Source organism: Helianthus annuus, chromosome 9, assembly GCF_002127325.2.
Source record: "Helianthus annuus cultivar XRQ/B chromosome 9, HanXRQr2.0-SUNRISE, whole genome shotgun sequence".
In the NCBI taxonomy this organism is placed as follows: domain Eukaryota; kingdom Viridiplantae; phylum Streptophyta; class Magnoliopsida; order Asterales; family Asteraceae; genus Helianthus; species Helianthus annuus.
This window is the reverse complement of record NC_035441.2, coordinates 92,026,506-92,098,594: the sequence shown is the minus strand read 5'-3', so window position 1 is coordinate 92,098,594 and position 72,089 is coordinate 92,026,506.

Genomic DNA, 72,089 nt, shown 5'->3' with positions numbered 1-72,089 from the left:
ACGGGTTGTAACCGCTGACCAGAACCAAAAATTTTTGCAACTTCCAAGTATTGACCATGCAATGTATAATGCCGAATTTCTCATGCTTTTACTGCAGTGTAGGGACCATTTTGCTCAGCCTTGCATGCCTAGCATGCTTCTTACAACTTTGGCATCTTGTAAAAGCTTAGATTGACGGAAACTTCAAGGATTAAATCTTGGATTCTTACAAAGGTTAAACATGTTTTATTAAGCTAGTTTCAATCCTCCTTATACAAGGATTTCGATCAGGATTTTAGTAGTAACATCCTTAATGACCCAATTTCCATATAAAAGATGGAATTTTATTTATTTAGAAGCAACCGGTTAATATATCAGATGTTTATCAGAATGATTTAAGGGTCTTGGGATTTATAATTTGGGTCGCTCAGAGGTGTTTTAATAACATGTCGCCCTTGGGTCGTTTAGAGGTATTTTTTTTATTAACATGACGCCCTTTTAAAAAAAATCCTACCATACATCTTTTTATTTGATCCGGATTCCTGACACGTTAGTCCCACATGACACGTTTCTTTATTTTATTGGGTACGAATTTTCGAGGTGTTACAACGGAGTTATTTGCTCAGTATTCGCAACACCCAAGCCCAACATGATCTCGAAACCCTCATCCACGAAGCCCAGCATGCTTGTTTTAATGAACGCACTTTGAAGAAAGAGAGGATCTATCACGATGGAGCTCAGCTTGTAAGCAAAGCAGATGGGATTTTCTGTTATCTGGACCGAATTTGGATCCCTAAGCGAACCGATTTGCGAAAGATTACAATGAACGAAGCCCACAAATCCCGGTATTCTATTCATCCCGGTGCGGATAAAACGTACCAGGATCTTCGTTACAAGTACTGGTGGCCGGGCATGAAACGGGATATTGCTCTCTATGTTGGAAGTTGCCTAACTTGTGGGAGAGTTAAGGCTGAACATCAACGACCTTCTGGCTTACTCGAACAACCTCCAATCCCTATATGGAAGTGGGCGAGTATAGCTATGGATTTCATAACCAAACTTCCGCCCACGTCGTCAGGACACGACAGCATTTGGGTTATAGTTGATCGTCTGACCAAATCAGCCCACTTTTTGCCAATACGGGAAGACTACAAGGTAGAACGACTAGCTCGAATCTACACCGACGAGATCATTTGTAATCATGGTACGCCTCGTGACATCATTTCAGACCGTGACGCTCGGTTTACTTCACGATTGTGGGAAACGTTTCAAGCAGCTCCTGGTACGACGCTTAACCTGAGTACCGCATTCCATCCTCAAACTGACGGACAAACTGAAAGAACGATCCGTACTCTTGAAGACATGCTCAGTGCGTGTGTCATAGACTTCGGTGGTAGTTGGAACAAATACCTACCGTTAGTCGAATTTTAGTACAACAACAGCTATCATGCCAGCATACCAATGGCACCATTCGAGGCCTTATATGGAAGAAGATGTCGTTCGCCTATTGTATGGCACGAGATCGGTCATTCGCAATTAACTGGTCCTGAGTTACTACAAGAAACGACTGACAAAATCCTCCAGATTCAGGATAACTTGTCGAAAGCCAGGGATAGACAGAAAAGTTACGCCGATAGAAGACGTAAGCCCCTTGAATTTGACGTTGGCGACTACGTACTCCTAAAGGTATCACCTTGGAAGGGTGTGGTCAGATTCGGCAAGAAAGGGAAACTAGCGCCTCGATATGTTGGACCTTTTAAGATTCTGGAAAGGATCGGAAAAGTCGCCTACAGACTCGAACTACCGGAGGAACTTGGTAACGTCCACCCAACTTTCCATGTGTCAAACCTCCGAAAATACCTAGCTGATCATGATCTGATTGTACCTCTCGACGAGCTTCAGGTCAACGAAACGCTGCATTTCGTGGAAAAGCCTGTCGAAATCATGGATTTCCAAACCAAGCAACTTAGACGCTCGCGCATCCCTATCGTGAAGATCCGATGCGAAGGCAAACGAGGCGCGGAGTTCACTTGGGAACTCGAAAGCAACATGAAGGCTAAGTACCCGCAGTTGTTCAAATGAAGATCTAAAGCGAGAAATTGGTAATATCATTCACGGTGCTGTGCAGCTTCGAGCCTAATTTCGGGACGAAATTCCCTAAACAAGGGGAGGCTGTAACACCCCGTGTTTTCGAATGTCAAAGTCAAAGTCAAAGTCCAAGTCAAGTTTGACTTCTTTGACTGTAGATAGTCTATTTTATGTTTTGTATTATGTGGAGTAAGTGTTGTCAATCCAAAGTAATCGAATGTTTAATCGACGCGAAATGATTTATGACTGTGAATAGTAGGAAGTAACAATGTGATAAAGTTAATCAATCAATAATCAAGCTAAGCGAATCATCAATCGAACTCGAGACTCAAATTATGCGAACTTGGTGTTATATTACGTGTGTGTGTGTGCCTTATGTGCTACCTGCGCATGTTTACTTTATGTTGTGTGTGGTGATCAATCGAATCAATCAAATCGAAACTCAAAACTCAATCGAACTCAATCGAAATCGAAATCGAATATGGGATGTAGATGCTTGTATGTAGATATAGTGGTTGGGATTAAAAGTAATTTAAATAGGAAACTCTATCGTACTCGTATCGTCTTCAATTGAAATCGAAATGTCAGAAATCGTCGCACCGAACACTCGAAACAGGTTGTGGATCGATCAGGCTCCTGGCCGATCGAACAACCCAGCCGATCGGACAGACTGTCCGATCGAGCAGGCTGTCCGATCGGGATGCCTGGCCGATCGGCCAGCCCTTTCCTCTTTGGGAAGCCTATAAATAGGCCTGTCATTGTCATTCTTTCCGCTTTTGGAAACCCTCTGACCGACCAGCTCGTGCTCCCTTTCTTTTCTCAGATTTCTTCCGATTTCGGTAAGTTTCCATCCTAAATCTTGTACTTTCTTGATCAATACATGCTCCAACACCTTTCTATCTTTCAAATCTTGATTTCTAACCGTGAAATCATCAAGATCTAAGCATTCTAGGATGATGTCATCATGGTGTTCTTCAAGAACTTCATGTTTTGGCCTCAGTCCACCAAGAATCACTTGGGTCTAGCCGATTTCCACATAAACAAACTAAGATCTATCACAGATCTAAACATTTACATGATGTGAAGGATTGAAAGAATGAATTCCAACTTTATTTCAACTCTTTTACACTCAATGCTTTCAAACCGGTAGAAACGGAGCTTGAGCCAACTCACTAATCACTCTCATGGTTTTATGGTTCAAGATTCGGATTCTATCTACGAGATTCACCGACTTCGGGTTAAACGTTAAACTACCGTTCCGAACTGTTCACCGGTCGGATTTGGGTGATTCCTGTCCGAGCAGGGGAAACAAGTAAGAACGAAGGTTCCATGGTTCATCTCGTTGTCAAAATATCTCAATATAACGTCAAACAAACAGAACAACCAAGTGTTAGACGAACAGGCCGACCAGGTCAGGATGCTGACCGATCGAACTGGTTGTTCGAACGAACAGCCCAACCGATCGGACATGTCAGTCGATCGACCAGGCCAGCCGATCGGCTAGCACATGGCCTCACACTTTGACAATTTCATGAAGTGTAGTATTGAACGAGGTGATGTTCGATCGAACGAGCTGTTCGATAACATTACTCATCGGATCATGAGATACTATGCTTCAACCTTTAATCGATTTTCAACTCGTTTGACGTATTGGGGTGCCACCCGATCGAACATGCTGTCCGATTAGGTGACATCCAGCTGAGGACTCACTATCGAAGTGTCTAGCCGATCGGTTAAGCTGGCCGATCGAACAGGCCATTCGATCGATTGACCTGAAAGGTAAGAACACTTCAGTGTTCTCAAATACTACAACGAAAACTTCAAAAGGACAAGCCATCATACACAAACACATCCTTCACAAAGGAAGAAACAATCCACTCGAATAGTCCAACCGATCGAGCCTACCGGTCGATCGAACAGGCTGTCCGAACGGACCTTCCAACCGAACGAACAACTCGTTCGATCGAACCTGCTGTTTGATCGACCAGGCTGTTCGACCCACTTACACTTGTTTCCATTTAACACGTTACTCATCGTTATGCTATCGAACTATTCAGGCTAACCCTACTCTCAAGCGCTCCCTTCAATCCATCAATCAATCGTTGTGAGTATACTCGAACCCTTTTTGCTTTAGCACTTTTGGGTGTTACATACGTTACTTATATAAAACACAATCGAACACACTACTCAATTACTTTAAACGCTAACCGATTATGCATGTATTACGTGACTAAATGAATGCTTGTTGATTGTGTTTACACGTGGAATGCTGTCTACCTGCCTTAACGACGTAGTACTATAGTTTGGACTCAGCACCCGTTCACACGGGGGTTGTTACGGACAATTACTTGCATGGATTACGGTGGTAATCATGTATTGCGAACTGTCTCGGACAGTCAACCCGCAGTCAGTGGTATCGATAGATCCATGTCGATAATTAACATGCTTCGTTTTCCTCTGTGTACGTGCTGGTTATGCGTAAACAATTTCGAACTCTATATGCTATTATCAAACTTGTATGCTCACCTTTACATTTCATGTATTGACTTTATTTTAACGTATGTGACATGCAATTAGGATGCTTATCTGCTAGGAAGGCGAGCTAGGAATAAGCTTCTAGAGTATAGTTGTCTGTAGATCTTGCAGATCGAGTCTCTAGAAGCAATTAAACAATGTTTATTTTATTTAAATCTGAGTTGTCAGAACAGAATTACTTGACTAGTTGTTATCTGTAATAATTTATTGTATTATTTGGGACACGGTATGGGACGTATCATTTAACTGAATAGTATTAATAGTTGTTGTGGAAACTTCTGGAAAATCTGTTTCCCTCAGTGCCATGCCCCGATGATTCCGCCATCGGTTGGGGTGTGACACCATGTATCATCGAAGTCGCTACTCAGCACGACCGATCGTGAAAGAGATACTGAAATAGATGCAGATGGCTCTGCGTGCTTAAGTTCGAAGCAGGGGCGGAGCCAATATATAAGGAGGGGTAGCCCGGGCTACCCCTCAACTCCTCTCCGTAGTACGAAAATACCCTTCAACTCCGTCTACCTAGTGTAAAATTTTTATTTTTAATACAAAGGACATCCCTGATCCCAAGAAAAATAATATTTGGGATACCCCTGAACTTTTATGCTAGATCCGCCACTGGTTCGAAGCCATCACAACCCCCAGCTCCAAGTGTCGATGCCATCTGTAAAGAATGAATGATAACAATAACAATAGGGGTTTTCTAATGGCACAACCCATGTCTATCCGCACACTTTTTCAATTCAATACGCATCGTATAGGCCTATACGATGCGTATTGAAATAAAGTAAAAAACATGGTAGGCTGACAGGTGCAGGTTATGTATGGAGGCGGGGTTGATACGCATCGTATAGGCCTATACGATGCGTATCAAGGTACTGATTTTTTGAAATTTATTTTAGTTGTGTTGTGTCGAATGCGAACCCGAGAAACAAAAGGGATTTCGAGCAGTTGGAAACAGGTGTATCTTGGTATGCTACATTTCGAGCAGTTGGTCGATGACATGAAAGAAAAAGATCTTGACGCGAAACGAAAGGGATTTCGAGAAACCAAGGGTGTATACAGATCTCTATTCGGTCATCTTTCCAAGCTTTTACACACGAATATGTGGTTCCCAATTTGCGGAACATAATCCCAGATTGTCAAAAGAAGCGCTTTTATCATGTGTCATATTAGATGCGTATCACGTATGAGAAACTAGCTAGGACTAGACCCCTCAAGTTGTCATTTGATAATCACACGTGCCAATCACACGTGACAGTTCATTTGATAAAATACGTGGGAGAAAAGACCAGCACCCCAGAAACGAAAGGGATTTCGAGCAGTTGGTCGATGACATGATAGATAAAGAGCTTGACACGATCATATCCATTTTCAAATATTAGACTAAATAGTCCAGGATGAAATATATTAAAACCATTCAAGCCCACCAGTCTGCAACGTGTTATGGTCAGATTTTTCAAGTTTGCACAGTGGAAGAAAAGACCAGCACCCCTGTCAGTGTTGTCCTTTAGATTCGCATAAAACATATATTCGTTTCATAACCTCCTCCTATAAATCAACCACAACTCACCCGAGACCGACCTCTGGATCACACATGATAAAAGCGCTTCTCTAGACAATCTGGGATTATGTTCCGTTTTATGACACATGATATGCACGCTTACCTTAATCACATCTTCCATGGAGTCATAGATCCGACAATAGGGCCCACGGATCTTATGCCCACCCGAGACCGACCTCTGGATCACACGTGGGAGAAAATACCAACACCCTTGTTGTTTCGTATTTTCTCCTTTTCTAATTCTCAAAGAATCTCGTAACGTATTGTCTGTTTCTCTAAATCGTTTGTAAAATTATAAAAAAAACAAACTAGTGGTTTATCACCCTGTGTGAGCATTGGAAGCCCGACAAACAGTCTTGCAATTACATCTTCAATCGAGACCGCATTATTAATTATAATGAAGCAATGAAGATTGAATGTGTAAACCGCAACCGTTTTTTACTACGGAAACGGTGGCTATGGGAAATACAAACCCGACACGTCTTCTATGATGATTCGAAACATTCACGAACCACAAATGGACTGAGACTCGTACTACTCTAATATGACACATGATAAAAGCGCTTCTTTAGACAACTTGGATTATGTTCCGTTTTATGACACATGATATGGCACGCTTACCTTAATCACATCTTCCATGGAGTCACATGTCCGACAATAGGGCCCACGAATCTTATGCCCACCCGAGACCGACCTCTGAATCAGACATGATAAAAGCGCTTCTTTAGACAATTTGGGATTATGTTCCGTTTTATGACACATGACACATGATACGGCATGGTCAAACCTTTCTAAAAGAGAAACTTCTTCGAGCAAACTGTCGATATCTCATCCTTCTTATCTTGCTATTAAACGAGGTATAATAGCTAATAAAATATGTCTAACTTTTGAAGGTTCTTTATATGCTTCTTTCCTGATGCACGTATGTGTCAAGCAGTTTCTCCGTCGCTGATTTCTCCACTCACCGCGAAATCGAACAGTTTCTTAATAGATTCCGTCCGGTTTCAAAGTCAGTTGAGGATTACGAGTGTTCTAGACTCGTTCAAGGCATGCTTGTTTGCAGGTTCTTTATATGCTTTATTTCATTACATCCCCGTTGAAAACAAGTGGTTGCAATGATGGAACTGATGTGTGTCGGTGTGTATATGTTTTAGGTATATATTTTAAGCCCTTTTACACTTTTTAGCCAAGTTTTAAATTTATAAAACACGATATTTACTAACACTAAACACACATATGGGCAAGTGCACCCATCGTGAGCGTAGTATAGTGTCGGTAAGATACCGAGGTCGTCCAAAGACACAAGAGCTTTTAGTACCGGTTTATCCTCAACGTCTAATCAAATCAAAATGTTAGAAAAAGGTTTTTAAACTAGAAAAATAAAAAATGCTGAAAATAAAAATAAAAGTAAAAACAGATAGACAAGATGAATCACTTGGATCCGACTCGTGTGTAGTGTAACCTTTAATTATTTTCGCACTTTTGCACTTATTTAAGAGATTATCTTAGTTATTGTAGTAGGCCCCTCTTTTGAAGGTGACGTTACCCTCAACCCAGTAGTTTGAGTCAGCAAGGATACAATCATAAAGGGTCAGATTATTGAAAGATAATTAATTAAGTTATTAATGCATAATGTGGTAGGCCCCTCTTTTGAAGGTGACGTTACCCTCGGCTAAGTAGTCTGAGTCAGCAGGGATACAGTCCTAAGTAGCCAGGTTAAAGTTTTAATAGTAGTTTAACTTATGAGGGGATCAAACAGTTTGGACCCCCGCCATCCAATACCGGTGGGTATTGAAGGAGGTCCTACTAAATTTGACCCAGGTCCTTTGCAGGATCTATACACTGAACAATGGCAAGACTCTTACCAAACCGTTTCCTTAACCCCCGACCAGGTAGCCAACATACCTCCATATAGACCGTGGAGATATGAATGGTGAAAATCTTTTATTTTATATAGACAGTAAAATAATGCCAAGACACCACGGACAAACGATAAGGAAGAATCACCTTCAACATAAGAAACTAGTTATTAAAGTCATTAATACATAACCAATTAAAAAGTGATTAAAAATAAAAGGTATTACACTAAACACTTGTCTTCACCAAGTGATGCAAGAGACTTCGGCAAACATGGCCTTTGATTGTCAAGAACTCTTACGATCAATCTTGGATCCCGAGACGACTCACACACTCTATGATGGACAATGGATGATGGTGGTGGATGATGGTGTTGTGATGGTGGTGGTGGGTGGTGGGTGAAGCGTGAGAGAGGTGGTGTGCCAAGGGATGAGTTGCAACTGCTCCAAGCACTCCTATTTATAGGCTAAACAGAAGCTCGGGCACGGCCCCGTGTCCATCCTCCTCTCTTTCTTCATTAAATGCAGTTTGTCTGCATTAGTTGACCACGCCCCCTTGTCCGCTGAGCACGACCCCGTGTGCAGAAGCATGTCTATACTATCAAGATTTGCGAATCTTATAGTTGACCACGGCCTCGTGTCCGCTGAGCACGACCCCGTGGTGGGCAATAGAAGCTTCTACAACTTTGTCTTTTCTGCTGACACTTGGGCACGCCCCCGTGCTCACTGAGCATGGGGGCGTGTTCAGTCTTCTGTCTTCTTGTTTTGCTTGGGAAGATGCTGTCGGGAGGCCGGGCATGCCACGTTTGTTCCTTTTCTTGTATTTATATTAGATTTAGCTTCCTTTGTTTATTTGAGCTCATTTAATCTTGAAAATACAAAAGGAAGACAAAAACACACTTTTTCCAACAATAGTACTAAAAAAGGGTTAGTTTTATGCCTCAATTGATGTAATTTATATGTTGCATTTTGTGCACATCAAATACCCCCACACTTGAATCTTTGCTTGTCCTCAAGCAAAACTCCTTATAATGTGGCTTTTTTCACTTCCCAAATGGAATTGGTAGAAGAGAAGGTTTTTTGGGCTTGTCATAGAGTGTCGGGATTTCCAAGATTCGTTATTAAGTTTTATTTTTATTTATTTACAATCCTATTCGTCATGATTTATTAAAAACATTACATAAGATAAATTACTTATTAGGGCATAAGATGTATTTTATACAAGTTCACATACCTAACGGGGAATCACTCAACACTCGGCCAAAGATGTATTTTAGTGAATCACTCGAGAGCGGCATGGAACTTACTCCTACCATAAGCTTGCCAAGCAATCAATCCTCCTCCTTCTTAACTATATACCTTTGTAAATATCAAGAGGACTGTTTGGGTGAAGGGTTAGGCGTGGGCTATAGGTGGGTGGTTGGGTTAGTGGTTAGTAAAAGGGCGAAAAGCGTAAAAAGCATCGGTTTTTGAAAGACTTTTTATTTTTGACAATTTATTTTATTTTGATGAACCATTTCTTTCAAACAAAGTTATTTTGATAAACTTGTTTGTTTGTTTGGTTTCATCATCATTTTTTTTTTCAACATAAGTCATAAGAAAAACGGAGTTTTGTTACTAAAAGAAAGGGTTAAAATGAAAAAGGGTTTAGGTGGGTAAAAAGGGTGTTTGTTTTTGGTTTAAGAAATGAAAGGTTTAGGCTCAAAGGGGTTAACTAGGGGGATTTTGGGTAGGTGGTAAAAAAAAAAGAAAAATAATGGTGTAGAAAGAAAAAGGGTTAGTCCTAATGCCTCCATCATTTACTTACTTGGGTTTAAGTTGGCAAGGATCGGGAATGCATTGTTGTGGCAAGTTCTAGAGTCGTAAGAACCAAGCGGCTATTCACACAAGAAACGAAAGATGAGCATTTAGTATAAAGATATGTATTTGTATGCTCAGTAAAGGCTCAAAACTCACTTTTGTGGGAATGGTTTTTTTTTATGTGATCAAGTATATATAATCAAATTTTTAACTAAGCTTATCATGCCGTTTCATAATTTTCTTATGTTGGTTCTTTTTATCACGACGCTATCGGTTGTAAATTTGTAAAAATATAACCTTGTTAGAACTTGAAATTCCCAATTTAACCCTAGACAAGTAAAAAAAATTGAAAATTTTTTTGAAAAAAAAATTGGGGTGATTAGCGGTTCCAATAGAGTTTTGTGTAAGGCTTGTTAATTAGGACTTGTAAGATTCAAGGTTTTAGCATCCCCCCACACTTAAATTACACATTGTCCTCAATGTGTCCCAAAAATAAGTTTTTAGGTTGATTGAGTCTGTAAAAAGGTGTAAAAAGCAAAATTTTGTGTTACTGGGCGCCTGGACACGGCCCCGTGTCGGGTAGACATGACCCCGTGTTCAGGTGCGAGTAACGAAAACTTACAGAAGGTGGACACGTGGGCGTGTTGGCTGGACACGGTCCCGTGTCTGGCAAAAATGTGCAGAAATAAACAAACAGCAGGTCCGGGGAAGTGGGCACGGGGGCGTGTCGGCTGGACACGACCCCGTGTCGACAATCTGCAAGGTTGAAAAACAGGTTTCTGGCTTCGTTTTTCTGTCCCGGCTTTAGTAGTACTAATATTTAGTACTCTAAGCCTCGTATGTACCTGTCTTATCAATAAACACCATACCAAACCATCGCAAACATCCTAAATTACCAAAGTTTATCATCCTCGTCACAAAGTTAAAAATAAAAACAAATGCAGAAAAATAAAAAGAGTTAGGGAAAGTAAATTGTTCAACACTTCGGCACGCAGGCCGGAAATTGTTTGATAGAAAAGGGGGGTTAACCTGTGAGATCACCAACCACCTGCTCCTGCTCCTACTCCACCCGCCTAGTCCATGTTTCATCATCGTCCTCGTCATCACCTCCTCCTCCATGCCGCGCCATGTACTCCCGGATGCTTCCAATGCCATCCTGGATGTCGGATATGTTTCTCTCAATAGCCCCGACCCGGTTGTACGTGTTGTTGGCGAGGTTGTAGGTGTTCCTAGTGCACATGAGGTTTTCCTGCAATAAATCATGTTAACTTTGGAAGTTAGGAAAACCACCTCCTTGTGAGGAGGATTGGCCAGGATCACCGTGAGGCTGGTACTGGTAATGAGGAGGTTGTTGAAACTGTGGAGTGTGAAGGACTAGCGCCTCTTGCGGGTTCCATGCATGCCCTTGGAACCTTTGAAAGCTTACCGACCCGTCTTCAGCCTCATAGATCAAGTTCATGGACCGGAAAATGTGAATGTCTACCCTTCCGGACCTTGGGCTTCTTTCAAATGACCGGGGCATGTTCACAAAGTTCTTGAACAGACGGTATATCCAACCACCGAAAAGGATAGGGGTGGGTGGAGTGGCAAGCTTGTTCCAATGCATATTGCGTAGTAGGAGGAAAGGAACATCGAGGTGTCTGCGGTTGTGAATGCAGTGAAGGACTATCAAATCTCTGAACCCAACAACGCCACCGCTATCATGCCTTTGGTTAAGAGAGTAACCGAGGACTCTATGGATGTATCGGTAAAATGGGTCCCTTAACTTGGTACTCTTTGTGCTGCTTGGGTTGTAGTGCCCTTTACCAATCTGAGCCCACGCGGCTTGGCATTCGTTTTCACCCAGCTCTCGCACCCCTCCGGTGTTCTCTTCATTTCCCGCATCCTCCTCCGGGTACAGCCCCACTATAGACCCGAACAACGCCATTGAAATCGAGTACTTGGTCCCTCCGCATCGGAATTGCACCCCATCATTGTCAAACGGGTCGCACCTTGAATTGAACACGAAGGTGCTATAGAACTCCAAATTATACTCGTGAACCGAGCGTTGGCGAGCAGTTAGTGCAACTCTAAGTGGGCCGGTAACGAGGTTGTTAAACCGGTCAAATTGGTTCACCATGGTTAAAAGCTCCATACATGCTTGTCTCGGGTATTCTTCCGGTCTTGTTTGAAACACATCAAATCTAGCCCTTTCATCCAACTCGTTGGCGTTGAATCTTGTGAACTTCTTTGACATCTGAAAGAATACAACAAACAATTAGCACGAAACAGTGGAATTCGAAAGAAAACTGCAAAAAGTTAGCTGGACACGGCCCCGTGTTCAGCGGGCACGACCCCGTGTCCAGGCTGCCGTTACTTAAAAATTTCATTTTTCGACCCGGTCCCAAAAGTTGAAATTTTTTGGTCCAGCAGGTGCGGTTTTCCCCGAAAATGAAACCCCAAGTGCCGTTTTTCCCAAAACAAACCGTTTACCCCTTCGATTTTATCTTTTTCGGTTCAAAAACAAGGGTTTGGGGTTTTTGTGAGAAATCGGGCAAATCTATCAACAATACAAGTGGATTTACTTCCCATAACACTAATCTATACTATTGCTAACAGATCTACTCAAAAATTTGAGGTTCAATCCGGATGAACTTCAAGAACCCTAGATTTTCCCCAAATTTTTGATGTTTTAACTACATGCAAGTAATTAATCTAACTACTAATGATGATAGAATCATACCTTGATGTTGTTAGAATGAGAGGAGACGTCGAAATTCTGAAGAAAATCGCCTGGGCCAGAGCGTTTTGTGGGGAAACGGGGCGTGTTGAAATGAAGAAACTGTTTTGAAGAGGGGATTTATCCCGACAGTTGCGCGGACAAGGCCCCGTGTCTAGCGGACACGGCCCCGTGCCGAGCAAAGTTTTGAAATTTTTTTTAGTGCTCGTGTGAATGCCTTGTTTTCCCAAAAACTTGGTTAGAAGACTTACCGATTTCGATGTTCATCCGCTTGTTCGTAACTCATCGAGTATGATGTTGATACTTTTACTCTTCGATCGTTTGAAGTGAGATTTCTTCCTCCCCATCCTCAACGAATCCTAGGTAGAGTTTCAGCCGTTGGCCATTGACTTTGAATGGAATCCCATTCCGAGATTTAATTTCTACTGCACCGTGGGGAAAAATATGGGTGATGGAAAAAGGTCCTGACCACCTAGATTTTAGTTTACCCAGAAATAATCGAAGTCGTGAATTAAACAATAGAACTTGATCTCCTACTCGAAATTCATTAGGGTTAATGTGTTTGTCATGCAAATTTTTCATTCTTTCCTTATAAATTTCGGAGTTAGAGTATGCATTATTCCTTAATTCGTCTAATTTATTTATTTGACAAAATCAATTTTTACTGGCAAATTCTAAATCTAAGTTTACATTTTTTATTGCCCAGTAGGCCTTGTGAGCTATTTCTACCGGCAAATGACAACTCTTTCCATAGACGAGCTTATATGGGGTTGTGCCTATTGTTGTTTTATAAGCAGTTCGAAAAGCCCATAAAGCATCATCTAATTTATCGGCACATTCCTTTTTATTTAATCCTATGGTTTCTTCAAGTATTCGTTTTAAACTATTAGTCACTTCGGCTTGTCCGTTTGTTTGAGGGTGATATGCTGTTGAGATCCGGTGATAGACCCCATATCTTGTTAAGATTTTTTCAAGTTGATGATTACACAAATGGGTGCCTCTATCACTTATTAATGCTTTAGGTGTTCCAAAACGAGAGAATAATTTTTTTAGAAATCTTACCACGACTCTTCCATCATTTGTTGGAAGTGCCTCGGCCTCGGCCCATTTAGACAAGTAATCGACTGCCACAAGTATATATTTGTTTCCTTTCGATGGCGGGAAGGGTCCCATAAAGTCGAGTCCCCACACATCAAAAATTTCACAAACAAGAATGCCATTTTGTGGCATATCGTTTTTGGAAGAAATATTACCTGATCGTTGGCAAGCGTCACATGTCTTGACAAGACTTTGTGCGTCTTTGTAAATGGTTGGCCAATAAGCTCCTGAATCAAATACCTTTCGTGCGGTACTAGCGGCACCATGATGTCCTCCGTATGGACCTTCATGACAATGGCGGAGAATCCTCCTTGCTTCGCTACCATGTACGCATCGTCGGATGAGTTGGTCAGCACACATTTTGAAAAGATAAGGATCTTCCCAAAAGTAATGCTTCACATTAGCAAAGAATTTTTTTCTTTGGTGATGTGGCCATCCTTTTGCGACTATACCGCTAGCTAGGTAATTAGCATAGTCGGCATACCATGGTTCTTCCTTGTATTCCACCATTTCTAGGGACTCCGTTGGAAATTTTTCATTGATTTGCTCGTCCCTGGTTGCCTCCAAAGCTGGGTCTTCTAAGCGCGAAAGATGATCTGCTGCGGTGTTTTCTTCTCCTCTTTTGTCTTTGATTTCAATATCAAATTCTTGGAGGAGTAGAATCCACCTAATCAAACGGTGTTTTGCGTCTTGTTTCTTGAAAAGGTATCAAATGGCTGCATTATCTGTATAGACTATTGTTTTAGAAAGAACAAGATAAGAACGAAATTTATCAAAAGCAAATACCACAGCTAGTAATTCTTTTTCAGTTGTTGTGTAATTCTCTTGTGCATCATTAAGTGTTTTACTAGCATAATAAATTGGGTGAAAATGCTTTTCTTTTCTTTGTCCCAAGACTGCTCCAACTGCAAAGTCACTTGCATCACACATGATTTCCAAAGGTAATTTCCAATCAGGCGCTATCATGATAGGTGCATTGACTAGCATTTCCTTGAGTGTAAGAAATGCTTGATTGCAATCCTTGTCAAAGATGAAAGGGGCATCTTTTTCAAGTAATTTCGTTAGAGGTCTTGAGATTTTGGAAAAGTCTTTGATAAATCGCCTATAAAATCCGGCATGTCCTAAGAAACTTCTAATTGCTCTAACGAAGGATGGTGGAGGTAATCGAGAAATAGTGTCTATTTTTGCTCAATCAACTTCCATTCCTTCGCTTGAGATCTTGTGACCGAGTACTATTCCCTCCGTTACCATGAAATGGCATTTTTCCCAATTAAGGGCGAGGTTAGTTTCCTCACATCGGGATAGCATTCGTTCAAGATTATCGAGGCATTGGTCGTATGAATCTCCAAAGATAGAAAAGTCGTCCATGAAGACTTTCATTGTTTTTTCTATCATGTCGTGGAAGATGGCCACCATGCAACGTTGGAATGTTGCGGGGGCATTACATAGACCAAATGGCACGCGTCGATAAGCAAAAGTTCCATAGGGACATGTGAAAGTTGTCTTTTCTTGGTCTTCGGGTGTTATCGGGATTTGAAAGTAACCTGAAAAACCATCCAAGAAACAATAAAATTTATGACCGGATAATCTTTCTAACATTTGATCAATGAAGGGCAAAGGAAAGTGATCTTTCCTTGTAGCTTCATTTAATCGTCTATAGTCTATACATACTCTCCATCCTGTGACGGTTCTCGTTGGTATTAATTCATTCTTTCCATTAGTTATTACCGTCATACCTCCCTTCTTTGGAACTACTTGGACGGGACTTACCCAAGGACTATTGGAGATAGGGTAGATAAGTCCAGCGTCAAGTAATTTGATGACTTTGTTTTTAACCACTTCTTGCACATTTGGATTTACTCTTCATTGTGGTTGTATTACTGATTTGTAGTCATCATTCATTAAAATTTTGTGCGTGCACATGGAAGGGCTTATTCCTTTAATATCTACAAGCTTCTAAGCGATCGCGTTTCTGTGTTTTTTCAAAAGTTTAATTAATTTTTCTTTTTCTAAACTACTTAATTTAGATAAAATAATTACAGGTGATTTACCATCTTTGTCTACAAAAGCATATTCCAAACCTTTTGGGAGTTCTTTGAGCTCAAGAGGTGGGTCTTTAGGAGACTCCTTATTTGGTTGCTCATTTTGATCAAGAACCTTAAAAGTTTGTTCTATGGCGACATCTTCTTCAACAAAGTGGTCAATCTTCTCACTTGTATCGGGTGGCTCATCTTCATCTTCAATTAGGGGGTCATTGTTGCCAAAAGGATATTTCATTGAGCGCTCAAGATCTATGCTCCTTTTGAATGCCCCTAGTTGAAGAGGTAGATTGTTGAATTTCCGGTTTTTCAAAGCTTCGCGAGTTTTTACAAAAGGTCGTCCCAACACTAGAGGAGCGTCATCGAGGATGGCAAAGTCGGTTGGGATTACCATTTGATTTGTTTGAACTAAGACATCCTCAACTATACCGATTGATTTTATTACTTTCCGGTCGGATAGAAAAAATGGGTATTTGAAGTGGAGAAAAATCACTAATACTTAATTTTTCAAAAATGTAGTTAGGCATTATGTTAACACAAAGATCTTTATCAATCGTGATATTACTAATAAAGGAAATTTGAAAAAAAACATGGAACCGGTGTAATGTTAATTTCAAACGGGTCTTCTTTTATTAGCGAAGTTTGATCATTAGTTAACTTAACACTTACCGTTTCGTCAATCTTAGTGTTAGTGTTTAACTCTTTTAAAAACTTAGCATGAGTGGGTACTAAACAATGATTTTCAAAAGAAGGTGACAAGAGATTAATTTCTTCAAAATTAGACTCTTCTTGAATGTTAGCGTTGACGGACTCACCTCTTTTGTTGTTTAACTCATGTATCGGTTCTTCACTTATTTGTTATTCCATTTTTACACTCTCAACTATCTCTTCTTTATTAAATTCTTCTCTTGCGCGGGACTCCTCTTCCCTTGCGCGGGATTCTTTTATGTAACGTTCGATAGTTTTAAGGTGTTCTAATATCCTATTGGTCACTTCGGTCATAGAATAAGGATCGGGATCCTCAAAGCTTGAATCCGGTTGTTCGATCCTTGGTTCCTCATAATACTCATTTGAGGTAGATGGTTCATACCATTGTTCCTCATTGTAAGTATATGACGGATAAGGGTCGTAATTTTGTTCTTCATAATACTCATATGAAGTGGGTTGTTCATGCCATGGTTCCTCATAGTAAGCATATGAATGTGGTGGCTCATATCTTGGTTCTTCAAACTATGAGTATGAAGGCTCATACCTTGGTTCATCAAAATATGAGTATGAGGGTGAAGGTTCATAACTTGGGTCTTCATAGGATGTGTATGAAGTCGGTGGTTCGTACCTGGGCTCCTCATAATAGGTGTATGAAGTGGATGGTTCAAATAAGTTACAATATTGTACCGAGTGCGGGTTACCACAATTAGTGCAATAATCTTCCCTATAATCATCCTCCTCATAGGTGTAGTTGTAGCCTCTTGAGTATTGATCCATGAGAATCACTCAACAGACCATAACAGAGTCTCGGGACCAGAAAACAAAATAAAAACGGAAACAGAGGCTGGACACGGCCCCGTGTTCAATGGACATGGCCCGTGCTCAGTATCTATATCTGGGCGTTTTAATTAAAGTTACTGGTTTCGTTGAGCACGGGGGCGTGTTCGATGAGCACGACCCCGTGTTCAGACTCTGTATTTGGGGGTTTTATAAAAAATATACAGCACGGCCCCGTGTTCAGTGAACACGACCCGTGTTCAGACTACTGTAAATGCAAACTAAACTAAAATGCAGAAAAATGCGCGCGCGTTTTGAAAAAGGTTTTGAAAAATTGATTAGGGCGTCGATTTTAAGCATTCTTAAAATCCTGGTATCCCCGGCAACGGCACCAAAAACTTGATGTGTGTCGGTGTGTATATGTTTTAAGTATATATTTTAAGCCCTTTACACTTTTTAGCCAAGTTTTAAATTTATAAAACACGATATTTACTAACACTAAACACACATATGGGCAAGTGCACCCATCGTGAGCATAGTATAGTGTTGGTAAGATACCGAGGTCGTCCAAGGACACAAGAGCTTTTAGTATCGGTTTATCCTCAACGTCTAATCAAATAAAAATGTTAGAAAAAGGTTTTTAAACTAGAAAAATAAAAAATGCTGAAAATAAAAATAAAAGTAAAAACAGATAGACAAGATGAATCACTTGGATCCGACTCGTGTGTAGTGTAACCTTTAATTATTTTCGCACTTTTGCACTTATTTAAGAGATTATCTTAGTTATTGTAGTAGGCCCCTCTTTTGAAGGTGACGTTACCCTCAACCCAGTAGTTTGAGTCAGCAAGGATACAATCCTAAAGGATCGGATTATTGAAAGATAATTAATTAAGTTATTAATGCATAATGTGGTAGGCCCCTCTTTTGAAGGTGACCTTATCCTCGGCTAAGTAGTCTGAGTCAGCAGGGATACAGTCCTAAGTAGTCGGGTTAAAGTTTTAATAGTAGTTTAACTTATGAGGGGATCAAACAGTTTGGACCCCCGCCATCCAATACCGGTGGGTATTGAAGGAGGTCCTACTAAATTTGACCCATGTCCTTTGCAGGATCTATACACTGAACAATGGCAAGACTCTTACCAAACCGTTTCCTTAACCCCCGACCAGGTAGCCAACATACCTCCATATAGACCGTGGAGATATGAATGGTGAAAATATTTTATTTTATATAGACAGTAAAATAATGCCAAGACACCACGGCCAAACGATAAGGAAGAATCACCTTCAACATAAGAAACTAGTTATTAAAGTCAGTAATACATAACCAATTAAAAAGTGCAAAAGATTAAAAATAAAAAGTATTACACTAAACACTTGTCTTCACCAAGTGATGTAAGAGACTTAGGCAAACATGGCCTTTGATTGTCAAGAACTCTTACGATCAATCTTGGATCCTGAGACGACTCACACACTCTATGATGGACAATGGATGATGGTGGTGGATGATGGTGTTGTGATTGTGGTGGGTGAAGTGTGAGAGAGGTGGTGTGCCAAGGGATGAGTTGCAAGAGCTCCAAGCACTCCTATTTATAGGCTAAACAGAAGCTCGGGCACGGCCTCGTGTCCATCCTCCTCTCTTTCTTCATTAAATGCAGTTTGTCTGCATTAGTTGACCACGCCCCCATGTTGTGACACTTCAGGTTTTCCCGAACAACCTTCTTGTACTAGCACGGTATGTGTATATCTTATTAAATGGAAATTTGTAAATTTTGTAAATTATATGGGTGTGCTATGTGATCCTTGTATTAAACTATGTGCATGTAATATATATATATATATATATATATATATATATATATATATATATATATATATATATATATATATATATATATATATATATAAGGGTATAAATACTAGTGGGCCGAGACCTTGACTTGAGACCACTCGGTCTCGAGTGAACCGTAAACGGTTGGGCCGCAAACTCCCCTAGCCCACTCGGAAACCCACTTAGGGTACACCACCTTATATATATATAAACCCGAAAACCCTCACACTCTCCTCTACACTCTCTCTCACTTCATCCTCACTCCCTCTCTCTCTAGAAAACCTTAAACCCTAACAATCAAGCATCACCTCCCTCTCCCTCTCTCGGATTCAATCGGCAACAACAAGGAACTCGGTCAAGCTCATCATCATCACTCGGATACTTCATTTTCTCACTTTTTTTCCTTGACTCGGTGCCTTTTCATCAACCGGTTAGTGTTAATGTGTGTTAAGAAATATGTGTGTTTAATGAACAAGAAAGATGACTAGTTTAGAGGTCTTTTTCATGACTTTTTCATGATTTGTGAGTTTGATAATGTGTGTGAACTATTACATGATGATGTTTTGCTAATATGTTCAAAATGGCAAGAATGATAGTTTAAGAATGTTTATGACCATCCGGATTATGTTAAGTGCAAGGTGATCTTGATATCTAGGTTATTTTGCTCATAAAATGCATGGTTATGAAGGATGAACATGTTGGATAATATAGAAACCCAAAAATGATGAACACATGATGAAAATATAATGTGTTTGAATGTTGTTGCAAATATTTGAAAAACTTGTTGTTTGATCCAAATTGGTTAAGTGTTTGACAAGGAAACATGTTTGTGAACCCTCATTGGTTAGTACATAATGGCATGAAATCAGAATTCTGTTGCATAGTACATTTCGGACAGGTGCATCAGAATCCGCAGGTAAACGACTCGAGACCAACGGTTGCGACTCGAGACCATGAAGCTGCAACTCGAGACCGCAACGGTTGCGACTCGAGACCTGTTCAAAACGGACTTCAGGGACTCGAGACCACATCGTGACAACTCGAGACGGGACTCGAGATCTCCGGGGTTACGAGTCATGTCTGCACCACTCGAGACCAATCATTACAAGCCGAGACCTCCTGGTTGCGACTCGAGACCGCATGTTCTCGAGTCGAGACCACCTTGTCTCGACTGGGCTGTTCACTTTAGTTATTGGGCCACAACGTGATTTGTTTGGGCTGCCTGTTTAATTGAAGTATGTGTTAGTTTATACTGTTGACTGATCCAATAGTAGAACAGGCCCAATAACTCAACATGTAACTATATGCATACTATGTGTTAGATTATGTGTAAATATACGTGACATTCTCTGTGCCCAAACCTGACCTATACTGGTAACCATGTTAGGACGTGGTGACCAGCATGTTTGACAAGTAACCTAATCTGCCGAGCAACCCAAGGTGAGTTCACACACTAAAAGCATGCGTCCCAAGGAGGGACACGGACAAACTGCCAACTTTGGGAAAAATACTTCTGAACTATTATTTCCGGGGGAAATCCAAATGGGTATTTACTATCTCCGGGGGAGATACGTTTGGATATTATTTATAAATCACAACTAGCCAAGCTACACGAAACTCTATCACCTTAAGTCCCTGCTTATAGTACCGATTAATCGTCGGGGGTGAACGGGTTATTAGTTGATAGCGCTATTAGGTTTGACAACCTCACACCGTGACCGGGGGAGATCGGGCGTGAACTAGTAGACCTTGCATCTTGGTCAATGACGATAGACATTGACTCGGGGCACAACAACTTTCCGTCAACAGTTTCGGTATCTACAGTTTAGTGAGCTTACAGATGGGGTAGCTCCCCACAAAGTGATTATAAATGCTTTATCTAAACAACTTATGTTTTCGAAAACTAAAACTGGACAACTAGTGAACTCGCTCAACATTTTGTTGATACCCTACTGCATGCTTTGCAGGTACCCAGTGATTCAGGAGCTTGCAGCGTGCGGATGTGTAGTGGCCGTCTAACCCGTGTGTTGGGTTCTAAACAAACTTGAACTAAGAACCTTGTTCTAAACTATTTTGTCTATGCTTCCGCTACTTATCTGAACTATTACTTAAACTTAAATACTTTTGAACTTGGAACATGATATCTGCCAACCTTGTAGTTGGTGAGTATTACTTATGTTATTAATTAAAATTGCTCAGTATAATTGGTGGCTGGATCCTGGTCAGTCATGCCTCCAAGCGGTGGTGTTCCGCATGTGGATTTTGGGGGTGTGACACATGTCCGCTGAGCACGACCCCGTGTATAGAAGCGTATCTGTACTATCAAGATTTGCGAATCTTATAGTTGACCACGGCCCCGTGTCCGTTGAGCACGACCCCGTGGTGGGCAATAGAAGCTTCTACGACTTTGTCTTTTCTGCTGACACTTGGGCACGCCCCCGTGCTTAGTGAGCACGAGGCGTGCTCAGTCTTCTGTCTTCTTGTTTTGCTTGGGAAGATGTTGTCGGGAGGCCGGGCATGCCACGTTTGTTCCTTTTCTTGTATTTATGTCAGATTTAGCTGCCCTTTTGCTTCTTTTGTTTATTTGAGCTCATTTAATCCTGAAAATACAAAAGGAAGACAAAAACACACTTTTTCCAACATTAGTACTAAAAAAAGGTTAGTTTTATGCCTCAATTGATGTAATTTATATGTTGCATTTTGTGCACATCAGGAACCCTTGATTTGAAACACATTTTTGAGAAATTTATAGTTCAATACGCATAGTATAGGCCTATACGATGCGTATTAATCGATGAATTTACTGAAATACCCTTGTTTTTCTAATAAATTCAGGGGTATTTTTGAGAAAATTCAAAGTTTAATACGCATGGTATAGGCCTATACGATGCGCATTAAGCCGATATACGAAACGACTTAGGCCTATACGATCGTATATTGCATTATTTCAAATTTAGTTTTATTGTGTTTCCCTCGGTTCGACGCGTATACGTGTCGTTTTTTGCCGAACTCGCATATTTTGTCGTTTTATGACGTATACCTTCAACATAAGTAGTTTCGGTGCCGTTCGGTTGCGTGTGAATATCGTATTCTATGATTACGTACAGTTTTGTTTGAAATCCACTTGTACTCCATAGTGCCGTGTTGTATGTATACGTGTGTGGAAATATCGTTAATCGCGTATTTTGACGTATTCTAACATATTTTTGCGTATTTAATAGTATTTTTGATGTATTTGAGCGTATTGTAACGTATTTTAGCTTATTTTAACCTATTTTAGGGTATTTTTACGTATTTCAGCGTATTTTAGCGTATTTTAGAGTAGGTTAGCGTATTTTAGCGTTTTAGCGCATTTTAGCGCATTTTAGCGTATTTTAGCGTATCTTAGAGTATTTTTGCGTATTTTTTGCGTATTTTAGCTTATTTTAGCATATTTTAGAGTATTTTAGCTTATGTTGAAGGATAACGCAAACAACTTCTCCACAGTTTGTTATTTAGATATCTATTCGGTCATCTTTCCAAACTACAACACACGATATGTTTGAACTTTATATTGTGTGATTTGACCAGAAAAGGATTGGAGGTGATTTATACTTTTAATAAGCTGTCACAGTTGTCAATTCATTGTGTGCATTCATATTGTTTAGACAACAACAGATAATGAACGGATTGTTGGACTTCTTGTTTCAAATGCATGCCTCAATTCATATTTTTTACTCTTTTCTTCGATTTCAACAAATCTTTTTTTACTACGGAGTTGGAGCATGAAGAAACGAAACCCTAACATTCGTTGAGTGAGAATGTGTGCAAACTGAAACATCTTGACACGATATAATTGCAAGACTGTTTGTCGGGCTTCCAATGCTCACACAGGGTGATAAACAATGCTGATATGAACACATTTAAACAATGCACGCCTCAATTCATCTTTTTTACACTTTTCTTCGATTTCAACAAATCTTTTCCTTTTCCTTCAATTTCGAGAACATTCTCCGTAACATGAAGACGTGTCGGGTTCTTCTGCTAGTGGTTTCCTTCACTTTCAAGATTTATGTATCTGAATCAGGTTCTCAAACAAACACTACTAAAGATGAGTTGGTATTGAACCAAGAATATGAAGATCACGGTGCAGACAGACCGCCTTGTTAATTTTAATGAAGCAATAAAGATTGAATCCGCAAACCACAACCGTTTTTTACTACGGAAAGGTGGCTATGCGAAATACAAACCGCAATATGTATGTGTCACATGCATCCTGTTATAGCAATCGATATTTGTTTAATTTTACAGATTTGTTTCTTATTGGCCATTATTCGACCGGATTTGTTTCTTAGTGGACTGCCGCAGATGAAGTCAAATGTGATCAAACATGGACATCAGACGTAAATCTTGAAGCAAATATGTGGTTCCCAATTTGCGGAACATAATCCCAGATTGTTTAGAGAAGCGCTTTTATCATGTGTCATATGGTAACAAGAGTATGCTGTTCCAAGATCAATTCCAATTGCAGTTTTTTCAACTCTCCTATTCCAAATGCAGCTGATGAAACCGGAGCTGTAATCTCGGTTGTTCAGTACTTTCATGATAAACATTATGTTCATCTTCGTTATCCTTTGCTTTCTACAATTCAAGCAGGCACGGATGCTAAAAGTACTGTTATTACATCCGAGATGATTCAAGTGAGTTCTATGAAGCAAGTGTCGGTCTATTCAATTGAGAGTAATCATTGCATTACATACTGTTATTACATCCGAGACGATTGAAGTGAGTCCTATGAAGCAAGTGTCGGTCTATTCAATTGAGAGGAATCATTGCATTACATACTGTAATTACATCCGAGACGATTCAAGTGAGGATTATGAAGCAAGTGTCGGTCTATTCAATTGAGAGGAATCATTGCATTACATCCCTATTGAAAAACAGAATCAACAAATTTAGAGAAAATGGGGTTGAAAGATGAGAACCCAACAGTGGAGGATCTCATTCTACAGCTTCGATAAATTCAGGGGTATTCTCAAATAATGTTTCCTAGATGTTTGAAGACCGACAAATGTCCAAAGTGCTGCTTCTTCGTTCACATGACGGAAAGCTACCGCGTGACAAGAAGCTACCTTGCAAAAATTAAAAAATTAAATCGACACCTTCAAAACGCATCGTATAGGCCTATACGATGCGTATTACTTTTTGGTAAGGGGACATTGGCAGCCTTTGGCAAACATAGAGTTTGAACCCACCTCAAACGCATCGTATAGGCCTATACGATGCGTATTGAAGATGCCAATTTAATCCTCCATGGTGTGCCAATAATACGATCCTAACAATATAGGAGGGATCTTAATAACAAAAACTAACCATTGAAAGACAGGGCAGGATCTGTACACCCTAGTGTACACCTTTAATCTTGTACATTTGACATAAATATAATATAAGAAGTTTAAATGTTATTGGCAATAAACCAAAAATTTTTAAATATAAAAATCTTTTAATAACCGAACATAAAATACGACCATAAACAAATGAACATTAAAGAACATAAATGAACGAACATACATGAACAAATTACTCAATGTCTACGAACATAATAATAGTACTGATAATAATGTAATATAATAGCATAACAATGATAGCGACACTAATAATAAACATAGGGTTAAACTGGAATTTAAAAAAGTAAACTACTAAATGGTTCAAGTGTAATGTTTAAAAGGGGCAAAACATCAATATTACTTGACTTGTGTCTGTTTATAAATAGAAAAACCTGGTTGGGACTATATTCATAATATTTTTAAAGGTTCACATTATTGGAACACTTTGCAAAATTAAATCAACACCATCAATACGGGTCGTATAGGCCTATACGACCCGTATTAGGGTAACTTCAATTTCTAAGGTCAGTCAAAGGTTGACACTGTCTTCATACACTCCTTTAATACGCATCGTATATGGCTATACGATGCATATTGGTAATAGGTTGTCAATCAACTCTGACAGATAGGGTTCACATGCAAACCCAATACAGTCAATCAACTCTGACAGATAGGGTTCACATGCAAACCCAATACAGATCGTGTAGGCCTATACGATCCGTATTAAGTACAAGGTTACTTTTTGTCACTCAACAGTGACATAACGTGATTGAAAGGAACATTATGTCGGCCCTACACGGGTCGTATAGGCCTATACGACCCGTATTGGTCTGTGAATTTGCATTCTGTTTGGCTTTTATAAACGAGGAAAACGAAGACGATTCACAAAATTCATTCCCTTCTCTTCGTTTTTTCATTATATTTGATTCCACCATGTCTTGGTTCAACCTTAATTACATTTTCGGCGAGTCGTCCGACACAAACACGAGCACGTTTATTCCGGAAAGCAGTGTGGTATAATATTTTTTAACTTGTTTTGTTTATGAAATACTTAGCACACCGTTTATATTTGGAGGGGCATGCTGTCACTCATTCTTATGATGTGAGAGAAAATGATGATCATGCGGAGGAGGTCGTGTCTCGGTTTCGCCCCCATCATAATGAATCGTTGTTGCACTCATTAGTTGTCTTTTTATGGCTTTTTGAAAACCTAATATTTGGTGAAAATGTTTGGTTGATAAAATTGGAAAAGATTTGAAAATCCTTTGCTCAACTTGTAAGAGAAAAGTCATACATATCTTGTGCTTGAAATATCTTCCAAGTTAAAGATTTCTCATGCTTGTATTAAATACTTTACTGAAGATGTATGTGTAGATGAGATATATGAGACCAGATATATAACACAATTTTTTAATTAGATATACAATCAAGATTACCAAAACACTGAAGATGCATACGTAGATGAGATATATGAGACTAGATATAAAACACAATTTTTTAATTAGATATACAATCAAGATTACCAAAACACGCACCATGTGAAAAATATGAAGTGATGTATGTTTTAAAATATTGTGAAGTAATAAAAGACACTGATAAATTACCTATGTATTAAAAAGATAAGTGAATGAACAGTATTAAAAAGAGTATTGAATGAAAAGTAATAAAAATGGATATGAATCAATAGTATCGGGTATTTGTACCAGTATCAAAATCAAATTTACCAACTGAGTGTATTTTTGGTATCTGTTCGGCACCGGAATTCATCGGGTTTTACCCTCAAATACCGGTGCCGTACCAGTACCGACCGTATTAAGCCATACTGTACCAGGTATATTCGGTACCGATACCCATTTTTGGGGATTTCGGTAATGGTATTTTCGGTACTGGTTGGTACCAAGCTCATCAAATCCTGTAGGAACGTAGCAATGCAAGTAATTGTACAGCTTAGATTACTTTTCATATACACAGTAAGTAAATTGTATTTTGTTTGAATGGGGTTTTATATACACAACAACTTATTTTGCTTTATTTTTTGTCTTTTTACGTAATGAATGAATTGTAGCATGTAAAATTAACTTGGATATTTAGATTATTGGTGAGCAAATCGTATCAAATCCTTTAATCAAACCGGTATCGTATCGGTACCAAATTTACTATACCAAATCATTTTCGGTACCAATTTGGTACCCACTTTTTGGCGTTTTCAGAATCGTTACTTTCGGTTCGACACCGGTCTAGCACCATACCTATATTTATTGATTTTTACCTTCAAATACCATACCGTATTGTACCGAGCATTTTCGGTGCTGGTACCTAATTTTGATGATTTTCCGGATAGGTACTTTCGGTGCCGTTACAGGTACCGAGCTCATCCATATTTTAACGGGTTAGCACCGTAATAACTGAAATGAAACAACCGAATTTTCAACGTGTAGGACGTGTGGGTCCTATTATTGTTTTGATATATTAGGTTATTTAAAATCGCTTTTTTAGGACGGATTGACTATCATTTTCACGACATTTTTATTTATGTTTTGATATTCAGTATCTACTTGCCGTTACTGACACGCGTTTTGCAATCATTGGGTCCCCGACGTAACGCGCGGGCGGAAATTTAACTAGTTTAAATGAAATATTGTTATTTCGCTACATGTCATATATACACAGATTAGAGTTTGTTTACAAAAGGTTAAATTCTGAAGAAGGCTAAGACACTATATGAATTAGACATGTGACAATCATTAAAAACGTCATATTCGTGCAAAATAAAACACCATATACAATTTGAAATCTAACACCAGTTACGTTTTGCTAATTAAAACTAAAGCACAATATACCTGCTACTAATAAAACACTACATAATAAACCCTTTGTTACCTACAAATAAAACACCTTTGGATAAACAAAACCAAAAACACCCGGTTGTAACATAACTTTTTATATATCATTATAGTACTTATATTAAAGATAAAAAGCTCTCGTTAATAAGGTGTAATTTAAAAATAAAAAACTCAATTATGTATAAAAAAGTTATTGACTTTTAAAAAAGATGAGGGAAACTACATAAGAGTTTCTGAATTTAACATGATTTATACCCCTATGACATTAAATCAATCATTAAAAGTAAAACACAATTTATAAAAATATTACTAATCAATCTCATCCATCCAAAATTATAATCTAATGGTGATAAGAATTCTTAGGAAAAACACCCTTTGTAAACTAACTTTACCCAAAGTTATTGTAATGGAGCTCTGGAGTAATATATATAATCCTACAATTATAATCTAATGTGATGCAATATACTTATTGTAATGGAGCTTTGGAGTAATAAATATAATCCTACAATTATTACAACTCTTGACTACTTATAGAACAAAATCTAGAAAACTACGTTAAGAAGTACAAACAAATACTTCTCATGAAACAATGTAGAGATACCGTAGGAGGTTGTGTTGTCTTCTACCTATCATTGTTAACTCAAAATGTTCTAATATAATTTCTTTGTTCCATAAAGATAGAACGTAAAAATATAAATTAAAACCAATCCAAAATTGTTTCAAAAAATCTAAATGCTAAATTGACAAAACAAACCTAGAATTTGAATTGCTTGAACAAAATTTCAACCCAATATCATTGTTGAGAAGTCACTTTGGATACTTTTTTTATTTTTAGGATAGATATACAACATAGTAGATTTCAAAACTAATCAATGAAAAAGAGCCAAGACTATCCCATAACATACAACATGGTGGGCCCATTGACCAAAATAGGAAACACATTAAGAACATACGTAGTGGACGTTATTTTTTCAAAATTTGCCACCAATCATGCCCCCTCCTCACCCTTGAGTATTATTGGGCGTTATTGATCAATTTTCCCCCCTAGGCGTTTTTTAAATAACGCTTTGTCCAAATTTCAACAACCAATCACATTTAATTTTTCTTTTTCTTGGCCAATAGCTTTTTTTGTTGGGTTTTTTATTTTTATTTAATTCTCTACACCCTTTTAACATAATGCCCACATCCCCACTACATCCATTTTAGAAAAACGCCCAATAATGCACCTTGCTGACTGTACTACCACATGGCGGAAAACACCCAAGAATAAGGGTATTATTCACCCTTACCACTATGCATGATCTGATGAGACTTTGAGTTGTCTAATTTTCCCAACACCATCCCTTCTGACATATCCTCTCGTCCAACTATCCACACATTTGTTTAATTAATTTAAAAACTCTAGAATTCGAAACCTGAGATGTTGAAATCGAACGATTTCTACTCGAATCGGGATAGAAAACAACTTGAGAAGTTGTAGAGATAAAATAGTTTGGGATCACTCATCCCCGAAGGACAATATGCAAATAAGTAGTTACAAAGGCGTCAAATGCTTGTATGATTAATTGATTAATAAATTTAGCACCCGACTAACATTACAAATCCCATATTAGTAGTTGCAAATAGGGCTGTAAACGAACCGAACGTTCAGCGAACAGTTCGTGAACCGTTTGGCGGGAATTTCGTTTATGTCCGTTCGATTAGCTTAGCGAACGAACATAGGGATGGCAATCAAACCCGAACCCGATGGGTAAACCCTAAACCCGACACATTTGGGACGGGTTTGGGGGTCGGTTAATCGGGTTTGGGACAGGTTTGGGAATAGTTTTTATTTTTTTCGCGGGTTTGGGACGGGTTTGGGATTTAGTGATATACCCGTTTACCCGACCCAATTACCCGATAAAGTGTACCCGTTTACCCGATTGTATACCCGATATAATTTCTTTTATATTATTAATATGTATATATATGATACATCCATGTTTTACACATATAGGTATTCTATTCCGTATACATTGTAGTTATTTGATATATATTTTTATAATAACAATACAAAATGTAATCGGTTAGTAGTTACCCGATAGATACCCAATGGGTTTTGAGATGAGTATACCCAACGGGTAATCTTTTTAAATTAACGGGTTTACCCGAAACCCGCGGGTATACCCGATACCCGATGGGTATTTACCCGCTAGAAACCCGACGGGTTTTGGGACGGGTTTGGGACAAGCTTATCTAATCGGGTTTGGGTTTGGGATTACCTAAACCCGTCCCAAACCCGACCCATGGCCATCCCTAAACGAACACGAACAAAAAATTTCGTTCGGTTAGCTTAGTGAACGAACACGAACACAGGTCTCGATTCGTTCGACTACGTTCGTGAACGTTCGGTAATATGTTCGTTTACGTTCATTTGTGTCTATTTGATTATATCAAAAAATAATAAATAATAAACCTTTATCTAAACATATTGAAAACTTTAAACCCTATTTTTTCTAAGTTAACTAAAATTTGGACATTCTAAGACATTTTTGGGGATAATTATGTCTAAATTAGTTAAACTTGATTCATCATTTGGTGGTCTATTAGACTTCTTGTGTTTTGATTTATCATTGGATTGTTGTATTTAACTACTTATATCCAATGTTTAAGGATAACAATGTTTTTATTTTCAAGTTAAATGTCCGTTTGCGTTTGTTTTTATTTGCTTGCGTTAGTTTGTGTTTGAGACCAGTGTTCACGAACTGTTCGTGAACAACTGAAATTCCTTAACCAACGAACACGAACATAAACTTATGTTCGGTATGCGTTCGTGAACAGTTCGCGAACATGTTAATTTTCTTAACGAACGAACACGAACATGGCCTTGTTCGTGTTTGTTCGGTTCGTTTACAGCCCTAATTGCAAAGGGTACACATAAAAGGATTCATCTTCCTATACGATACCCTAAAACCTTCTTGGCATCAATAAAAACCTAAAATGACCACAAAATAAAAGAAGCTCTTGGTAACACAAACACTAGTGAAAGAACATGTTCACTCATAGAGTTTATAAATATAAGAAAATTAGTATTGATTTGATCCTAAATAACGATTTCGAGAAAACTTATTTTTTATGAGCTCATGAACATTAAATAGAGTTGAAGAAAGCCCGATGGAACAACAAACCTGGTTTGAAGTCGATTTGAAGACCAAAGTTGCAAATGGAAAAAAGATTGTAGAAGAACGAACACACAATCGATGAGAATCAAACCAGGTTCTACTGACTAGAAGAACGAACCCCAACAGTCGATTGGAATAATTCTAAGTTGCCCAAAACCAAACCTGGTGTCGAAACCTCAAATCACTGATGACGTCCAAAGGATCTCGCTGACGTTGCAATACCCCAGTCTTCGTCTTCTACAAAAAGGAAAACCGTTAGCCTCATCACGGAGCGCTCCGAGAGGAGGATCCGTGACCAAGCTCTGGCTTGAGAATAAGTAAACTTGTCGGAGATAAATGAGAAGCCTATTCCGACGATTATGATCGCCGAAGTATTCTCTGTGGTGTGGATTCTGATAGAATGGTTATTATGTCGGAATTTAATGAGATTGTATGGTGGTCGGAATAAATGAGAGTATATAGCATTAAGTGAGAGTTATCTTTGTCGCAGCCCCCGTCCCCTATCTGTCCCGGGACGGGCGGAAGCGGCTAGTATCAGTGGTATCGGTGTTTATCATTATTTGGCAGCGCAAATTACACCAGGACCGTAGTTAGGAAATATTTTATCAGAGTAAAATACCACATTTTTATAATATTAAACACATGAGAAATTCCCAAGTTTCCATTACAAATATTTTATAGGGATACAACCTATTTTATTGAATAAAAACATCTTCTTTATTTAGGTAACTTTTATAGCCACTTTCCAAGCCTTCAGTGCTGTCCAGCTGGCTTCTATTTGACTTTCACATTTTGTTACCTGAAACGCGTTTAAAAACATTTTGTCAGTGGAAAATACTGGTGATTGAATCCCAGTTTAATCAAAACAGGTTTTATCATTCGACAGCATTGAGGGCGGTCGCGCAATTACATTTGTTTATTTTTCTACTTTAATTACCACCCACGGTACTGTCAATCAATGACTGGTGGTCATGTTACTACTCACAGTGTAGTAACAAATTTTGTATACAAAACCCCAACATACTGACGATAATTGTAGAATACAAATACTCAATCACTGTGATATATATAAATTAAATACTTGAGGTTTTGTAAAAACAGTTTGCAAAAAGGAGGATTACTCATAAAAAGGTTTACACAAAAAGAGGATTACTCACAAAAAGGTTTACACCAAAAGAGGATTACTCATTTTGCTACTTTAGGGTTTTCCTTTGTGTTTTCCTGGTTATAATCTATTAATTAAACAATGCACACACATTAGTATAATAACCCAAATTTACATTAGTTATACGCTCCCCGAGATAGAACTCCAACAACTACGTCGGGCAGAGCCTCGACAGCCGTTACGGAATCCTAGATCAATCGGGCAGCGTATCTAATGCGTAACCGGGGGTTATAATACTTACAACGAGGCAGAACTTCGTTATTTTAGTGGGTATAATGCTTGGGTATAGCTTCTACACTACATAAATTGAGAGAGAGATTTGAGATTTGAACGACGGAAAAGTGAAACTGATCGATCTCATTTATAGGCTGGAAATCGGGTTTCTCGCGCCCCGCGAAGAAGTCCTCTAAGGGCTTCGCGGCCCGCGACGTAGGGGTGTAGGCTCTAGCGTTGCTGATTTGTCGGTATAGGTCCGACACGAGGCTGATATGTGGCGGCACAAGGTGCCGGCCTGATGTTGATGTATCGCGGCCCGCGAGCGCCCCTCAGAAATTGTTTTTATTTTATTTTTGTAAAATTAGAGTATTTAGGGTCTATAATTCGCATCCGGAGTGTATTTCAAGGCATATAGGGATGTTCTAAATATATTAGGGGTGTCGGAAATATTTTAGGAGGGTTGTTATATCCTCCCCACCTTGTTTTAGAACTCGTCCTCGAGGTCTACTGGAACTAGTGTGGGTATTCCCTCTGCATCTCAGATTTAAGCTCCTAAGTGTATTCTGGTCCTCTCTTGGAATTCTATTTCACTTTGACTAGAACTAATCTCTTGTGTTTGAGATTCTTGATTTTCCCGTCTTCAATTTGTAGAGGCTTCTCTACAAGCTTTAGCTTTTCATTTATCTGTATATCCTTAAGAGGTACTACTAGTGATTCATCGGCTAAGCATTTTTGGAGGTTACTTACATGAAATACATCATGTATTCCTGCCATTTCCTCTGGCAGGTGTAGCTGATAGGCTACAGGTCCTATTCTTTTAATAATCTCAAAAGGTCCAACATACCTGGGGCTTAGCTTTCCCCTCTTGATGAATCTGACTACTCTTTTCCAAGGAGAAACTTTTAATAAGACCTTATCTCCTACCTGAAATTCCAACGGCTTTCGCCTGTTGTCAGCATAATTCTTCTATCGATCGCGTGCTGCTTTCAGTCGTTCCTTGACTTGAATGATCTTGTCCGTTATTTCTTGTACTATTTCAGGTCCAGATAGTTGTTTTTCCCCAATCTCTGCCCAACAAACTGGAGTTCGGCACTTTTGTCATAAAGTGCTTCGAATGGTGCAACATTGATGAAGCTGTAAGCATATCTTCCATCGTATGAATTGTCCTTTCACTTTATCCATCCGTTTGAGGATGATAAGTTGTGCTTAGATTGAGCTTGGTTCCCATTGCCTTTTGGAAACTTGTCCAAAAATGAGAGGTAAAACGACTATCTCTATCAGAAACAATTGATAAAGGAATTCCATGTAATGAAACTATTTCATTTACATACAACTTAGCTAACTGTTCCATACCGAATGTTTCCTTCATTGGTAGGAAATGAGTTGACTTGGTTAGCCTGTCTACAATCACCCAGATTGTATCATTACCATTTCTTGTCTTGGGAAATTTGGTAACAAAATACATTGTTATCAATTCCCATTTCCAAACCGGCATTTCTAACTGTTGCAATAAACCTGAGGGTTTCTGATGTTCAGCTTTAACTTGTGAACAGGTTAGACACTTGGCAACATAAGCTGCTATATCCTTTTTCATTCCTATCCACCAAAAATCCTTTCTTAAATCTTGATACATCTTATCACTTCCAGGATGCATCGTATACCTAGACTTATGGGCTTCTTCTAGTATACGGTGGCGTAGGTTTCCTAATTTAGGTATCCACATTCTTTTCTTATGGCATCTCCAAATTCCATCTGTTCCTTGTTCTAATTCCTTAATCATTCCTTTCAATTTCTCAGTATCATCCTTAATTACTGATTCTTGTGCTTTTCTAATCTGTTCATTTAAATCTACTTGTAGATTTAATTTAAGAGAACACACTCTTTTTGGCATTTCGTGATACTTTCGACTTAAAGCATCAGCTACTACATTAGCTTTTCCTGCATGATACTGGATATTACAATTATAATCACTTAGTATCTCCATCCATCTTCTTTATCTCATATTCAACTCCTTTTGCTCGAAAATATACCTTAAACTCTTATGATCGGTAAAAATGGTAAACTTACTACCGTAAAGGTAATGTCTCCAAATCTTAAGGGCAAAAATTATGGCTCTGGGTTGAATAATTTTCTTCATGATTCTTAAGTTGTCTAGACGCATAGGCTATAACCTTTTGACGTTGCATCAAAACACATCCATAACCTAACTTAGAAGCGTCACAATAGACTACAAAATCTCCAGTTTCTTCTGGTAACGCTAGTATGGGTGCGTTGGTTAATCTTTGCTTAAGAATTCTAAAGGCTTCTTCTTGTTTTGGTCCCTAATCAAACTTAACAGATTTACAGATTAGCTTAGTTAAGGGAATGGCTATTCTAGAAAAAATCTCGAATAAATCTTCTATAATAACCGACTAGCCCTAGAAAGCTTCTAACCTCGGCTGGTGACTCAGGGGTTTTCCATTTGGTAATAGCCTCAATCTTTGTGGGATACACATGAATTCCTTCATGGTTAACTAAATGTCCAAGAAACTGTACCTCTTCTAACCAAAATTCGCATTTCAAAAATTTAGCATAAAGCCTTTCTTTTCTCAGCAAATTTAGAAGTGCATCAGATGCGCTGCATGTTGCTCTTTACTCTTAGAGTATATGAGAATATCATCTATAAAGACAATTATGAATTTATCCAAATATGGCTTACATATTCGGTTAATCATGTCCATAAATGCGGCTGGGGCATTGGTTAAACCAAATGGCATGACAGTAAATTCATAATGGCCATACCTTGTCCTGAAAGCCGTCTTAGGAATGTCCTCTTCCTGTACCTTTAATTGATGATATCCTGAGCGTAAATAGATTTTAGAGAAAAATCGAGCTCCTTGCAATTGATCGAAGAGATCATCGATTCTCAGTAATGGGTACCGATTCTTAATCGTGACCTTATTCAATTCACAGTAATCAATGCACATACGCATCGACCCGTCTTTCTTTTTAACAAATAAGATCGGTGCTCCCCATGGCGATGAACTGGGCTGTATGAATCCTTTTTCTAACAGTTTTTCTAATTGCTTCTTCAATTCTTGCATTTCTGCTGATTCCAAACGGTAGGGTGCTTTGGCAATTGGCGCTGTCCCTGGTAGCAGATGAATTCTGAATTCAACTTCCTTGTCTGACGGTAGTCCTGGTAGTTCTTCTGGAAACACATCTGGAAACTAAGATACTACCGGAATATCTTTCAGTTCTTTTCCTTTAGTGGACACTAATGATCTTTTTCTTATATAACTAGCTGTTTTCATCACAGAGATGAATTTTGTGGATCTAGACGGCTTATCTCCTTTGATTGTGATCTTTTCACCTTTTGGTGAATTTACTTGTATGGACTTTTGATCACCTAGGATACTGGCTTTATTGGCTATTAACTAATCCATTCCTAATACAACATCAAATCCTACCAGAATCATTGGATAAAGGTTTGCAAAAAACTTTTGATTTAAAAATTCTATTCTTGCTCCCTGCAAGATTTCGGAAATCTTAATGGTTTCCCCATTTGCTATCTTTACTAGACATTCTTGTGGGAGTTTAGTTAATGGTTGATTGAGAAGTTTGCAAAATGAAGTATTAATAAAACTTTGGTTCGCACCAGAGTCAAATAATACTTTGGCACAAATGCCATTAACTAAAAACGTACCGTCAATCACGTCTGAAATCATTTTTGGCTTCTTCAGCTGTCAGAACAAATGTTCTAGCATTTTTCTTAGGTGCTTCAGTTGTCTTAGCCAAATTTTTAGTTACAGGTTTCCTAATGCTTTAATAATCTAAGGTAACGTAAGGGAATTCTTATACTTTTGATAGTATCCCAACTTAAAGAGTTCCTGTCGTTCGAATTACGAGATGGGTGGTCAAACGAAATAAGGTTTGATGTCAGAATTATAGATGTATACGAGAGATTTCTGATAAATAAATCTAAAATTATCATTGACACACCTGTTCGGGATTTATCCAGAATTGTTAATTATTAGGGTCTTTAGATTTCCTTATAGATATACATATCTATATAATCATATATTTCACATACTGTAATATACACACCATTCATAAGGTCAATGTATCTATCAAATTCATATTTCCAAAAACAGGTCAGACATTAGGTCATGGTATTATTTAGGGAATTCCATTAACATAGGATATACCCCACCTTATCTGGTTTTGCCAGAGAGGCACTCTTATCCTACCCGAACAAGCTGGACAGTCTACTACACCATACCCAGTCTTGCCGGAGAGGTAATTATCATTATTTTTCTCATAAATAGAATTTTGTCAAATTATGATTTTCAAAAAAATCATCATTTATTATGGCTTGCATCAAGAAACAGGGAAATTAGTATTCTCATGATGGATCATATTCTATAACCGAGTAATACTAATAAGCAAGAAATAACATTGGCCAAGTGTTATTGCTTATTTATCGTATTTGCACTGTTCTAGTCATCATCCTCACGGCATACCAATATCTATCACAAGTAGTTAGCTTATCTTGAAGCTTATATTAAGGCATAGCATCTATAATTCCTTGTGCTACTATGTGTTGGATGGCACTGTTATCTATTTGGTTTTTGTGATTCTCATTATTCTGGGTTTCTTGATTTACTTTGTTAGCCATCTGAGTTGTGAACATTTTCAGGTATTAATTTTTCACGGAATAAAATTTAGCACAATATTTACACACAATCATGCTCAACATTTTTCCACATAAGCTTTTCTCATATTTGCCGAATTCTATCTCCTTCCTTTACGAATTTGCCATCTTATGAGCGAAGTTTTTCCAAACTTTCCTGGCTCATAGGTGGCATGGGTTTCTTATTACATTCTATGTCCATTATTTGCTATTCCAAAAGGGATCTAAAAGGTTTAAGGTCAGTGTACTGAGTTATGAGGTTCGGTGAGGGAGTCCTGGGAATGTAATGAGGGTCTATATCTGGGTAAGGGTTTTCCTGATTGAGATCTAATTCCTTATGTTGATCCTGGTATGGCTTTATCAATCGTTGATCTTGAAATAAAGGTGACAAGGGCGGTTCGGCTATTTGGTTTTTGTTACAATTTACTGCTGTAGCGGCTAACATATGGAGATTTGCCCATTGCCCATCTAGTTTCTCTTACCAAGGTGGTCTATTGCCTGTTTCCTGAGTTTGTGTATTTATTTCCTTATTAGTTCTGTCTATTGCTTTCTTTTGTTGCAACTTATTCATTCTCTTTCTACTCTCTTGCGTTAACCCAACCTCTTTTCTTAGTAGTAAAAGGGTTCCTCGGACTGGGCCTTAAATATGAATATTCTTCCCTTAGTATTGGCTGGGTATCCTGAGGGATCTGGTTGAGATGATGTTTCCTTATCTTTCGGTGAATTATCTAAGTGATGATAAGCACTAGAAATTCCTTTCTTACTCATACTGTAAACTAACAAATTGTCAAATAACACAAAATGATAATATACGGATATGCATGTAACCACGTAGATTATTTCCTAACAAAATAAATAAATTTTGGTGTCAGCGGAACACTTCTGTGGCTGAATCAGTGGTTGTAGCTCTAATACCACCTTCTGTCGCAACCCCTGTCCCCTATCTGTCCCAGGAAAGGGCGGCCGCGGCCAGTATCAGTGGTATCGGTGTTTATCATTATTTGGCAGCAGAAATTACACTAGGACCGTAGTTAGGAAATATTTTATCAGAGTAAAATACAATATTTTTATAATATTAAACACATGGGAAATTCCCAAGTTTCCATTACAAACATTTTATAGGGATACACCTTATTTTATTGAATAAAAACATCTTCTTTATTTAGGTAACTTTTATAGCCACTTTTCCAAGCCTTCAGTGCTGTCCAGCTAGCTTCTATTTGGCTTTCATATTTTGTTACCTGAAACGCGTTTAAAAACATTTTGTCAGTGGAAAATACTGGTTAGTGAATCCCAGTTTAATCAAAACAAGTTTTATCATTCGACAGCATTGAGAGCGGTCGTGCAATTACATTTGTTTATTTTTCTACTTTAATTACCACCCACGGTACTGTCAATCAATGACTGGTAGTCATGTTACTACTCATAGTGTAGTAACAAATTTTGTATACAAAACCCCAACATACCGACGTTAATTGTAGAATACAAATACTCAATCATTGTGATATATATAAATTAAATACTTGAGGTTTTGTAAAAACAGCTTGCAAAAAGGAGGATTACTCACAAAAAGGTTTACACAAAAAGAGGATTACTCACAAAAAGGTTTACACAAAAAGAGGATTACTCACTTTGCTACTTTAGGGTTTTCCTTTGTGTTTTCCTGGTTATAATCTATTAATTAAACAATGCACACGCGTTAGTATAATAACCCAAATTTACATTAGTTATACCTTCCCCGAGACAGAACTCCAACGACTACGTCGGGCAGAGCCTCGACAGCCGTTACGGAATCCTAGATCAATCGGGCAGTGTATCTAATACGTAACCGGGGGTTATAATACTTACAACGAGGCAGAACTTCGTTATTTTAGTTGGTATAATGCCCGGGTATAGCTTATACACTACAGAAATTGAGAGAGAGAGATTTGAGATTTGAACGACGGAAAAGTGAAACTGATCGATCTCATTTATAGGCTGGAAATCGGGTTTCTCGCGCCCCGCAAAGAAGTCCTCTAAGGGCTTCGCGGCCCGCGACGTAGGGGTGTAGGCTCTAGCGTTGCTGATTCGTCGCTATAGGTTCGACACGAGGCTGACACGTGACGGCACCAGGTGCCGGCCTGATGTTGATCTGTCGCGGCCCGCGAAGCCTGAAGGCAAAGCCTTTGCGGCCGGCGAGCGCCCCTCAGAAATTGTTTTTATTTTATTTTTGTAAATTAGAGTATTTAGGGTCCATTATTCGCATCCGGAGTGAATTTCAAGGCATATAGGGATGTTCTAAATATATTAGGGGTGTCAGAAATATTTTTGGAGGGTTGTTATAACCTTGTCCCTTAAGGATCGCTGCTTACCTTCCTTATATAAAGGAAATGACTTATCTTTCTTGGTAAATGACGCTTGAATGATCTAACGGCATTCTGCCATCTTTGGGGGACTAAGACATGTGTCTGAGCCCCAACGGTTGGATCAGGGGCTTCAATTAATGAGGCCAGCTTGGTTGTACTAGATTTCCGGCAACTTCTTTCTCTTCATCAATCAAGCATTTAATGCTTTGCAGTATTCTCAGATTCTTTTTCTTTGTTTCTCGCTCATTTTGTATGTACAAGACCCTAATCAAAAATAGATATTAACTTTGGGCCTTTGCGGTTGGGCCCAGACGGTTAGAGCCCAAGACGGGTTATGTTGTGTGACAACTCGAAATCTAGAACCTTTCGTTGTGTCGTGATGTAGCTTGTTTGTACGTTATGTGACTAGTTAACCGATCAAACTTAATGATAAACGTGAACTTTTATGTGCCTTGTTATGTGTGCATTTGTATGTATATATGTATGTGTTATATGCGAGCCGAGAACCCGACCGAGAACAAAGGACCCGACTCGAGACCATGAGGTCTCGAGTGAATAGTGACCGAATGGGCCTTGGGCCGAGAACCTTTGGCCGGTTGGGCCATTTGGGCCGTAAACCCACCCGAAACCCATGAAGGGTGCAACACTTGGATCTAGCATATATAAACCACCCTTAGTTAACCATTGCCATTTGTTGAACAAGAACACACACACTCTCCTATCTTCTCTCTCACTAAAACTCTAGAACACAAACACACCTCCAAGACTCTCGGATCCAATCGGTTGGCACAAGAACTCTCGGATTTGGACTTTGGATCGGCACACACACACACTTCACCAACCGGTTAGTATTTATCATGTTTATTGATTGATGTTTGTTGTTGATTACATAATAATATGAGTAATATGATTCAACTAGTGTAAGATATGCTTGATGATGTTTTATGTGTGTTAAAAAGCTTTAATGTTGAATGTGTTGCTAAAAGAACTCATGATATCTTATGACCAAATATGACACAAAACCCTTGATTATTGATGTTATGAAAAACCGGTTTTGTTTATGTGTAGTATTATGATAATCGGATAGGTGTAGATACGATTTCGAGATGTTTTGATGAGTATGTTAAGTATGTTTCATTGTGGTTCATAATTTTGCTTGAACAAAGGTTGAATATGTGATGAATATGCTTGAATATATGAAGAACAATTTGAATGATAGTTGAAGATTGAAAACCCTTGTGATTTTGATCCATTTTTACTAATAGCCTGATTAGGAAAACTTGTTAGTGAAATTCTATTGGTTGTTTCCTGATTTGGGCCTGATTACATTGTACCATTAAGCTGACCATATCTGAATCAACACTGAACGTGAAAATGACAGCATACCGACTCGCAATCACACGGTTGCGACTCGCAACCACAGCGTGACAACTCGAGACCACGCGGTTGCGACTCGCAACCATAACAGGACAAGCCGAGACCACAGGTTACGAGTCCCGTTGCGACTCGAGACCTCAGCATGATTAGCCGAAACCATGGTTGCGACACCGGTTGCGACTCGCAACCATTTATGATCAAACAACATGACTCGAGACCATGCTTGCGAGTCCGGTTGCGACTCGAGACCACACTTATGGGCCTAAGTTGGTGGGCCGGCCTTGTGGACTTCTGTGTTAACTGATTAATACGTGTATTGGGCTTAGGTAGAACTTGTGGGCCAAATGTGATACTGTGCACTGTTGTTAAACTGCCATGATAGAAACCGTATGCCGTAACTGCTACTTGTACGTGCACTACTTGGTTCGAATCTGATTATAAGTGATATCCGTGTTAGGACGTTATTGACTACTTGCGACTTGATTGATCTTTCTGTGATTAACTGCCGAGCAAACCAAGGTGAGTTCACACCCTCTACAAAGCATGGGATTCCCTGGGTTGGGAACGGGGTTAAGGAACGTGGATTCCTCGTCCTCCTTGGGTAGGACGTCAGCGGTTCAGGAATGTGATTCCTCGTCCGGATGGACGGATAAACGTACTAGACTAAAACTCTATCACGAAGTCCCTCCTTTTTGTATCGACTAATCGCCGGGCCAATGGCGAGCGGGTCATTAGTTAGATAGCGCTATTTAGGTCTGACAAGCCTCACACCGTGCCGCAGAGGACGGGCGTGAACTAATGGATCTGGGGCACGTCAATGATGATAGACATTGATGTTTTTCAGGGCACATAAACATGACTACAGTCAGCAGTCGATATGGTAACGAGTCTAGTGTACGCATGGGGTAGCCCCCCACGGCCGAAATGCCTGATAACTATCATGGGGTAGCCCCCACGGCTGGAGTGCCGGAGTAACTGGGAATGAACATGTCACGTTTTTAAACTATGGGGTAACCCCCACGGCAGGATGCCAGTTAAAGTAAACTGTTTTCGAAATAACTAAAACGAACACCCAACCGTGAACTCACTCAACTAGTTGTTGACTCGTTACTACATGCTTTGCAGGACCATAGGTACTCAGCTGGAGCTTGCATGGAGGAGGGTCGTTGTGGGACACGGATTGCTACGCGCTGTGTTAAAACTTGAAACTTTTGAACTTATGTTATAACTTTAAACTTATGCTTCCGCTTGCAACTTAACTTGTCTGTTTTGAAACACCAATCGTATTGGTTAACTTTTATAACTGTTTATATGCTTGTTCAGTATGATTGGTGGCTGGATCCTGGTCAGTCACGCCTCCAAGCGGTAGTACTCCGCAGGTGGGATTTTGGGGGTGTGACAGATTGGTATCAGAGCCATTGGTTATAGTGAACTTGGTTTTAATAAAGGAGAAACGTTTTTGTTAAAACCAGACTATAACCGGTTTAGTGCTCAACGGTCCACAACGACACTTCGCTCCTCATGCAAGGCTCGACGTTCTAGGTAATATGATGTGCGTATATTGCCTACTTGTTAGTTACGTAGTACATTGCTCATGGTATGCTTGATTAGTATAACTACTGTTGTTTGAACACGTGCGTGCTTACTCTGTCCTACTGTCGTACTTTCGTGAACCTCTCTCACACGTATTACTCTTATTATGAAGAATCATGTCTGGACGCGTTAACATGACACAAGCCCAGTTGACGGCTTTGATCAACGAACGAGTTGCCGCAGCGCTTGCAGCTGCAAACGCAGGAGGTATATCCTGCAGTCCGAAATTGTTCTAGGGTCATTTGGATCCTACTCTCGTGAACCAACCTTTGTGTTAAACTCTGTCTTTCTTTCACCTACCTTAGGTCAATATGCTCAGGCACCGGTGTGCACTTTTAAGACCTTTATGGACTGTCGACCCACAACTTTTAGCGGCACTGAAGGAGCAGTAGGTCTCCTACACTGGTTTGAGAAACTGGAGTCTGTGTTCGAAATGTGCGAATGCCCTGAGGCGCGCAGGGTAAAGTATGCTACTGGTACTCTCGAGGGTTTGGCCCTCACGTGGTGGAATGCACAAGTGCAAATGCTGGGGCTGGTTGCTGCCAACGCCACCCCATGGGAAAACTTCAAGGAAATGATCAGGGAAGAATACTGCAGTCGTGACGACATTCACAAGCTGGAAGATGAGTTCTACAACCTCAAGATGTCGGGGTCAGAGATTGAGGCGTACACTAAGAGATCGCATGAGCTTGCCTTGTTGTGTCCTACTATGGTGGATCCTCCGTATAAGCGAATTGAACTCTATCTCAAGGGCTTGGTGCCAGAGATCCAAAGTCATGTGACTTCAGCGAACTTGACTACTATCCAGCAGGTTGTTCAGTTGGCTCACCGTCTCACTGACCAAGCGGTGGAGCAGAACAAGTTACCGAAGCGTATAGGTGCTGCAACTACTTCTGGTGCTTCTAGTGAGGATAAACGGAAATGGGATGGAACTTCAAGCAAGGGTTCAACTTCTGTGCAATCTCAGTCTCAGCAGAGAAAGACGGACGATCACAAGAGCCCTAGTCAGCAATCGTCTGGTGGTCAAAGTCATGGTGGGTACAAGGGGAATCACCCCAAATGCAATCGTTGCAACCTACACCACAGTGGGCCATGCACCAGGGGCAACTGTCATCGGTGCAACAAGCCTGGTCATGTTGCAAAGGATTGCAGGAGCGCATACCCCGCCAATCAGAATCGTCAGCAACCTCAGCAGAACCAGCGACAGCAGCAGGGTAACAACAAAGGGTGCTTTCAGTGTGGAGCTGAAGGTCACTTCAAGAAGGATTGTCCCCAACTGAACCAGAACAACAACAACAACAATCAGGGGAATGGTAACAATGGGAACAACAACAATGGTGCTAGGGGACGAGTGTTCGTGATTGGTCAAGGTGAAGCAAGGAATGATCCCAACGTGGTGACGGGTAAGTTCCTTCTCGACGACTTTTATGTTACAGTCTTATTTGATTCGGGTGCCGATACTAGCTATGTGTCACTAGAAGTTAGTAAGATGCTTAAGCGTATTCCAACACCCCTGAGCGACAAGCACACTGTAGAGCTAGCTAATGGTAAGAGTTTGGAAGCCTCACACGTAGTCAAGGGTTGCCGGCTTATTCTCGCTAACCAGACCTTCTCTATCGATCTTATTCCTATTGTCTTGGGTAGTTTCGACGTTGTCATTGGGATGGATTGGTTATCCCAACACCGAGCAGAGATTCTTTGCAACGAGAAGATCGTTCGTATTCCTGGTTTAGGTAGAGAACCTCTCATGATTCGTGGCGACAAGAGAAGTGCTGTTGAGAACATCATCTCCCTTCTTAAGGCCCAGAAGTGCTTACGAAAGGGCCACACTGCGATTTTGGCTCTAGTTACTGATACCACAGAGAAAGAGAAGAAGCTAGAAGATTTTCCCGTTGTACGCGACTATCCTGAGGTATTCCCTGAGGAATTACCTGGTCTTCCGCCCCATCGCCAAGTCGAGTTTCAGATTGAACTAGCTCCTGGAGCTGCGCCTGTAGCCCGTGCACCTTATCGTTTAGCGCCATCAGAGTTGGAAGAACTCTCCACGCAACTACAAGAACTCCTGGATAAAGGTTTTATTCGCCCTAGCTCATCGCCTTGGGGAGCTCCAGTACTATTTGTGAAGAAGAAGGATGGTACCTTCAGAATGTGTATCGACTATCGTGAACTCAACAAGGTGACTGTGAAGAATCGTTATCCTCTACCGCGCATTGACGACTTGTTCGACCAGTTGCAGGGGTCGAGCTACTATTCAAAGATCGATCTGAGATCGGGATATCACCAGCTGAGAGTTCGAGAAGAGGATGTCTCTAAGACGTCCTTTAGGACTCGATATGGGCACTATGAGTTTTTGGTCATGCCGTTTGGGCTGACGAACGCACCGGCAGTTTTTATGGATTTGATGAACCGAGTTTGCAAACCGTACCTGGACAAGTTTGTTATAGTCTTTATCGATGACATCCTGATCTATTCTAAGAGTAAAGAGGAGCACGAACAACATCTACGACTTATTCTGGAACTCCTTCGGAAGGAACAGCTTTACGCAAAATTCTCGAAGTGCGACTTCTGGCTTCGTGAAGTCCATTTCCTAGGGCATGTGGTGAACAAGGATGGGATTCACGTTGATCCATCCAAAGTGGACTCTATTAAGAACTGGCCTGCGCCTCGCACACCTAAGGAAATTCGCCAATTTTTGGGATTGGCAGGTTACTACAGGAGATTCATTAAGGATTTTTTCTAAGATTGCGCAGCCTCTGACCTTGTTAACACAGAAAGGCGTTGTTTATCATTGGGGAAATGCACAAGAGTTAGCTTTTCAGCATCTAAAGGATAGACTCTGTAGTGCACCTATCCTTTCATTGCCAGAGGGCACAGACGATTTTGTGGTTTACTGTGATGCATCAATTCAAGGTCTTGGTTGTGTATTGATGCAACGAGATAAAGTCATAGCCTACGCCTCACGACAACTCAAAGTTCACGAGAAGAACTACACTACGCATGATTTAGAGCTGGGAGCTGTTGTCTTCGCACTTAAACTATAGCGGCATTACCTGTACGGAACCAAGTGCGCCATCTACACCGACCACAGGAGTCTAGAGCACATATTCAAGCAGAAGGAACTGAATATGAGGCAGCGACGATGGGTCGAGCTGCTAAATGACTACGAGTGCTCTATCAGATATCACCCGGGCAAGGCCAATGTCGTGGCAGACGCCCTCAGTCGAAAGGACACTGCGCCTAAGCGCGTAAGAGCTTTACAACTCACGATCCATTCTAGTCTACCTTCGCAAATACGAGCTGCTCAGATAGAAGCACTGAAACCAGAGAACGTTAGAGCCGAAGCTCTACGCGGGTCAAGACAACGTTTAGAACAGAAGGAAGACGGTGCTTATTATGTAACAGGACGCATTTGGGTCCCGCTCTATGGCGACTTACGAGAACTTGTGATGGATGAAGCGCACAAATCCCGCTACTCGGTACACCCCGGTTCGGATAAGATGTACCACGATATTAAAACTACGTATTGGTGGCCTAGCATGAAGGCCCACATAGCAACTTATGTCAGTAAGTGTTTGACTTGTGCGCGAGTCAAGACGGAATATCAGAAACCCTCAGGCCTACTCCAACAACCAGAGATACCACAATGGAAATGGGAGCAAATTTCCATGGATTTCGTTACTGGCCTACCTAGATCACAGCGCGGAAACGATACTATCTGGGTGATCGTGGATCGACTCACGAAATCCGCACACTTCTTGGCAATCAAAGAAACAGATAAATTCTCCACTCTAGCGGAGATATACCTCAAGGAAGTTGTTTCGAGGCACGGGGTGCCCACCTCTATCATCTCTGATCGAGATGCACGTTTTACTTCGGAACTGTGGCAAGCAATGCACAAGTCTTTTGGCTCACGTCTAGATATGAGCACAGCGTATCACCCACAGACGGACGGGCAGTCCGAGCGAACTATTCAGACCTTAGAAGACATGCTTCGCGCTTGTGTAATCGACTTTGGCAACAGCTGGGAAAGGCATCTGCCACTCGTGGAATTCTCGTATAATAACAGCTACCACACCAGCATTAAAGCTGCTCCGTTTGAGGCATTGTACGGACGTAAATGCCGGTCACCTCTCTGTTGGGCAGAGGTGGGGGATAGTCAAATCACTGGTCCAGAACATGTGATAGACACTACTGAGCGGATTGCTCAAATACGACAACGCATGGCGGCCGCTCGTGACCGTCAGAAGGCATACGCCGATAAGGGCAGGAAACCACTTGAGCTCCAGGTTGGGGAGCGGGTATTACTCAAAGTTTCACCCTGGAAGGGTGTGGTTCGTTTTGGTAAACGAGGCAAACTCAACCCACGGTACGTTGGACCTTTCGAAATCCTTGAGAAAATAGGCAAGGTGGCCTACAGACTGAACTTACCAGCAGAACTCGGTGCAGTTCACAACGTCTTCCATGTGTCAAATCTGAAGAAGTGTCTGTCAGATGAGACGCACGTGGTTCCTCTGAAGGAACTCACGATCGACGAGCAGTTGAAATTCGTCGAAGAACCAGTCGAGATCACGGACCGGGATGTTAAGGTCCTCAAGAGCACTAGAATACCTCTTGTCCGAGTTCGTTGGAACTCACGTCGCGGCCCAGAGTTCACATGGGAGCGCGAAGATCGGATGAAACAAAAGTATCCCCAACTGTTTGAGAACAGTACAACCGCTACTGAGGCTGAAGCTACGGAATTTCGGGACGAAATTCCAGATCAACGGGGGGTGGATGTGACACCCCAGGAAAACCAGGAAAACCATGCAACTTGACTAGCTTCCTCAGTGAGTGCCATCAAATTTCGGGACGAAATTTCTTTCAACTTGGGGATGATGTGACAACTCGAAATCTAGAACCTTTCGTTGTGTCGTGATGTAGCTTGTTTGTACGTTATGTGACTAGTTAACCGATCAAACTTAATGATAAACGTGAACTTTTATGTGCCTTGTTATGTGTGCATTTGTATGTATATATGTATGTGTTATATGCGAGCCGAGAACCCGACCGAGAACAAAGGACCCGACTCGAGACCATGAGGTCTCGAGTGAATAGTGACCGAATGGGCCTTGGGCCGAGAACCTTTGGCCGGTTGGGCCATTTGGGCCGTAAACCCACCCGAAACCCTTGAAGGGTGCAACACTTGGATCTAGCATATATAAACCACCCTTAGTTAACCATTGCCATTTGTTGAACAAGAACACACACACTCTCCTATCTTCTCTCTCACTAAAACTCTAGAACACAAACACACCTCCAAGACTCTCGGATCCAATCGGTTGGCACAAGAACTCTCGGATTTGGACTTTGGATCGGCACACACACACACTTCACCAACCGGTTAGTATTTATCATGTTTATTGATTGATGTTTGTTGTTGATTACATAATAATATGAGTAATATGATTCAACTAGTGTAAGATATGCTTGATGATGTTTTATGTGTGTTAAAAAGCTTTAATGTTGAATGTGTTGCTAAAAGAACTCATGATATCTTATGACCAAATATGACACAAAACCCTTGATTATTGATGTTATGAAAAACCGGTTTTGTTTATGTGTAGTATTATGATAATCGGATAGGTGTAGATACGATTTCGAGATGTTTTGATGAGTATGTTAAGTATGTTTCATTGTGGTTCATAATTTTGCTTGAACAAAGGTTGAATATGTGATGAATATGCTTGAATATATGAAGAACAATTTGAATGATAGTTGAAGATTGAAAACCCTTGTGATTTTGATCCATTTTTACTAATAGCCTGATTAGGAAAACTTGTTAGTGAAATTCTATTGGTTGTTTCCTGATTTGGGCCTGATTACATTGTACCATTAAGCTGACCATATCTGAATCAACACTGAACGTGAAAATGACAGCATACCGACTCGCAATCACACGGTTGCGACTCGCAACCACAGCGTGACAACTCGAGACCACGCGGTTGCGACTCGCAACCATAACAGGACAAGCCGAGACCACAGGTTACGAGTCCCGTTGCGACTCGAGACCTCAGCATGATTAGCCGAAACCATGGTTGCGACACCGGTTGCGACTCGCAACCATTTATGATCAAACAACATGACTCGAGACCATGCTTGCGAGTCCGGTTGCGACTCGAGACCACACTTATGGGCCTAAGTTGGTGGGCCGGCCTTGTGGACTTCTGTGTTAACTGATTAATACGTGTATTGGGCTTAGGTAGAACTTGTGGGCCAAATGTGATACTGTGCACTGTTGTTAAACTGCCATGATAGAAACCGTATGCCGTAACTGCTACTTGTACGTGCACTACTTGGTTCGAATCTGATTATAAGTGATATCCGTGTTAGGACGTTATTGACTACTTGCGACTTGATTGATCTTTCTGTGATTAACTGCCGAGCAAACCAAGGTGAGTTCACACCCTCTACAAAGCATGGGATTCCCTGGGTTGGGAACGGGGTTAAGGAACGTGGATTCCTCGTCCTCCTTGGGTAGGACGTCAGCGGTTCAGGAATGTGATTCCTCGTCCGGATGGACGGATAAACGTACTAGACTAAAACTCTATCACGAAGTCCCTCCTTTTTGTATCGACTAATCGCCGGGCCAATGGCGAGCGGGTCATTAGTTAGATAGCGCTATTTAGGTCTGACAAGCCTCACACCGTGCCGCAGAGGACGGGCGTGAACTAATGGATCTGGGGCACGTCAATGATGATAGACATTGATGTTTTTCAGGGCACATAAACATGACTACAGTCAGCAGTCGATATGGTAACGAGTCTAGTGTACGCATGGGGTAGCCCCCACGGCCGAAATGCCTGATAACTATCATGGGGTAGCCCCCACGGCTGGAGTGCCGGAGTAACTGGGAATGAACATGTCACGTTTTTAAACTATGGGGTAACCCCCACGGCAGGATGCCAGTTAAAGTAAACTGTTTTCGAAATAACTAAAACGAACACCCAACCGTGAACTCACTCAACTAGTTGTTGACTCGTTACTACATGCTTTGCAGGACCATAGGTACTCAGCTGGAGCTTGCATGGAGGAGGGTCGTTGTGGGACACGGATTGCTACGCGCTGTGTTAAAACTTGAAACTTTTGAACTTATGTTATAACTTTAAACTTATGCTTCCTCTTGCAACTTAACTTGTCTGTTTTGAAACACCAATCGTATTGGTTAACTTTTATAACTGTTTATATGCTTGTTCAGTATGATTGGTGGCTGGATCCTGGTCAGTCACGCCTCCAAGCGGTAGTACTCCGCAGGTGGGATTTTGGGGGTGTGACATGTTGGGCTACCAACTGGCCCGTCGTCACCTGGTTATGATTGCTAAAGGAAAGATTGTTTGATCTATTTATGAATGACAAATACATGTGGTGGCGTTGCTAGAGAATAGAACCATTAGGGTTTGCAATTGACAAAATTGGAAGGGACGCAAAAAATATTAGGTTAGAAGGATAGTAACTTGTCGGATCTAGGATCTGCATGCCGCTGAATGTGGGTATAGAATTTAGGCAGGAAAACCAACTTTTGAATAGCTTACAAAGATAACACATGTCCCTAGTTTCTATTATTTATTAGTTATTACTACTAATGTATGTATGCATGTATATTTTACTATATATAAATAAACTAGTCTAAGTACCCGTGTAATACACGGGTGGCTATACAAAAAATTATACTTTAACAGTGTTGATGTAAATAATTTAATTATATATACGTTCAAATACTAAGATAAATGATAGAGAGTACATCAAATAATTGAAATACATGAATACCATAAAATTTCACAACTCATTGAAGATCTCTTTATATACAACATAGTCTATGTATCCGTGTGTTACACGGGTTATTCAAAGTAAAATATTTAATATTTAATGGTGTTGAGATAAAATTTGAAATGATAGAAACGTTCCATTTCTTATGTAAATATTCAATTACAATGAACCGAAAAAAATGAGTGAGAAAAAATCACAAGTCGTTAAATAAATACACATGGTATTCCTATATTATGACGAAAATCTAGAACCGCAAGCATAATATACAAAAATACTATAGAAACCAAAAAAGAATAATTTACATAAAAAAAAGAATGAAACAACATTTTACTTCAAACTTGAGGTTCAAAGTAACTATTCGGTCCTTGATGAGAGACAGTAGAGGGGAGGTAACAAATGTAACACCTTGCTACATTGTTCCCGAAAGCTGCATGATATAATATATAGATAAACGTTGGTCGTAATTTGTAAATTTGCTCAGATGAACTAACAACAAAGAATAATTGAAATCAAAGAATAAGCTATAATAAACAGACTATGAGGATGGTGTTTGGATGTGTTTTCTTAAAGTTATAATAATCATATAAGTAAATGTTTGAGCGGGGTGGGGGTTGGGTTTAATTGGCAAAGCCATTGGAGTTAAGATGTTGTTCTCCATAAGGTCAAGGGTTCGAGCCCCACTTAAGACGGATTTAGTGTAATTTAAGCCGTTAAAAAAAGTAAATGTTTGAGCATTTGGCAAATTTTGCTTGTTTAATAAATTACTAAACATGATGACCAATCATGTCATTTTTGTGAAAATGAAAATAAAGTTGAAGTCTCTTAAATTGTTAAAAGTAACTGGTAAATTAGTATTCTTAGTGTACTATTAGATAATGAGTTTTTCCAGCTAGTGTTGAATTGGTTATTTGAACCTTATATAATCACATTTCTAGAAGCATTATATGTTCATCGGAACATATTACTTGATTATTGCGACTTCAAGTCACAACAATCAAATAATTAGTTTCGATGGAAAGTCCAAACACCAACACATTTATAAAAGATTGTAATCTTTAGTCTATTGGGTGACTTTCAACCCATCTGACTTGTTCCCTTATCCTTTTTTAATTTGACGACCAGTTTGAGATGAAACACAATCACACAAGCCAAATATATCTACTCTTAAGTAAATGGGTTTAAATTGTCACCTCTAAAAGCGTAACAAATGAACAATAATACCTTACGAACTGACTTTGTCACAGTAGCAATCACCACCATTACTGGAACATTTAATTTTTTTTTGCTTAAGACACCCCTGGTACTCTATAATCTGGACGAAATCATGTCCCCATTGGCTGATGGACAAAAATGATAAAAAAAATATATTAAGTGTTTATAAGTATGTATGCTTTTCGAAAAGAAAAAACAAAAACATATACGTTGGCTAAAGAGTCAAAAGCTCATAAGCAAAAGTCATAGTTTCCAATGGTGAGAGGCTCAAGGTGGCGTATCCAACTCGCCTCAATCAAGTTGCACCATTATTCAATATATTATATTATTATTGATATAACATAACTTTGGTTATGGAGGTTCTCTCGCTGTTATGTGGGTTTGGTTTCCCCCCAAAAATGGTTAGTTGGATCATGACATGTGTTAGCAATGTTTCTTACTCTCTTAGCATTAATGGTAATTTGCACGGGTATTTCAAGGGCAAAAGGGGTTTGAGGCAAGGGGACCCAATTTCGCCTTATTTGTTTACCTTGGTTATGGAGGTTCTCTCGCTGTTATTACACAATGCTGCGGCCTCTAGTGATGCTTTCAGATACCACATCAATTGCAAAAAACAGAAGATCATTAATGTTACATTTGCGGATGATTTGTTCATCTTTGTAAATGCGGATGTTGTGTCGACTAAGATTATCAAAGATGCCCTTAATCGGTTCTCCAGGGTGTCTGGTCTTATCCCCAATATGATGAAGAGCACGGCATTTTTTGGTAATGTTCCTCAAAATATCAAAAGAGATATCCTGAGAATTATGCCTTTCCAAGAGGGTGCGCTTCCGGTCCGGTACTTAGGAGTTCCTCTAATTTCATCTAAGCTCTCGTATAAGGATTGTAAAGTGCTGGTTGAGAAAATGGAAAAGAAGATTGATAACTGGACGACCAAATCTCTATCCTTTGCAGGTAGATTACAGCTTGTTAATTCGGTCCTTTCGTCGATGCATATTTATTGGGCTACGGTATTCTTATTACCTGTAAAAATAGTTACGGATCTAGAAAAGCGTATGCGTGATTTTCTATGGTCTGGCAACTACCATAAGACCGTGAAGCCTAAGGTTGCATGGAAGGTGGTTTGTCTTCCGAAGGATGAGGGTGGATTGGGTATCCGTAGCTTAGCGGCTGTTAATAAAGCCCTTTTATCTTCTCATGTTTGGAGCATTCTATCTAATCGGAACTCTTTATGGGTTCGTTGGATCCATTCTTATAAGCTTAAGGGGCGCAGTTTCTGGGAAATCCCTAGTAGAGGTCGTATGACATGGGGTTGGAGGAAACTTCTTGCGAGCAGGAGTCTTATTCGTCCCTTTATATGGAAATCTATTGGGAATGGTGCTGATACAAATGCTTGGAGTGACACTTGGTGCAACATTGGCCCTCTTCGAGCGTTTATTTCTCCTAGGCGTATAGCTAATGCAGGTTTCACTTTGCAGTCTTCGTTAGCTGAGCTGGTGTCTCATGAAGGTCAGTGGAACTGGCCGATTGCCTGGTATAACCTGTTTCCGGTCCTAATTAATATAGTGGCGCCTACTTTATCTAGTAATTCTCGTGATCGATTGGTTTTGAAAGACTTGGAAGGTAATAATCGACCATTTTCTTCTTGGGAGGTGTGGAATATTATTCGGAATCATGCAGTTAAAGTGCAATGGGGGAATATGGTATGGTATAAACAATGCATTCCTAGGCATGCGTTTCATATATGGCTTGTTATCCAGAATAGATTGAAGACGCAGGATCGGCTCTCGGTTTGGGAAGCGGGAAGTGAAACAAATTTGAACCTTATGTGCTGTCCTTTATGCTTCTATGACAGGGATTCGAGAGACCATCTATTCTTTGAATGCCCTTTTGCTATGCAGGTTTGGAACAAAGTTAGGAGCTTCACTAATATGGGGGAGGTTAATGGCGATTGGAGTGATATCATGGCTTGGATGTATCATAACTCGTCCCTACAAAAACCTGATAATGTGATTAGTAGGTTGGTTGTTGCGGCTGCATCCTACTTCATTTGGCAAGAACGTAACAGCCGCTTGTTTTCAAGGAACCATCGGTCGGCTATGGTGGTGGCTCATGATGTTCTTACTACGGTCCGATTACGGCTTTTGTCTCTTAAGTTCAAACGGCGATTTGAGAACCAGAGCTTGGTGGATAAATGGAAGATTCCTGACAACAACTTGGAGTTTGAACCCGACTAGAGTAGTTGATTTTTGTTGGTAGTCGGTTTGTGTAGTTTGGTTGTGTTTGTTTTCGTTTTTGGTTGTGGCCTGTGTGCCTGCTCGTGTTTTTTTGGGATGTTTGTGTCTAGTGTTGGTATGCCGACACTAGTTTGGGTGTGGTACTTCTGCCACACTTTTGTTCTTATTGTTGATTTATAAAATTCACCGGGGTAACCCTTTACCCAAAAAAACATAACTTTGGAGTAACTTTACATACATCTTTCTAAAAGTTTAAGTTTTCATGTATATCCTTTTAAGTTTGGGAAACTCTCACAATATTATTTTTACCCGTTCTATAGTAGATAAATCAAATCAAATAGGAAAACAATGATAGTATTCAGAAAGATTGACTGATGACCTATATAACAAACTTTGCTTGCTTTGAAAATCCATGCCTTAATCTAAAAGTGTGATGTTAGTAATACCAATTCTGTGAAATCCATACCAACTGGTGAACAAATAGTTGTGCTATAAATTTGTGTATCAAAGTATTTATATATATAAATATAACTTTTGTTTCATTTTTGTTCTAAAAAGAGAACATAATCAAGATACATTAAGAGGATTATGGTAGAGTTCAAACCTTTTGGATCCAAATGCGAAAAAACAAACATTTGGATGAAGTCGCAAAACTGGCCAAACCTCATGGACAAATATGGCATTTTACTTCTAAATTTTATCTCTATACGTTTTTAAAGGAAGACCAAAGCTACCGATCTAATGTAACTGATCATGTTTTCCCTATTATTATCTTCAGTTAGAAGAGAACCTACACAATTAATGCGAAATTTGACAAAGTAATAGTTACCACGGGATGAGAGACGCTTTTATCTGTTGCACCACTTTTAGCAATTTCAATGAGAGCAACTTCAGCAGCAGATTGTTCAGCCGCCTTTCAATTCAAAAATCCGGTCAGGGAATGATAGCTTTCCTCATTTACTATGACAGTTGACCTGAATACTGGCTGGTGTGAAGGGCCTTCCTTGATAGTATGATAAATAGGGGTGTTGAGTCCTGCCTTTTGAGCATACTCTTGCAATCGACTTTTGAATACGTAACAACTTGACACACCTGAAACATTTGGTGTTTCATTAAATGACGCCAAAGAGTTAATAACAATACTTTATAAGACAACATAAACTATCTCAAGTTTCTGTTTGGTGATTAAGCATATAACTTTACTCAATGTTGTCACGTCCTAAAAGGCTAAAACTTTAATGGAGATATTGGTCTTCTAAGTAATATAAACAAACAATAAAAGTTTAATTTTCTTCACATGAAACTTTTGGGATACGTTGAATCAAAATTAGTAAGGGGTAAAGGAAAAGATCTATTGTCAAACGATAAATCACATAATATGGTTGCTGGGAATACCTATTCATCGATAGATAATTTAAACTTACCGTGGAACTGAACTTATCAACAATCATCTCCAACACATTTGTATCTTCTAGCCACTGCATTGAATCTACATAGCTTGTGTAAAGATGTTCATTAGCGCCAATCAGTCGAATAAGAACTTGTATAGGAATTAAGAATTAAGAATCAATGGGCGCAAATACAATGGTAACTGGTAAGGCATAGTAACTTCATAAAATTCACCTCCATGATGGATGTAATTCCTATCAGGTCAACCAGCTTTTTGATAATACCCTGATGCGTTTGGCCACCAAATCATAAAAAACTTAAATATTCAAGTGAAATGAAAGCATTATAAGATAAGTTTCATTGTATAGAGTTCAAAATGATAGGCAAATTACTTAGATATAGTTCATTAAGGAAACTGTCTTCCGCAACAGCAGGCATACAACTTGTAGAATAAAAAAAGTAACAGATTAATATAGTAAAAAAAAAACTAAAATTGACAGTCGGATGAACTTACTTTACTGAAATATCCAGCCAGAAGAGCACTATGAGGGTGTTCCGGTTCAAGGAAAGAGAACAACATGTTCATCAACTGCAACAATATATGAAAAACTTATTTAGTTACTTCACCCTTCTAAATTGTGATTTTTAACTACATAACCTTAGAAAAAAGATCAAGTCTTTTGTACCTCCTCATCCTCCACCAAGGCTTTAAGAATGATATCGACTTCACAAGTAAAGATCTCACAAGCAATAAAAGGCGAACTGGAAAGACATAATAATCATTAAAATTGTTAAAACTTATAAGTCATTTTACATTATGGCACACAAAAACGTACTTGAAAGTTCGCCCCTTCTCACCGGAAATGGGGAGATGACCAAAAACAAACCATAGTCCTTAGAGCCATCAGTCACTTATAGAACACTGCCACTACTGCCGATCTGGCCCTGTGAGGAACAACAACATAACATCAACAATAGACCACAACATAACATTAGCAAGTAATGAAACGATGAACTAAGGCGTGAAATCAAAACTTTTAAAAAAGCGGGCACCTGCAATCAGAGATAAATAGATGTTCAAACCTGTATATATTTAAAGCTACTTCAAAGATGTATATATTAACACTAATTTTTTAAGCATATATATATTTAACACTACTTGTTTTCTCTAGTTGAAAGAAAAACATAAAAAAAATATATATAGAATAGATTCAAGCATGCTTGCGAACCTAGTCAAGCTCCATAAGCGTAGCTCGCGCTTGTTTATTAAATGAGGTCTATGCTTGGCTCGATTCAAGACCAATCTCAAGTAACTCAATTGCAGCTCAGCTCGTTTACAAACCTATATATCATATTTTTACCACACAAAACATGAACCGGTAAAAAATGGTTAAACACAAAATCGATTAAAAAACATTAAATTAAAATATAGAATTTACTTGGAGCCTGGTTTAGCAACATTCAAGAATATTCTCTTAGCTGCAACTTACGCTTGCTTTCCGTTTGTGATATGTACCGCAGACTCGTCTTCATCCCCCGTCGCACCCTGCAATTGCTCATCTGAAGTAGATAAAACACTTCATCAACCATTTCACATTCCAAGCAGATTTATTTTTTTATTTAACCTATGCAGGTGAGCAATGGTTATCCCTTCACCGACTTTTACCACTTTTACCAGTAATGGGAGTGGTAGTGTCAGTCCTTGGAGTACCAATAAACCTCCCACCTTTCATATGTATATTCACCTTCAGAGTGGGTGATATATTGGCCCCCCGCATTCTGAAGCTTTTGAACCTCTTAGATCACTCTATCCTCCTATGTGTTACATCTCAATCAATGGTGGGTCCGAAAGCGTCTCAATCACAAAAGGTACAACGAAATAAATACATACATAAAAATAAACATTACAGAAACATATTCAGTAAAAAAAATAGGCACTTGAGATAGTCATGAATAGAAAATTCTTACACAAACAATGTAAGAATAAGTGTAGGAACACACATACTTGAAGCCCGTGAAGGTGCTGGACTGCTGATACAAACTGGTGCTTTCTGGTGGAACTGGAAATAGATGAGTTTGGCACCCATTGAATGAATCAAGTCTCAACTATAATGATATAGGGTTCAATTGCATATATTTACATTAACTAACACTAAAAACTTGTACTCTACACTTCAATCATCAAATGAAAAAGAAAACTAAAAATAGAACCTCACTTAATATGTTCATTAACAGAAGCTTCAACCACATCAGCATATTTTCATATTTCTGGTGAGTAAGAGACTTTTGAGGAACTGATGGAACTAGATTAAGCTCTTTCTTAACCTCCTCAAAGTCACCTAAGAAGAAAAAAAGAAAATGGCCAGATCGCAACAATATGCTCCATAAAACCCTAAATTTAGTCTAAACCCCTAATATTAATTCCTAATTTCTCAAAGCATCTAACTAATACAAATATTACCACGGATTCAGAATACACGAACAACAACCCGATTAAATAAGGGCCGGGGGGGTATTTACGTTAGTGGTAATAAGTAGTTAATTTTTGGGAGAACAATGATGACCATTACCGTTTACATATGGGTTTAGCATGATTAACCGTAAAAAATGCACCTCATTTATGTAGAGTTGGAATCATGAATGTGATTCAAAAGACATGAGTGATTACTGTTCACTCACAATTCACAAAAACTCAACCTTAACACCTGTTCTAGTTAAAGTTCATAGCAAAGATAATAAGCAACATAAGATATTACCTAATGTTCGTCTGCATGTCTGATGTGTGTAAAATGCAACATATAAATTACATCAAATGAGGCATAAAACTAACCCTTTTTAAGTACTAATGTTGGAAAAAGTGTGCTTTTGTCTTCCTTTTGTATTTTCATGGTTAAAAGAGCTTAAATGAACAAAAGAAGCAAAAATGCAGCCAAATCGAACATAAATACAAAGAAAAGGAAGAAACGTGGCATGCCCGACTCCTCGACAACATCTCCCAAAGCAAAAACAAGAAGAAAGCTGAGCATGGGGATGTGCCCAGCTGAGCATGGGGCTGTGCCCAGCTGAACACGGGGCTGTGTCCAGCGGACACGGGGCGTGTCCAGCTCAACACGGGGCCGTGCTCAGCGAGCATGGGGCAGTGTCCAGAATGGTCAGCCCTGGCACAAAAGACAAAGTGGTAGAAGCTTCTATTGCCCACCACGGGGCCGTGCCCAGCGGACACGGGGGCGTGGTCAGAGTGCTGCAGGTGCATTTATTGTAATTGCAAATTACAATTAATGAAGAGAGAGAGTGTCAGACGGGCACGGGGCCGTGTCCAGCGGACACGGGGCCGTGCCCAGGCTTCTGTTCAGCCTATAAATAGGAGTGCTTGGCTTCATTTCAACTCATCCCTTGGCACACCACCTCTCTCACACTTCATCCACCACCCATCACCACCATAACACCATCATCCACCACCATCATCCATTGTCCATCGTAGAGTGTGTGAGTCGTCTCGGGATCCAAGATTGATCGTAAGAGTTCTTGACAATCAAGGCCATGCTTGCCTAAGTCTCTTACATCACTTGGTGAAGACAAGTGTTTAGTATAATACTTTTTATTTTTAATCTTTTGCACTTTTTATTTGGTTTTGTATTAATGACTTTAATAACTAGTTACTTATGTTGAAGGTGATCTTTCCTTATCGTTTGTCCGTGGTGTCTTGGCGTTATTTTACTGTCTATATAAAATAAAAGATTTTCACCATTCATATCTCCACGGTCTATATGGAGGTATGTTGGCTACCTGGTTGGGGGTTAAGGGAACGGTTTGGTAAGGGTCTTGCCCTTGTTCAGCGTTTAGAGGTCCTGCTTGGGACCTGGGTCAAATTTAGTAGGATCTCCTTCAATACCCATAGGTATTGGATGGCGGGGATCCAAACTCTTTGACCCCCTCATAAGTTAACTACTATTAATACTATAACCCGGCTATTTAGGACTGTATCCCTGCTGACTCAGACTACTTAGCCGAGGGTAACGTCACCGCCAAAAGCGGGGCCTACCACAATTTGCATTAATAACTTAATTCATTATCTTTCAATAATCCGACCCTTTAGGATTGTATCCTTGCTGACTCAAACTACTGGGTTGAGGGTAACGTCGCCTTCAAAAGAGGGGCCTACTACAATAACTAAGATAATCTCTTAAACAAGTGCAAAAGTGCGAAAATAATCAAAGGTTATACTAACACACGTGTCGGATCCAAGTGATTCATCTTGTCTATCTGTTTTTATTTTATTTTATTTTTCAGCATTTAGTTAGTTTTTATTTTTCTTAGTTTAAAACATTTTTCTCACTTTTTGATTTGATTAGACGTTGAGGATAAACCGGTATTAAAAGCTCTTGTGTCCTTGGACGACCTCGGTATCTTACCAACACTATACTACGTCCACGATGGGTGCACTTGCCCATATGTGTGTTTAGTGTTAGTAAATATCTTGTTTATAAATTTAAAACTTGGCTAAAAGTGTAAAAAGGGGCTTAATTATACATCTAAAATATAACACACTTCACGCACATCAAGTTTTTGGCGCCGTTGCCGGGGACACAAGGATTTTAAGAAAGCTTAAAATCAACGGCCTAATCAGTTTTTCAAAACCTTTTCAAAACACGCGCACATTTTTCTGCATTTTATTTTAGTTTGCATTTACAGTAGCCTGAACACGGGGCCGTGCTCGCTGAACACGCCCCCGTGCTGCATATTTTTAGTTAGATACCCAGATACAGAGTCTGAACACGGGGCCGTGCTCACTGAACACGCCCTCGTGCTCAACGTGACCAGTAACTTTAATTAAAACGCCCAGATACAGACCCTGAACACGGGGCCGTGTTCACCAGACACGGGGCCGTGTCCAGCCTCTGTTTCCGTCTTTATTTTTGTTTTCTGGTCCCGAGACTCAGTTGTGGTCTGTTGAGTGATTCTTATGGATCAATACTCAGGAGATTACAACTACACCTATGATGAGGATGATTATAGGGGTAATTATTGCACTAATTGTCGTAACGCACGCTCGGTTCAATATAATACTTCATATCAACCATCCAATTCATACAACCATTATGAGGAGCCCAGGTACGAGCCATCAACTTCATATACATCCCATGAAGACCAAAGGTATGAACCTCCTCCCTCATACTCATATTTTGATGAACCAAGGTATGAGCCTTCATACTCATACTTTGAAGACTCAAGATATGAACCACCACCTTCATATGCTTATTATGAGGAACCATGGCGTGAACAACCCACCTCATATGGGTACTATGAAGAACAAAGTTTTGACCCTTATCCATCATATACTTACAATGAAGAACAATGGTGTGAACCATCTACTTCATATGAGAATTATGAGGAACCAAGGATCGAACAACCGGATTTAAGCTTTGAGGATCCAAATTCTTTTTCTCTCACCGAAGTAACTAATAGGATATTGGAACAACTTAAAAGTATCGAAAGTTATATAAAAGAATCTCGCGCAAGGGAAGAGGAATCCCGCGCAAGAGAAGAATTAAAAAATGATAATAACGTAGAGGTAGTTGAAAGTGTAAAAATGGAAGAACAAGAAAGTGAAAAACCGACACATGAGTTAAACAACGAAAAAGGTGAGTCCGATAATGCTAAAATTCAAGAAGAGTCTAATTTTGAAGAAATTAACCTCTTGTCACCTACTTTCGAAAATCATTGTTTAGTAACCCCTCATGCTAAGTTTTTAAAAGAGTTAAACACTAGTACTAAAATTGAAGAAATGATAAGTGTTAAGTTAACTAATGATCAAACCTCGCTAATAAAAGAAGATCCTTTTGAAATTAACATTACACCGGTTCCATGTTTCTTTCAAAATTCCTTTATTAGTAATATCACCATTGATAAAGATCTTTGTGTTAACATAATGCCTAACTACATTTTTGAAAAATTAAGTATTAGTGATTTCGCTCCACTTCAAATACCCATTTTTCTATCCAACCGGAAAGTAATAAAATCAATCGGTGTAGTTGAGGATGTCTTGGTTCAAACAAATCAAATGGTTATTCCAACCGACTGTGTCATCCTCGATGACGCTCCTCTAGTCTTGGGAAAACCTTTTGTAAAAACTCATGAAGCTTTGAAAAACCGAAATTTAACAATCTACCTCTTCAGTTAGGGGCATTCAAAAGGAGCATAGATCTTGAGCGCTCAATGAAATATCCTTTTGGCAATAATGACCCCCTAATTGAAGATGAGCCAGAACCACCCGATAAGGAGGGTCTAGCCAAGGACCCTTATAAACGTGGCGCACCACGGAGGCATTCCGCGGAACTATCCTCAGTTTTAGATTAATTTAACTTTTATGCTTTCTAGTTTAGTTTTAATTTGCAGGAATAAAACACACTCGGGATAGTCAAGGATACTAAGGGAAGCTTGAACCAACACCCCATGCACAAAAACAGAGCCTCTCGACAATTTTTCTTCATTGCAGCAAGTTCAGCACGGGGTCGTGCTCAACCCAACACGCCCCCGTGCCCAAAACTCTGCAGAAATGCCCAGTTCAGGTATCTGGACACGGGGCCGTGCTCACTGAACACGCCCCCGTGCCCAGCCTTCTGTTTACTTTTGGTACTGGCAGTCTGGACATGGGGCCGTGCTCAGCCAACACCACCCCGTGTTCAGCTACCCAGTAACATAAAATCTTGTTTTTAACCCACTTTTACACATTTTAATCAACCGAAAAACTTATTTTTTGGGACACATTGAGGACAATGTGTAATTTAAGTGTGGGGGGATGCTAAAACCTTGAATTTTGCAAGTCCTAATTACAAGCCTTACACAAAACTCTATTGGAACCGCTAAACACCCCAAATTTTTTCAAAAAGTTTTCATTTTTTTTACTTGTCTTGGTTTAATTTGGGAATTTCAAAATTCTAAAAAGGTTATATTTTTACAAATTTACAACCGATAACGTCGTGATAAAAAGAACCAACATAAGAAAATTATGAAAAGGCATGATAAGTCTAATTAAAATTTGATTATATATACTTGATCACATTAAAAACCCATTCCCACAAAAGTGAGTTTTGAGCCTTTATTGAGCATACAAATACATATCTTTAAACTAAATGCTCATTTTTCGTTTCTTGTGTGAATAACCGCTTGGTTTCTTACGACTCTAGAACTTGCCATGACGATACATTCCCGGTCCTTACCAACTTAAACCCGAGTAAGTAAATAATGGAGGCATTAGGACTAACCCCTTTCTTATTTCTACACCATTATTTTTCTTTTTTTTTTTTTACCACCTTCCCAAAATCCCCCTAGTTAACCCCTTTGAGCCTAAACCTTTTCATTTCTTAACCCAAAACAAACACTTTTTTTTCCCACCAAAACTCCTTTTTCATTTTAAACCCTTTATTTTAGTAACAAAGCGCGGTTTTTCTTATGACTTCCTTATTAAAAAAAAAAGAGAGAAAAATGATGATAGTAATGAAGCCAAAAGAAATAAACAAACAAGGTTATCAAAAAGAACTTTGTTTGAAAAAAAAAATTGCTTCATTAAAATAAAAAGTCAAAAAAAAAAAAAGATCTTACGAAAACCGACGCTTTTTACGCTTTTTGCCCTTTTACTAACCACTAACCCAACCACCCACCTTTAGCCCAAGCCTAACCCTTCACCCAAAAAGTCCTCTTGATATTTTGATGTGCGTTAGGTGTAATATATTTTTAGATGTTTATTTAAGCCCTTTTTACACTTTTAGCCAAGTTTTAAATTTATAAAACACGATATTCACTAACACTAAACACACATATGGGCAAGTGCACCCATCGTGGACGTAGTATAGTGTTGGTAAGATACCGAGGTCGTCCAAGGACACAAGAGCTTTTAATACCGGTTTATCCTCAACGTCTAATCAAATCAAAAAGTTAGAAAATTGTTTTAAACTAAGAAAAATAAAAACTAACTAAATGCTGAAAAAGAAAATAAAATAAAAACAGATAGACAAGATGAATCACTTGGATCCGACTCGTGTATTAGTATAACCTTTGATTATTTTCGCACTTTTGCACTTGTTTAAGAGATTATCTTAGTTATTGTAGTAGGCCCCTCTTTTGAAGGCGACGTTACCCTCAACCCAGTAGTTTGAGTCAGCAAGGATACAATCCTAAAGGGTCGGATTATTGAAAGATAATGAATTAAGTTATTAATGCAAATTATGGTAGGCCCCGCTTTTGGCGGTGACGTTACCCTCGGCTAAGTAGTCTGAGTCAGCAGGGATACAGTCCTAAATAGCCGGGTTATAGTATTAATAGTAGTTAGCTTATGAGGGGGTCAAAGAGTTTGGATCCCCGCCATCCAATACCTATGGGCATTGAAGGAGATCCTACTAAATTTGACCCAGGTCCCAAGCAGGACCTCTAAACGCTGAACAAGGGCAAGACCCTTACCAAACCGTTCCCTTAACCCCCGACCAGGTAGCCAACATACCTCCATATAGACCGTGGAGATATGAATGGTGAAAATCTTTTATTTTATATAGACAGTAAAATAACGCCAAGACACCACGGACAAACGATAAGGAAAGATCACCTTCAACATAAGTAACTAGTTATTAAAGTCATTAATACAAAACCAAATAAAAAGTGCAAAAGATTAAAAATAAAAAGTATTATACTAAACACTTGTCTTCACCAAGTGATGTAAGAGACTTAGGCAAACATGGCCTTGATTGTCAAGAACTCTTACGATCAATCTTGGATCCCGAGACGACTCACACACTCTACGATGGACAATGGATGATGGTGGTGGATGATGGTGTTATGGTGGTGATGGGTGGTGGATGAAGTGTGAGAGAGGTGGTGTGCCAAGGGATGAGAGAGAATGAAACCAAGCTCCTCTATTTATAGGCTGAACAGAACGCTGGACACGGCCCCGTGTCCGCTGGACACGGCCCCGTGCCCGTCTGACATTCTCTCTCTTCATTAATTGTAATTGCGAATTACAATTAATGCGCCTGCTGTACTTTCAACACGCCCCCGTGCCCGCTGGGCACGGCCCCGTGGTGAGCAATGGAAGCTTCTACTGATTTGTCTTTTCTGCTGCTTCCTGGGCACGCCCCCGTGTTCACTGGACACGGGGCGTGTTCAGACTCTGTTCTCTTCTCTTTGTCTTGGGAGGTGCCGTTGAGGGTCCGGGCAGTTTACTTTTGTTCCTTTTCTTGTATTTATGGTAGAATTAGTGGTCTTTTTGCTTCTTTTTGTGATTTTGAGCTCATTTCATCCTGAAAATACAAAAGGAAGACAAAAACACTCTTTTTCCAACATTAGTACTTAAAAAGGGTTAGTTTTATGCCTTAATTGATGTGTTTTATATGTTGCATTTTACACACATCAAATACCCCCACACTTGAACTTTTGCTTGTCCTCAAGCAAAACTCTTTTAATGTGGCTTACACTCCCAAATGGAATAGGTAGAAGAGAAGTTTTTTAACTTGTCCTAGAGTGTCGGGAATCCAAGGTTTGTATAGGTTCTATTTTTATTTTATTTACAATCTTATTCGTCATGGTTTATTTTGAACTTTTCATAAGATAAACTACTTATTTGGGCATAGCATGCCTTATTAAAATTCCATTTATATACAAGTTCACATACCTCACGGGAGATCACTCAATCACTCGGCCGAAGGTGTATATTTAAGTGAATCGCTCGAGAGTGGCACGGATTTACATTCTCCATATGCTTGCCAAGCGATCAATCCTCCTCCTTTTTAACTTTTTACATTTGTAAATATCAAGAGGTCTTTTGGGGTGAAGGCTTGGGTTTAAAGGTGGGTGGTTGGTTAGTGGTTAGTAAAAAGAGCGAAAATCGTAACAAGTATCGGTTTTCGTGAAATACCTTATTTTTGGTGACATTTATTTTTGAAGTATTTCTCCAAACAAGCTTTTTGTAGCTTATGTTTGTTTTTGACTTCAATATTTTTTTTTTTTTTTGTCACGTAAAGGGTATGTTTATGAAAAACCGAGTTTGTTACTAAAATAAAGGTGAAAAAATGAAAAAGGTTTTTGGTGGGTAAAAAAAAATTGTTTTGGGGGTAATGAAATGAAAGGTTTAGGCTCAAAGGGGTTTTCTAGGGGGATTTTGGGTAGGTAAAAAAAAAATTGAAAAATAATGGTTTTGAAAGAAAAATAGTTAGTCCTAATGCCTCCATCATTTACTTACTTGGGTTTAAGTTGGTAAGGACCGGGAATGTATCGTCGTGGCAAGTTCTAGATTTGTAAAGACCGAGCGGCTATTCACACAAGAAACGAAAAATGAGCATTTAATCTAAATATGTGTATTTTTATGCTCAATAAAGGCTCAAAACTCACTTTTTGTGGGAATGGGTTTTTAATGTGACCAAGCGTATATAATCGAATTTTAGCTAGACTTGTTATACCGTTTCATAATTTTCTTATGTTAGTTCTTTTTATCACGACGCTATCGGTTGTAAGTTTGTAAAAATATAACCCTTTTATAACTTGTTATTCCCAACTTAAACTAAGACAAGTAAATAAAAAAAAATGAAAAAGTTTTTTGAAAAAAATTTGGGGTGTTTAGCGGTTCCAATAGAGTTTTGTGTAAGGCTTGTTTTAGGATTTTGCAAAATTCCAAGGTTTTAGCATCCCCCCCACACTTAAATTACACATTGTCCTCAATGTGTCCAAAAATAAAGTTTTTGGTTGATTAGAATATGTAAAAGTGTGTTTGAAAACAAAGATTTGTGTTACTGGCGCTCTGGACACGGCCCCGTGTTGACCGGGCACGGCCCCGTGGTCAAGTGCCAGTAACAAAAATTATAGAAGTGAAACAGAAGCCTGGGCACGGGGGCGTGTTCGCTGAACACGGCCCGTGTCCAGTTACCTGAACTGGGTGATTTCCTGCAGGGGGCTCAGCACGGGGCCGTGTTGGTTGGGCACGGCCCGTGTGGAGCCTTCTGTTATGGAGATTTTTGTCGGTTTGTTCTGTTCTTCTGCATGGTTCCATTTTTCTCGTTCCCTTTTTCATCCATTACCACCATGAGTGTGATTTATTCTGCAAAAACTAAAAGATTAAACTAAACTAAGGATAGGTCCGCGGAATGCCTCCGTGGTGCGCCACGTTTATAAGGGTCCTTGGCTAGACCCAATTCCCGGTCACACGTCTTTTGATTGGGGTGCCTTGCCTCCCAAATTACACCGTCGGAGAGCGGCATCCAAGCTTGAATCGATAACCTTCATGTAGTGGATCGGGTCGTCATCCTCTATTCTTTTCCCAACTCCGAATTTTACCTCATCGTCCCCATATCTCAAAGTTAGTGTCCCGTCATTCATGTCCACTACTGATTGTGCAGTGGCAAGGAAAGGCCTCCCTAGAATAAGAGGGACCTCGGTGTCTTCCTCCATGTCGAGTATGACAAAGTCAACAGGATAAACGAATCTGCTTACCCTTACCAAGACATTCTCGATGACACCTTGCGGGAACTTGACTGATCGATCCGCGAGTTGTATGCTTATTTTTGTGGGGCTTGTGGTTCCCAAGCCAAGCCTTTTGAACATTGAAGAGGGCATGAGGTTAATGCTAGCCCCTAAGTCGGCCAAGGCATTGCGAACGGGAGATTCCCCTATTGAGCACGGAATTGTGAAACTTCCGGGATCGATCTTTTTTTGGGGTAGTTTATTGAGTACGAGGGCAGAGCATTCTTCGCCTAAATTAACTAATTGCAAATTTTCAATTTTCTTTTTATGTGTAAGGAAGTCCCTCATAAATTTAGAGTATTTGGGCATTTGGGTTAGGACTTCGATAAAAGGAATATTGACATGCAATTGTTTTAGCAAACTTTCGAATTTTGCGAATTGCTCGTTGGTTTTCTGACGAATTAACCTACCGGGGTACGGAACTCGAGGAGCCTAGGTAGGCTCTGTTGATGGGGGAGGGTCCTTCTCCTGCAGATTTGTTGGCGTTGATTCTTCCGCGGCTGGAGGTACTTCTGCAGGCCCTACGGTCCGGTTTCGTAGCGTGATGAGGTGAACTTGCGCCTTCGGGTTGGTTTCGGTATTGCTGGGTAATGCGCCTTGTGGTCTTTCGGAAAAATTTTGAGCTAGTTGACTTATTTGTTTTTCTATGTTTTGAATGCTAGCCTGTTGATTCCTAAAGTTTGATTCTAATTGTAGGAATCTTTCCGAATTTTTCTTGTCAGTGTCATAGACGAGGCGAGATATAGTATCTTCGAGCCTTTCTCTTCCACTTTGTTGTTGAGTGAAATTTTGTGACTCATTTCTTGATTGCTGAAAGTTTGTTCGTTGTGGTTGTTGGTTACTACTATTGCCGGGCTCCCTCCAACCAAGGTTTGGGTGGTTTCGCCATCCTTGGTTGAAGGTCCCCGTTGGAGGACCCGACGGCCTAGGTCTATTATCAATGTAGTTTACCATTTCTTGTTGATCGTCCGTTTCTTTCATGCAACTCCAATTTTCATGTGACCCACCACACCCCTCACAAGCCATAACCGAGACTGTTTTTGTCATTTCTAATTTTTTTATTTTTGAAGAAAGGGCCTCGATTTGGGCTTGTAAAGAGGTGCTTTCGTCTACCTTATGGGCGCCCGGGGCGATAGTTTTATTCCCCCGGGGAGTGTGCCATTGAAAATTGGTTTGAGCAATTTCCTCAATCTGATTATATATTTCGTGTGGGCGTCGATTACCTAAAAGTCCCCCGGAGCTAGAATCAAGTGTCTGCCTAGTATGTGGCAACAACCCATTATAGAAAGTGGATACTTGTTGCCATATTGCGAGGCCGTGATGGGGACACTTGCGTAATAGCTCCTTGAACCTTTCCCAAGTTTCATATAAGGATTCCCCGTCCTCTTGTGAGTATGTGTTAATTTCAGCCATTAATTTAGCAGTTTTAGAAGGAGGGAAATACTTATATAGAAATTTTTGGGCTAGTTCATCCCAGGTGTTTACCGATCCAGCTGGGAGGGTGTTGAGCCAAGCTTTCGCTCGGTCTTTTAGTGAGAATGGAAACATACGAAGGCGGATGGCGTCGTTTGATGCTCCATTGATCCGAAATGTATCACATATTTCTAAGAAATTAGTTATATGTAGATGGGGATCCTCGTCCGCGAGCCCGTGAAAGGTTGCGGAGTTTTGGAGCATTTGTATCAAGTGCGGTCGAAGTTCGAAGTTATTGGCTTCGACATTCGGGGCATTGATAGCGGCGCCGAGATTACCTACGGTGGGCCGTAAGTAATCCATGAGGGTACGTTGGTCCGCCATTGGGGGTGGGTCACCCGAAACCTTCTCTTGGTTTTTGGCTTTTAACCTTTTTCTGAGAAAGCGTTCGGGTTCTTCTAATGGTTCCTTTATGTCTTTATTGGAACTGGAGCTCATACACTACGCGAGGTTGGCGTCGGGTTCCAAGTCCTGCAATAAAAACAGAAAAGAATGTTGGTCAGAAGGTTCACCACGGCCCCGTGTCGAGCGAACACGGCCCCGTGGTCGGAGTTACAGTGGTTGTTTTTCAGATCCCAGTTACTGGAAGTTGGACACGACCCCGTGTTGCACCGACACGGCCCCGTGGTCAGCCTTCTGTTAACTTGAAAAACAAAAACTGCCAGTAACGTTGCTGAGCACGGCCCGTGTCCGACCAGGCACGGCCCGTGTGGAGCTCTGCAGAAGCTGAAAAATCTAAAAAAAAAAAAAAAAAAAATCCTAAAAATTAAAGAAAAATAAAAAGATGATTAGGCCGTTGATTCCTAACTTTCTTAAAACCCTTGTGTCCCCGGCAACGGCGCCAAAAACTTGATGTGCGTTAGGTGTAATATATTTTTAGATGTTTATTTAAGCCCTTTTTACACTTTTAGCCAAGTTTTAAATTTATAAAACACGATATTCACTAACACTAAACACACATATGGGCAAGTGCACCCATCGTGGACGTAGTATAGTGTTGGTAAGATACCGAGGTCGTCCAAGGACACAAGAGCTTTTAATACCGGTTTATCCTCAACGTCTAATCAAATCAAAAAGTTAGAAAATTGTTTTAAACTAAGAAAAATAAAAACTAACTAAATGCTGAAAAAGAAAATAAAATAAAAACAGATAGACAAGATGAATCACTTGGATCCGACTCGTGTATTAGTATAACCTTTGATTATTTTCGCACTTTTGCACTTGTTTAAGAGATTATCTTAGTTATTGTAGTAGGCCCCTCTTTTGAAGGCGACGTTACCCTCAACCCAGTAGTTTGAGTCAGCAAGGATACAATCCTAAAGGGTCAGATTATTGAAAGATAATGAATTAAGTTATTAATGCAAATTATGGTAGGCCCCGCTTTTGGCGGTGACGTTACCCTCGGCTAAGTAGTCTGAGTCAGCAGGGATACAGTCCTAAATAGCCGGGTTATAGTATTAATAGTAGTTAGCTTATGAGGGGGTCAAAGAGTTTGGATCCCCGCCATCCAATACCTATGGGCATTGAAGGAGATCCTACTAAATTTGACCCAGGTCCCAAGCAGGACCTCTAAACGCTGAACAAGGGCAAGACCCTTACCAAACCGTTCCCTTAACCCCCGACCAGGTAGCCAACATACCTCCATATAGACCGTGGAGATATGAATGGTGAAAATCTTTTATTTTATATAGACAGTAAAATAACGCCAAGACACCACGGACAAACGATAAGGAAAGATCACCTTCAACATAAGTAACTAGTTATTAAAGTCATTAATACAAAACCAAATAAAAAGTGCAAAAGATTAAAAATAAAAAGTATTATACTAAACACTTGTCTTCACCAAGTGATGTAAGAGACTTAGGCAAACATGGCCTTGATTGTCAAGAACTCTTACGATCAATCTTGGATCCCGAGACGACTCACACACTCTACGATGGACAATGGATGATGGTGGTGGATGATGGTGTTATGGTGGTGATGGGTGGTGGATGAAGTGTGAGAGAGGTGGTGTGCCAAGGGATGAGAGAGAATGAAACCAAGCTCCTCTATTTATAGGCTGAACAGAACGCTGGACACGGCCCCGTGTCCGCTGGACACGGCCCCGTGCCCGTCTGACATTCTCTCTCTTCATTAATTGTAATTGCGAATTACAATTAATGCGCCTGCTGTACTTTCAACACGCCCCCGTGCCCGCTGGGCACGGCCCCGTGGTGAGCAATGGAAGCTTCTACTGATTTGTCTTTTCTGCTGCTTCCTGGGCACGCCCCCGTGTTCACTGGACACGGGGCGTGTTCAGACTCTGTTCTCTTCTCTTTGTCTTGGGAGGTGCCGTTGAGGGTCCGGGCAGTTTACTTTTGTTCCTTTTCTTGTATTTATGGTAGAATTAGTGGTCTTTTTGCTTCTTTTTGTGATTTTGAGCTCATTTCATCCTGAAAATACAAAAGGAAGACAAAAACACTCTTTTTCCAACATTAGTACTTAAAAAGGGTTAGTTTTATGCCTTAATTGATGTGTTTTATATGTTGCATTTTACACACATCATATTTACAAAAGTATAAAGTTAAAAAGGAGGAGGATTGATTGCTTGGCAAGTTTATGGTAGGAATAAGTTCCATGCCGCTCTCGAGTGATTCACTAAAAATACACCTTCGGCCGAGTGTTGAGTGATCCCCCGTGAGGTATGTGAACTTGTATATAAATGGAATTTTAATAAGGCATGCTATGCCCAAATAAGTAATTTATCTTATGAAACGTTCAAAATAAATCATAACGAATAGGATTGTAAATAGTATAAAAATAAAACCCAATAAAGATCTTGGATTCCCGACACTCAAAGACAAGCCCAAAACCTTCTCTTCTACCCATTCCATTTGGGAGTGTAAGCCACATATTAAAGAGTTTTGCTTGAGGACAAGCAAAGATTCAAGTGTGGGGGTATTTGATGTGTGTAAAATGCAACATATAAATTACATCAAATGAGGCATAAAACTAACCTTTTTTAAGTACTAATGTTGGAAAAAGTGTGCTTTTGTCTTCCTTTTGTATTTTCAGGGTTAAAAGAGCTTAAATGAACAAAAGAAGCAAAAATGCAGCCAAATCCAACATAAATACAAAGAAAAGGAAGAAACGTGGCATGCCCGACTCCTCGACAGCATCTCCCAAAGCAAAAACAAGAAGAAAGCTGAGCATGGGGCTGTGCCCAGCTGAGCATGGGGTTGTGCCCAGCTGAACACGGGGCTGTGTCCAGCGGACACGGGGCGTGTCCAGCTCAACACGGGGCCGTGCTCAGCGAGCACGGGGCAGTGTCCAGAATGGTCAGCCCTGGCACAAAAGACAAAGTAGTAGAAGCTTCTATTGCCCACCACGGGGCCGTGCCCAGCGGACACGGGGGCGTGGTCAGAGTGCTGCAGGTGCATTTATTGTAATTGCAAATTACAATTAATGAAGAGAGAGAGTGTCAGACGGGCACGGGGCCGTGTCCAGCGGACACGGGGCCGTGCCCAGGCTTCTGTTCAGCCTATAAATAGGAGTGCTTGGCTTCATTTCAACTCATCCCTTGGCACACCACCTCTCTCACACTTCATCCACCACCCATCACCACCATAACACCATCATCCACCACCATCATCCATTGTCCATCGTAGAGTGTGTGAGTCGTCTCGGGATCCAAGATTGATCGTAAGAGTTCTTGACAATCAAGGTCATGTTTGCCTAAGTCTCTTACATCACTTGGTGAAGACAAGTGTTTAGTATAATACTTTTTATTTTTAATCTTTTGCACTTTTTATTTGGTTTTGTATTAATGACTTTAATAACTAGTTACTTATGTTGAAGGTGATCTTTCCTTATCGTTTGTCCGTGGTGTCTTGGCGTTATTTTACTGTCTATATAAAATAAAAGATTTTCGCCATTCATATCTCCACGGTCTATATGGAGGTATGTTGGCTACCTGGTCGGGGGTTAAGGGAACGGTTTGGTAAGGGTCTTGCCCTTGTTCAGCGTTTAGAGGTCCTGCTTGGGACCTGGGTCAAATTTAGTAGGATCTCCTTCAATACCCATAGGTATTGGATGGCGGGGATCCAAACTCTTTGACCCCCTCATAAGTTAACTACTATTAATACTATAACCCGGCTATTTAGGACTGTATCCCTGCTGACTCAGACTACTTAGCCGAGGTAACGTCACCGCCAAAAGCGGGGCCTACCACAATTTGCGTTAATAACTTAATTCATTATCTTTCAATAATCCGACCCTTTAGGATTGTATCCTTGCTGACTCAAACTACTGGGTTGAGGGTAACGTCGCCTTCAAAAGAGGGGCCTACTACAATAACTAAGATAATCTCTTAAACAAGTGCAAAAGTGCGAAAATAATCAAAGGTTATACTAACACACGTGTCGGATCCAAGTGATTCATCTTGTCTATCTGTTTTTATTTTATTTTATTTTTCAGCATTTAGTTAGTTTTTATTTTTCTTAGTTTAAAACATTTTTCTCACTTTTTGATTTGATTAGACATTGAGGATAAACCGGTATTAAAAGCTCTTGTGTCCTTGGACGACCTCGGTATCTTACCAACACTATACTACGTCCACGATGGGTGCACTTGCCCATATGTGTGTTTAGTGTTAGTAAATATCTTGTTTTATAAATTTAAAACTTGGCTAAAAGTGTAAAAAGGGGCTTAATTATACATCTAAAATATAACACACTTCACGCACATCAATGTCCATGCCCTTCCCA